Genomic DNA, 72,089 nt, shown 5'->3' with positions numbered 1-72,089 from the left:
CCTCACAAAACTATAACTTCCAGCACCTGTAAAAACTAACCTCTCAGTATATTCTCTGATGGGGCAGGGGAAAGTAATGTGCTTTAAATGTACGGTGTGTGTATCACATTGCAATTTGAGACGAGTAGAAGCAAATGCAAGAAAATAAAAGGCTTCCCATAAAAATGATGGTGTCACAAAGAGACGATGCAAAAGTAATGATTTGATATTAATCTTGCAAATCAATTTTCTATATTGGACTTGATAATGGAATCACACCACATGATACGCCAACCGATCCCTGCCTTTAAAACAAAAACAAAACACTATAACTTTTATTTTTTTATCAAAACAACCAAGCAGCTATTTTATGCCCATTCCCACCATTATTATTATTACTATTATTAGCTTTAATTCCCAGCTTTTTTGTGGCAAGCTTACGTTTTCATGTGAAATCCCTCTGTCCTTCAGTGGAAAACATCAAATTACAGTGCCACGTTGAGGATTATTTAAACAACCCCAGTAAGTAGGTCACTCGGTAATTTACTCTTGGTTTATTAGGGTGCTGCAGAAGGAAAGAAGTGTGTTGCGGCTGTATTTGTTAGAGAACAGCTGGAGCTATGTGGCTGGAAGTGGGAGCACAGCAGCGCCCCTGGCTAGGAAAACATGTTGTTTTGTCAAGATAGGACTTGAAGGAGAGTATGGGAAAGTCTTCCCTCTCCCCCACTCCGCCCTCAACCTCATAACTGTATGCAATGAACAGTTAAGGTTGGAGCTCTTTCCTTTGCAAGAGCTGCTGAGATAAGGCATTGCCTGGAAGGATGCTATGAACAACGCTTTAAAATCCCAGTGATAAAATGGAGGACTCATTTGAGCTTGAACTTGATTGCCTTAAGTACTGAGGGAGCTGTTTATGATTCAATCAAAAGAAATCTGAATTCCCCCCTCCCCTTAAGGAAAGCACTCCTCATTAAGTCGCAGTTTTCACATACATAAAAATGGTACGATTAACTCCTCCTTGTTAAACCAGAATGTTCTCCTGGGGCCAGACCTTGGGAACCTCTGCTTGTGAAATAATCTCCAATTTCCTAGTATTCCCACTGGGGATTCTTTCTGGTTCTCAGCTGTACTGTAGGAATTTTAAAGAGGCAGGCTATCGATTTAGGAGCACTGTGTGACATAAGCAAGGCACCACTGCAAGATGGATTGTGTGCCAACAGGGATGGCTGCTATGTGGCACATGAAAAGACAATTAAAGAAAAATAAAAGTGTTTCCCAGAAACTATTAGAAGGAAGGGAAACAACACAAATTCTCCCCTGCTCCGATCTTTGAAAAATGAGCAAGTCAAGACATGTCTGAATGGTCAGAACTGTTGTCTTGCATGTTGTGTTCTCACGCTTTTATTTCCTTTTATTCCTTCTCCAGTCAGTTTTCTTTGTGTGACCTAGTGTTGGGACCCTTTTCTTTAAACTCATGACACCATGATGTTTTGCCAGGAGTAGGCTTTTTATTCTTTCAACCACCAACCTTATCAGACTATATACTTCTGCACACTGCATATATCTACATCATCTATATCTATATCTATATCTATATCTATATCTATATCTATATCTATATCTATATCTATATCTATATCATGTCCAACAAGAAGCAGCAGGAGGAATGTGTTGTACCTTCTCAAAGACAAGTATTGGGCAACCTGGTATTGTCACAGATTCTATCACTGTGAAAAATCCCAACCCTGTGATCACACCAACCATCTCGCCCATCCGTGGTACAGACCCCATGACTAAATGGACTTTAGTGCTAAGGATGTACAACATACCCGTGGCACAGTTCTGATTACAGAGGGCAAATTTCACATCCTTGTTAAGCCAACCCAGTCCTAATTCAAACAAAGCCATCATGCTTCAATGTTCTGCTGCTGTTGCTTGCGTAAGCAACAAAGAAAGAGCTGCATAGTCATTTGGGAATCAAGTGGGTGGGCACTGGAAAGCTGAGATAGTCAAGAGTCCGTACTCAAGCACAGATCTGTAATCTAAACTAATTACATTAGACCGATGATTTCAGAGGCTTCTTGCTCAACAGCAAATAAATAATTTTCTAACATGTGGTAGCAGTTTCCAATTTATAGTAGTGCAAGCAGTAAACTGGACTAACCTCCATTCTCCACCTATTTACCATTCCCACCCTGAGGGGCCAGAATGAGCTAAGGAATTTGTACTCTCCATAGAACTCACAGTTCTGTGACGCTTTATTTTGTACTTGCTGGCTCAGATTTGCAAGCTTTGTCCTCCTGGAGAAAGCTACCGTACCTCGTGTGGGAACTCCTGAGGAAGATGTAGGGAAACGGCAAGATTGTCCCAGATTTCGCCAGCTTCAGACTGAGACCACCCCATACATTGAAAGCACATTACTCGCCCCACACTAAAGAATCCTGAGAGCTTAGTTTGTCACAGGTGCTGCTGGGAGTTATAGTTTTGTGAGGGATAAACTACAGTCCCCAAGATCCTTGGGGGGAGCTACTATTACTACTACTACTACTACTACTACTACTACTGTTATTTCAATCTATTACCTGCCCTTCACCTTTAGGTCCTAGGGCGGCTTACAACCATTTGAAATCAATATTAAAAGTGGTTTGAAGCAATTGGAGTCACAGGAGTAGGATGGGATCCAAAAATGCGCAATGGAGGAATTGCTGTTCTTTGTTTTATCAGGAGCCCTATTGCTGAATCATTGCAGCTTGAATATGGGAGGTTTGAGACATGGGTTCTGCTGCTTGTTTCATAAACTTTAAATAAGAGAAGAGGCTTGCATCATGTCTTGTTGCAAAATAAATGGGAATTAGAAAGCAAAGTAAAATAATTATGGAGCTTTTCTGTTCATCATATGAGTGGATGCCATATCCAAAAGTCTGCTTATTCTCTCTCTTTCTCTCACTCTTCCACCACAGCAGTGGTACAGATAGAGATGCAAATTATGGGAGAAAATGGCAGGGGGGGGGTTAAGTGTTTTCCTCCAAATTAGAATTCTTATTTTCCCCTCACACAGGGCCTGAGGCAGAAAAGCAAATGACATCCGCTCCCCCAAGTCAAGGTGCATTGCAGCCAAGGGCAGGCAAGTTATTTTGGCATCTGAAGCAGAAATTCCCACAAACACCTTCCCCCTCCCTAGCAGTAAAACTGCAGTAATAATGAAACAGGTAACAATTTGCTGCCCTTTCATGACAACCCCAAGCCAGCTGCCTGAGATAGCTGCCTCACACTACCTAAATTTTATTGTAAGTAGCTCTATTATATTGGAAAGTTAAACCTACTGTGCTAAAAATGCATAATAAAATGAACTGAACTGATATGAGGAACAGAGAAAAACTCATTCAGAACTACCGTACTTTTCCCTTAGACTCAGGCAACTGTCAAATCCCATCTTCCTTTCTTAAAGCTAGCTCCCAAATGACTGGAAACTCCAGCCAATCAGAGTCTGCTGTCATCCAGACCAATAACAGAATTGATCCCTTAAATCACACACTGAATGGTCCCTGCCTTTACATTTCCAACACTTTTAAATGGGAGTTCATAGAATCCCTTATGCTGCTATTAGATTATATGACTTCCGAGTTCCAGAACACAAGGAGGGACAAAAGAATTATGGTAGAAACATTTTGTTAACAGTCTATTACTCAGTTGATGGTAATGGAGTGCTTCTTAATAAAATCAGAGGCAAATGCTAAGCAACATTTCATATAATAGTTGAAGAGCAGCTCTGCAGATTTAAATCCAAAGGAGAGGCAAAAGGGATCTGGGAAGAAGGCTTTAGTTTTATGTTTAGAGTATATACACTGAGGTTAATTAAATGTTATCTGGCCCAGAGTGCATTATTCATTCATTAGAACAAATATTCCAGTTCGGTGGTTGCATTTTTTTACAACAGGAAAAAGAGATGCAATCTGGAAAAGGTAGTGATTGTATTTAGAAATTTGCATTATTAAAAGTCTGGAACTCAAGCAGGGCTGGTCCAACCATTAAGTGGAATGACACAGTTTTCTCAGGCAGTGGGTGAGTGTGCCAAATTTGTGCCCCTCTGCCTCAAATTTAGCTTGGCCAGCCATCTGCCCATCCAGTGATAGAGGCTCGTCACTTCTCCCTCCACTGTCTTGCCCCTCTGTCTTGCCTCACTTGGGGAAAGGGCCAGCGGGATCTTCAGAACAAGGACTTCTAGGCAAAGTGGCCAGGAAAGTGCCTTAGCTACCACCATGTTTTGCCAAAGTGGCGAGAAAGACTGATTCGGCATTGTTTGCTATTGTGGGATGTTTCCATTGCCTATATATTAACAGGAAGGGAGTGTGGCCAATGCTACATGGATGCTTTGAATATGGGGCATTACTGTTAAAGCAAGAGGTCGGCAACCTTTTTAGGTTTACGGGCACATTTGCAAACCGGGCATCTCACACACACTGCAGCCAAGCACACACTGCAACCAATTTTATTAGCTACAATACAATGCTTCTTTCAAGCTAAATTTCAGCAGGGAAGGGGACCTTGTGGGTGCCTGGGAAGGCCACTGTGGGCACATGTGAACCTGTGAATGCCATGTTGGCAACACTTGCTTTAACTCTTCCCACAACACATGTATTTTGGCCTACGATCTAGGAATAACTTGTTTTCATTTAACCCATTTAGTTTTTTCATCTATATCTAAGGAAAAATAATAAGACAAATCCATACTTTAGAATCTACCCTCAGATACCTTGGTGAGCAAGGTCTGGAGACTTGAGAAGGTCTTCTAATCCAATCATCCAAAATCCAGGGGGAACATTAGAACTCCAATTCCTGTTTATCTTTTCATACATTTTAATCTACTTCATTGGATGCACTAGGTATGGATGAATACTAAGCTACTCCTACGTCAAGCAGACACTTCTCGCTGCCTTAATTGTTTGGTGTTCTCTCCAGGGAAAAAAGAGAAAGAAAATTCCAAATGCCCAAGAGGGCTACAGCAAAAATCTCATACATGTGGTCCTTTTATTCCTTGCATTCCATAAGGAGAACACAAATACAATACTTCATAATAAGCTGTTGCTGCTTATTGTGGTGAAGAACACATCATCGTAAGCATTCAAGATGCTAAAATTAAGCTCATCAGCCAAAGAAGAAATGGGTAGAAAGAAAACAAGAATGGCTAACAGTTACATATCCCAGTATATTAATCTTTCATAGCTAATTTACAAATAAGTGAATTATTTATGGACAGTGTTTTACATTTGACTGATCTCTGCTAAAAAGCAGAGGTGGATTAATAAAATTTTAGGTATTAGGGAGGCGTGAACTAGTAGGGAAAGTGTCTTGATTCCTGATCAATTATGTATTATCCTCCTACAGTGTATCACAATTCTTTCTCTATGAATCATATACTTTATTATAGTTTATCACTCATCAGTTTAGGATCCAAAGTAAGGCCTTATCTAGGGGGGAGATGATAACATAGCTATAGACTGTCCAACTTCAGTGTGCAGACAGCAAATACCATTTTTGAATGGGGAGGGGGCAACAATAGAGGTATATAAAATTATACATTGTGTAGTGCAGGGGTGGGGAACCTGTGGCCCTCCAGATGTTGCTGAATTGCAGCTCCCATAATGCATAGCCAGTAGCTAGAGATCATGCAAATTGTAGGTCAGCAACACCTGGAGAGCCAAAAGTTCCCCACACTAGATGTCATAAAATCTGAGACCATCCACTGAACCTGAATAGTTGGGAATCCAGGACAGGCAAACAGAAATAGCTCTTCACACATCACATTATAATTTGAATGCACCTAGAATTGGGGGAACCATAGGGAAGAAGCAGTAGGGATGACCAACAAAACCATCTGAGAAATAAAATAGGTGGGAACCAGGTGAGGACCTTTTGTGTTACACAGGATTTGAATCAGCTTCCCAAAAGAAATCTACCTAGCCCCTTCAATGGAAACTTTTCTTTTCTTTTTTTTTAAAAAAGACCATTTTATTTAAGTACTGTCAGGGGTTCAGGAGCAGAGGCAAGGGCAAGGGAGGAAACAGAGAGCGAGGGGGAGGAGGCAGAAGAAAAGATGAGTGATGACGACGACCCGAGATCTCCGAGTCTTTCCAGTGAATCAGAAGATTCACAGAAAGGAGCACCAGTGGCCAGGGCAAGGGGGGAGCCTAGGGGGACACCCCAGGAAGATAGAGCCAGAGGGGACTCAGAGGGGAGCAGTTGGAAATCGGGACCAGCGTCACCGCCAGAGAGCAGGGAAGAGGAAGGGCGCCAGGGATCAAGCGCTGGCAGCTCACAACAGGGGGGAGGGCACGAGTCAGGAGTGGCCACACCTCCATCGGGGAGCGAAGAAACGGTCAGACGGAAGGTGGAAGGTTGGGCGCGCGTGCCAAGTTCAAATGCACAGGAAGGTGGCGCAGTAGGCAGCCCGGAAAGGGAGCCAGGTCCTAAAGCCCGCCGAAAGGAGGGAGAAGAGTCAGGGGGGTCAGCGTCAGCGTCAGAGGAATCCCGGAAGGAAGAGACCCCGGGGGGCAGAGGGACCCAGAGAAGAACAGTCAGGCGGAAAAGGTGGAGCAAGGCTAGGATATTAAGTTGGTGTACAAGGGGCGGAGACTCAGATGGAGCTTCGCCGATCTAACCATTAGACGTAGGGTTGCACGCAGCAGCTTGAGAATGGAAACTGTAACTCAATAAAGACTTTTATTTAATGATCGCTGGCTAGCGTGATCCTCTGTGAGCTAGGATCTGGAAGCAACTCTGACAGTAAGCTCCTTCTCATGAATTGTGGGCATCTACAGCCTCGCGGAGAGGAGAGAAAGCGGGTGCCTACTAGCGAGCTCACGAACGGCAGACAACATGACGGCCGAACAGCAGATAGTGGAACTCAGAGAAGCAGTGTCGCGCCTGAATGCCGAGGCTCTTGCATCCAGGAAGAGAGAGGAGGACGCAGCTGCCGCCTACAGGGATCTCCAGGTCAGGTTGGAAGTGCTTACGAAGCAAGGGCAACTGACACCCAAACCGGAGGGGATTGGGTTGGGGAGACGAACAGGCGGTTTAGTCTCTCACTTCGATGGGAATTTGCAACAGTACCCCAACTTTAGAGCAGACGTAATGTGTGCACTGCAACTGCTGAACAAAGACTTTAGAGATGAGCAAGAGAAGGTGGGATTCATCATGTCCCATTTGCATGGAGATGCTAAAGCATGGCTGCGCAATTTGTGGAGAGATAAGGATCCGGCGCTCCAAAACGCGGATGCCTTTATTAAAGCGATGGATGGGTGCTTTTTGTCAAGCATTGACGTGGATCTTGCTCGGCAGCAGATACATGGACTGAAGCAAGGGAGGGCCAGCGTAAGGCAGTACCATGCCCGCTTTTTCGCTTTGGTCAGTGCTCTGGAATGGGACAGAGATTCGGCTCCTGTAAGAGACCTGTTTTGGGAGGGATTGCACGGCTCGGTTAAAGATGAAATTGCGAGGGGGGAGAGACCCCGGACCACGCAGGAGATCGTTCAGAGGGCGCTGGCGGTGGGGGTGCGGCTGGAAGGACGTCCGTGGAGCAGTGGCGAAGGGCGTGGAGGGCGCGAACCAGCCAGGGGCTCCTCCTTCCTTCCCAGAGAAGCAGCGCGTGCGCAATCCACGCCTCCGCCAGGAGGTGGAGCGGAACCTATGGAGGTTGGAGGTGCAAGGGCTCAGTCAGCAGCCAGAGCCCTAGCACCGGCAGCAGTGAAAGCGAAGCCTCCTAGAGGGAACAGGAAGTGTTACATCTGCGATGATCCACAGCATATGGCGAAAGAGTGTCCCCAGAGGCTCCACAAGCACACTGCAGCCTCAGCAATGGTAACTGCAGCAACGCAGCAAGGACAACCACAGCAGGGAAACGACGGAGTCTGGTTGGAAGAGGCACTGGGGCCCAGCCAGACGTGTCAGTGAAGCAGTCCCCAGAGATTTTACAGCCCATGGACCCCCTCCCGCCCAAACCGGTAGTGAGGCTCACCGCGTCGCTCCAGCTGCCCAATGGAATCACCATGGACGTGCCAATCACCATTGACTCCGGAAGCAATGCGGACTTTATAGGGCAGGACTTTGTCGACCGGCACGCTATACAGTTGCTGCCTGCCACGCTGCCCCTGCAGGTTGTCACGGTGGATGGCAGGGAGCTGCTAGGGGGGCAAGTGGTGAAGCAGACGCCACCAATGGTGATGCAACTTGGGAATCACAGGGAAATCATCAGCTTCAATGTCACTCAACTATCGGACACGCCCATTGTATTGGGCATGAGTTGGCTGGACAAGCACAGCCCGACGCTGGCTTGGTACCAGAGGCAGCTGACCTTCGGCTCTTCCTTTTGCGCTGAACACTGCATCGTGCCCAGGCAGGAAGGAGAGGAAGAGGAGTCACAGCTGCAGCTAGGCACGCTGCAAGCGGTTCCCCACAAGTACGCAGAATTTTTGGAGGTTTTCTGCGAGAAGGAGGCAGACAGGCTACCCCCCCACAGACCATATGACTGCAAAATTGACCTGCTGCCGGGGGCGGCGCTGCCCAAAGGGAAGCTGTATTCCATGTCTGAGGACGAACTGCAGGAACTCAAAGAGTTCATAGATCATAATTTGGAGCGCGGTTTCATCCGAGAGTCCAAGGCAGCGGGGGGCAGTCCGGTATTCTTTGTTAAGAAGAGGGACACGCCCCAAAAAAGACTTGTAGTGGACTTTCGCATCTTGAACAGTGTGACCAAGCCATCGGACTTCCCCATGCCCCGAATCGACGACCTCCTCGCAAAGGTACGGAAGGGCAGAGTGTTCACCAAGTTGGACCTGCGAGGGGCATACAACCTCATTCGCATGCGGGAAGGAGATGAGTGGAAGACAGCCATGTTCACGCCCCTGGGCACCTACGAATATAGAGTTATGCCTTTTGGATTGCAAAATGGCTCCCACGTTTTTCAAGCTTTCATGCATCACGTGTTGGCGGGGCTCCTCTACAAGACGTGCGTCTGTTTCTTGGATGACATCCTGATCTTTTCGGAATCGCAGCAGGAGCATGACAGACACGTCAAGGAAGTGCTGAGCAGGCTACAGCAACATAGGCTTTACGCCAAGCTGGAGAAGTGCCAATTCGACGTGACGGAGGTGGATTTCCTGGGCTACAAGTTGTCTGATAAAGGGCTCGCCATGGACAGCGCCAAGGTCCGAGCAGTGTTGGATTGGAAAAGCCCACGCAACCGGAAGGAGGTCCAACGGTTTGTCGGCTTCGCGAACTTCTATCGCAAGTTTATCAAAGGCTTTGCGATGCAGACAGCGGCCATCACGGACACGCTCAGCTCCAAGAAAAAGAAGTTCATCTGGACAGAGCAGGCGGAGCAGTCCTTTCAGGCACTCAAGCGTCTCTTCGCGTCAGAAGAGCAGCTGCTTCATGTCAACCCCAGCAGGCCGATGAGGGTGGAGACAGACGCTTCAGACAGAGCCGTGGGAGCAGTCCTGCTGCAGAAAGACCCGCAGGGGGTTTGGAGGCCGGGAGCGTTTTACTCAAGGAAGCTCAGCAAGTCCGAACAGAACTACACCATCTGGGACAGGGAGTTGCTGGCCATTCATGCAGCGTTCAAAGCGTGGAGGCACTTCCTGATCGGCGCCAAGCACACGGTGCAGGTCTGCACGGACCACAAGAATCTAGAGCACTGGCGCACGGCACAGTTCCTGAACCAGAGGCAGATACGTTGGGCTGAGTTCTTTGCGAATTTCGACTTCCGAATAGAATATGTCCCGGGGGACACCAACATCATGGCGGATGCTCTCTCCCGTAAGCCACAGTATCTGGAGGAGGCAACGCCAGCGGCCGCCATGCACATCTTCGCACCGACAGTGTGGGCGTGCGCGGCGGCAACAGTTGACCTGGATGCGGTGCGACGAGCGTTGCAGGATGACTCCTTCGCGCAAGCAAAGATGGCAGAGGTGCACAGGGGCACGGCAGCGACCGACGAGTTCCAGCTGCGAGATGGTTTGCTCATCCGTAAAGGGGCCATCTACGTGCCGGGAGACGAACTTCGCGCCAAGGTACTGCAGCAGCTGCACGACGCGCCCACTGCCGGGCACTTTGGCAAGGAGAAGACGGTGGAATTAGTAGCCAGAGACTTCTGGTGGCCCGGAATGAGAGGGGAAGTCGCGGACTACGTGGCGAGGTGTGACACCTGCCAGAGGGCCAAACCAGTGCACAGACCGCCGGCCGGACTGCTGGAACCGCTGCAAACTCCGTTCGAACCATGGGAGAGAGTGGCCCTGGACTTTGTCACGGATCTGCCCAGCTCGAGGGGCAAGACGGCTGTGCTGGTGGTGGTAGATTTGTTCTCCAAGATGGCACATTTCATTCCGTGTGCGAAGGTGGCCACGGCGGAACAAACCGCCAAACTGTTCATAGACCACGTGTTCAAGGTTCACGGTCTGCCGCGGTCTATTCTGTCCGACCGAGGGCGACAGTTCATCTCGAACTTCTGGCAGAGGCTGATGGGCTTCCTGAACGTCAAGATCAACCTGGCGTCGGCTAGACACCCGCAGACCAACGGGCAAGCGGAGCGGGTCAATGCCATCATGCAGCAGTACCTGAGATGTTATGCGAATCAACAGCCTGCGACGTGGGTGGATTACCTGCCTCTCGCCGAGTTCGCCTACAACAACACGAAGCACGTGTCCACGGGGGTCACGCCGTTCTTCGCCAACAACGGGAGGCACCCCAGAACCTTCCCGGGACTGGAAAGAATGGGGGAGGGGGAGCCGCAGACAGCAGATGCGTTCGCGTCGGAGTTGCAGGAGGTCCACGATCAGCTGCGGCGGCACCTGGAGCTGGCTAAACACGCATACAAGGTACAAGCGGACAAACACAGAAGGGTTGGCGAAGAGATCCATGTGGGAGACTGGGTCTGGTTAGCAGCCCACGCAGTGCCGGCCAGGTCGTTGGCGAAGAAGAAACTAGGGCATAAACAACTGGGGCCCTACCAAGTCGAAGAACAGGTCAACCCGGTGGCTTTCAGGCTGGCTCTTCCGGAGGGTTCCAGAATGCATCCGGTGTTCCACAGATCGGTGCTCACTCCCTACAAGGCACCTCACAGGTTTCAGGAACCAGGAACGGCACCGGGTCCGCTCCGAGAGAGAACCGGGCAAGGGGGAGTGGCACAGGAGGAGCGCATCAACGAAGTCACGGAGATTTTGGACTCCAGATGGGGGGAAGAGGGGGTAGAATACCTTCTCGCCAAGGAGGGCACCCCGGCCAGTGCCAACAGCTGGGTGCCGGGCTACGCTTTAGACGAACCTCTGCTCAAAGAAGAGTTTCATGCCCTCTTCCCACACAGGCCAATGCCAGCAGACTTTTTCGACGACTGGCTTTTCACGCCCACGCTTTCAGCCAGCACGTTCCGGGGGTTCGACTCGGACGAGGAACCGACACGAGACGCCCGTTCCCCGGAGGGGTCACCCTCGGGATCTGCTTCAGAACCCTCGTATTGGTGGGATGATCGACCAGAGGAGCAGTTCCGCAGAAGGTGGCTGGAGGGTCCAGGACGAGCAACGTCTCCAGAAGGCAACGAGGGAGAGATGGACATGGACGTTTTCGGGGACGACCCGGGTTTCGAGCACGGCGGCACAGAGATGGAAGCGGAGGTGACCGTCGTCAACGAGAGCAGGGAGGAAGAACCGGAAGACTTCGGATGGCGGCCCGCCACGGGAAGCGAACTGTATCTGACATTCGTCCCCCTGACACAGCAGCACCCAGATCCCGCACCGGAAGGAGGGGAGGGGGGAAGAGGGGGCTTCGAGGGGGGGATGGATGTCAGGGGTTCAGGAGCAGAGGCAAGGGCAAGGGAGGAAACAGAGAGCGAGGGGGAGGAGGCAGAAGAAAAGATGAGTGATGACGACGACCCGAGATCTCCGAGTCTTTCCAGTGAATCAGAAGATTCACAGAAAGGAGCACCAGTGGCCAGGGCAAGGGGGGAGCCTAGGGGGACACCCCAGGAAGATAGAGCCAGAGGGGACTCAGAGGGGAGCAGTTGGAAATCGGGACCAGCGTCACCGCCAGAGAGCAGGGAAGAGGAAGGGCGCCAGGGATCAAGCGCTGGCAGCTCACAACAGGGGGGAGGGCACGAGTCAGGAGTGGCCACACCTCCATCGGGGAGCGAAGAAACGGTCAGACGGAAGGTGGAAGGTTGGGCGCGCGTGCCAAGTTCAAATGCACAGGAAGGTGGCGCAGTAGGCAGCCCGGAAAGGGAGCCAGGTCCTAAAGCCCGCCGAAAGGAGGGAGAAGAGTCAGGGGGGTCAGCGTCAGCGTCAGAGGAATCCCGGAAGGAAGAGACCCCGGGGGGCAGAGGGACCCAGAGAAGAACAGTCAGGCGGAAAAGGTGGAGCAAGGCTAGGATATTAAGTTGGTGTACAAGGGGCGGAGACTCAGATGGAGCTTCGCCGATCTAACCATTAGACGTAGGGTTGCACGCAGCAGCTTGAGAATGGAAACTGTAACTCAATAAAGACTTTTATTTAATGATCGCTGGCTAGCGTGATCCTCTGTGAGCTAGGATCTGGAAGCAACTCTGACAAGTACGTAAACATTTTTAGCATTCAGATTTTATGTTTTCTGCTGCTGTTTTAAATTCCTGTGCATTTTGCTGTGAATTGTTTGTTTTATACTGAATTTTATCTTTTCATTCTTGTTTTGATTTTTCTGTAAACCATTTTGTGCTTCTGTACTTTGTAAAAAAGAAAAAGTGGGATGTGCGTAAGAGAAATATATAAAGCTAGGCACTTTTGAGTCCCACTAATATCTGCTGGAGAATTAAGCATGCACTCTCATTGAATTTAGGAATGGCCAAAGCTGCAATCTGTGCACATTTTTCCTGGGATTAATACACCTCAGAGTATTTTACCTCAGAGTACTTTACCTCTGAGTAAAGTTGCATAGGATTGCACAGTGGAAGTGCAAAAGGACTCGGTCCCCAGGAGCTGGTGCCCCTGAACGTTTTACAGATTTTTTAAAAAATTCTAAAATTCATACATTTAATTTCAATAATTTTCCTATTTTTATTTTGAAATTCTTCTTTGGTGCTTGTGACTCTTAACTCTGGCTAATGGATTTTAAGAGAATTGTGTTGCAATTTTGCAAGTCCAGTAGTCCCATTATATTCTTTTCTATAAAACCGTTCAGTATGACCAAGATTCTTGTGACATCTTAAAGACTGACAAATATCTTGTGGAATATACTTTTGTTGACCAAATCTGTTTTGTTATGCTTATTTTCTTATTCATGCTAGCCAGAAAACCTAAAGCCGCAGAATCTCATCAGTAGCAGAGGAATAAATGCTGCTAATAGTTTTCAAAGTGCCTTAAAACTTCCAGATGGTTCACACCTCAATTCATTTCATGAATGCTCTGGGAGTATCAAATGATTCACACCAATTGTTTTCAAAGGGCAAAATCCATTGGAAAATTTCCATAAATTTCACTGAAATAAATGAATGAGAGCTACATACACATCTAAACTATAGGAAACTAGAGTTGGCCATAAGCAGCTGGAAATTTTACAATTTATCTACTAGAACAATGTGGGTCTGTAACATGTCCCCACTCGAGGCAGCAGCGGAGCAAGCCAATTGGGTGTCTGGGGTGGCGCCAGCTGCCCATGGGGCAGGGCAAGCCGGGGCAGGACGCTCCGCGGGGCCTCCGAGGAGTCTGCCTGCCTCCTTCCACTCAGCCGACCTACAGCTGAGGGGCAGGCAGCAGGCGGACCGTTTGGTCCAGGAGAAACCGTGGCTCGGGTGCGCTGCAGGTCCCGAGGTGAGTGCCGCCCGGCATTTTGTCACCCCCCTCAGTGGTGACACCCTGGGCGACCTGCCCCCACCACACCCCTCTTCCTCTGCCCCTGACTGGAGGTGCCTACAACCATGAGGTTTAGATCAATGGCTGTGCCCTTTTTTTGCCTCTGATCCTGCCCACCACTTGCCTAGAAGAGAATGCAACAGTTCTTCACCCATAGGTGAGATGAAGCAGTGGTAAGGTTTCCGTCACGATTGATCCAAGTGCTAGGTTAATTTCATTGTACACAGGTTGTACATTGACAATAAAGGTATTAACAATAAAGCCTTGCGGGACCTTGCTCCCCCCTGGCGACTCATTGACTGAGCTTGTTGAGGGCTGGAAGACCCAGCTCCTGGCAGCCATCAATGAGATCGCACCTAGGCGCCCTCTGCGACCCCGCAGAAACCGGGCTCCCTGGTTTACCGAGGAGCTCCGGAAAATGAAGCGGGACCTCAGACGGCTAGAGCGAGTATGGCGGGGTGCCCGTGACGGAGCCTCAAGAACATCTTATAGGGCTTTTATGAAAACCTATGAGATGGCGGTGAAGGCTGCTAAGAAGTCATACTTCTCGGCCTCCATTGCATCCGCTAGCTCTCGCCCAGCGCAATTATTTAGTATAATCAGGTCTTTAACGTCCCTTGAGAGACAGCCAAATTTAAATAACCATTTGACACACAGCTGTGAGGCATTTGCGAGCTTTTTTGCGGAGAAGGTCTTGTTGCTCCGCCATGACCTCCCTGCCAATTTGGATACAATAAAGGAACTGGAGGCCCCTCAACTGTCCTCGGGTCCAGTATTGGACCACTTCGACCGGATATCCCCAGCCGATGTGGACAGACTCCTCCGAGCTGGAAAGCCCACCACTTGTCCTCTTGACCCGTGCCCGTCCTGGCTGATTAGAGCGTGTCCAGACGAGGTGCGGGCCCCCCTGGGGGATATCATCAATTTGTCCCTTGGCATCGGGACATTCCCAGGGGAACTGAAGGAGGCAGTGGTGCGCCCGCTTTTAAAGAAAACATCATTAGATCCCTTAGATCTATCCAATTACCGCCCGGTTTTGAATCTTCCATTCCTGGGTAAGGTGATTTAGAGAGCGGTTGCTGAACAGCTTGGTAGGTTTCTGGATGAAACATCGGCTCTGGATCCATTCCAATCCGGCTTCCGCGCTGGTCATGGGACCGAGACGGCTCTGGTTGCCCTAACAGATGATCTTCGTAGACAGCTGGATCGAGGCGGGTCGGGGCTGCTGATTCTTCTAGATCTGTCAGCAGCTTTCGACATGGTCGATCACGAACTTCTGGACCACCGCCTTGCCGACGTGGGGATCCAGGGCACAGTCCTTCAATGGCTGCGCTCGTTTCTCTCTGGTCGGGGACAGAGGGTGACGCGTGGGGGGGAATTGTCATCGCGCCACTCCTTGGTGTGTGGAGTATCCCAGGGTGCGATACTCTCCCCGATGCTTTTCAACATCTTTATGCGCCCCCTCGCCCAGCTTGTTCAGAGTTTTGGGCTGGGTTGCCATCAGTATGCCGATGACACCCAACTCTATCTGTTGATGGATGGCCATCCTGACTCGGCCCCAGACACACTGACCAGATGTTTGGAAGCTGTGGCTGGATGGTTACGTGGGAGCCGGTTGAAGCTAAATCCTTCGAAGACAGAGGTCCTCTGGCTGGGATGGGGCGATATGGGATTGGGGGGGCAACTCCCATCTCTTGCGGGGGCGCAATTAGTGCCAGCACCATCCGTTAAGAGTTTGGGTGTAATCTTCGACACCTCCCTTTCCATGGAGGCGCAGATTGCAGCTATAACAAAGGTGGCATTTTTCCATCTCCGCCAAGCTAAGCAGTTGGCTCCTTACCCCTCTCACCCTGACCTAGCCACTGTGATCCACGTGACGGTCACCTCCAGACTGGATTATTGTAATTCGCTCTACGTGGGGCTGCCCTTGAGACTGACCCAGAAACTCCAGCAGGTGCAGAATGCTGCAGCGAGACTCCTTACGAGGTCTTCACTGCGAGATCACATTCACCCGGTGCTATACCAGCTGCACTGGCTCCCGGTGGAGTACAGGATCAGGTTTAAGGTGCTGGTTTTAACCTTTAAAGCCCTATACGGCCTAGGACCCTCGTACCTACGGGACCGCCTCTCCTGGTATGCCCCACAGAGAAACTTACGGTCTTCAAATAAAAACATCTTGAAGGTCCCAGGCCACAGAGAAGTTAGGCTGGCCTCAACTAGAGCCAGGGCTTTTTTGGCTGTGGCTCCGATCTGGTGGAACACTCTGTCACAAGAGACCAGGGCCTTGCGGAACTTGACATCTTTCCGCAGGGCCTGCAAGACAGAGCTGTTCCACCAGGCCTTTGGCCAGGGCACAGCCTGACTCCCTCCCTCGGCAATCTTCGCGGAGCTCTGGCCCAATGGTTGCCAGCGGCTTGAATTAATTAATTTTATAATGAATGATTTTAGAGTGTTGTTTATGCTATACTTTTGTACTGTTTTATTGTTGTTAGCCGCCCTGAGCCCGGCTTCGGCTGGGGAGGGCGGGATATAAATAAAATTTATTATTATTATTATTATTATTATTAGGTTGGAAGCTAAATTGGGAACATCTGGAACAAAGAGTCTGTCATATTTGTACCATTCTCCTTCCCATTTCAAATCAGGGACAACTTCTCTGTACCCCATTTCTTGATATCTGTGTGGACAGAAGATAAAGCCTTATACAAGCATTCAGAGAGCACCTTGGAGAATAAAGTGTGACGAGGGCACGATGATGCCACACATGCCAGCATGTCCCCACCCATACTGGCTCCACCCCCAACCTTCCCACAGCGAGCAAGAAGGTCTGAAGAGAGATTATTTCTGCATTTGGCTGAAAGTATTCAGATTCCGCCCCCCAATGAGGAAATGTGCAAAGGCCTTAGGTCTCAGTGTACGTTGGTCAACGCTGGCCTTGTGTCCCCTTCACCCTTTATTTCCCCACATGTTTTTTGAAAGCTCGAATAGTTACAGTTAGTACCGTAACTGTATTTCTGTGAGAAATTCGTTCCCAAACGCGTCATGCCTTTTCATTCAACAGTAGCTGAAGCCCCATCAACAGCAGTGGCTGAAATACGTTAGACTTTAAATAATGCAGAAACACAACCCAGTTATAAGCCCAATGCAATTCATGTTAGGTTTATAAACCATTCCTGAGAAAAATGATTATCTCCCAAAGTTTACAGCATGGAAAAAAATGCCTTTATTATTCCCCCCCACCAAAAAAAGCCGCATACAGCACTCTAGTTCAGAGCCTTATGTGCACACCATAGACCTCTTACGTGTGCACTCTGTCTCATCCATGGATGGAGCAGCTCTGCGTTCCTGAAGAAATGAGTACAGGGATTCTTTTTCTGCACTGTAATGAGTATAACAGTGTTTGCCAGGTCATGATTTTTGTGGTCACAAAGCGAAGCATTCCTGTCCTTAGTTGCACCTACATAAATGGGGTTTAATTTATGCCTGCTTATTTGGGTGCAAGACTGATGCTAAGGACGGGTTTCCCATTAAATCTTACTGTCCATAATATGAGAAGCTACCTGAAGAGGAAATAAGGATTCCCATTTGGATCAGCAGTGGAATATTTTAGACCAGGATAATAATAATAATAATAATAATAATAATAATAATAATGTTGAACTAGTTATTCACCACAGGCTTGGGCTGTCATCAACAAGCCGGCTCCTGATGATGTTCTAGGTAGAGTTTTATACATTTTCTCCATCCTCAACTTCAGAAACACATTTAATCCTATAGGAAACAAACGAGGTGATGGCACCTTCCCATTCCACATATAAGAGCTGAATGGACTGGAAGCTGAATCTTACTTAAACACTGGCAATGGGTCAAGGTCCTCTACTCTACCTGGATGAAGCTGGCTATCTTAGAGAGTGCAGTTACAACTCATTGTCTTGGATCCTAAAGCACAGAATAAAGCTATCCCCCCCCCCCCCGAATTCATACTGACAGCCAAGTACTTGCCATGGAATCTAGAATGGGTATTGAGGGATAACACGTCACACAGACTTCAGGATTCTTCCTCAGTGTGCCTAGAATTGCCACAAATCTCACCAGTGGCTCTAGGAACTGTCCTATGAAAAATTTAGTCTGGATTAATTCATCCCATACAAAAGTGCTTAGTAAAATATGAGAGCGTATGTTGTTGTTGTTTAGTCGTTTAGTCGTGTCCGACTCTTTGTGACCCCATGGACCAGAGCACGCCAGGCACTTCTGTCTTCCACTGCCTCCCACAGTTTGGTCAAACTCATGCTGGTAGCTTCGAGAACACTGTCCAACCATCTCATCCTCTGTCGTCCCCTTCTCCTTGTGCCCTCCATCTTTCCCAACATCAGGGTCTTTTCCAGGGAGTCTTCTCTTCTCATGAGGTGGCCAAAGTATTGGAGCCTCAGCTTCACGACCTGTCCTTCCAGTGAGCACTCAGGGCCATACATCACTACTGGGGAAACCATAGCTTTTACTATACGAACCTTAGTTGGCAAATGAGAGCGTATAGTCAAAACCAAATGTTCACTCACAGAGCAAGGAGGAAAAACTGAAATCCCTCTTTGCTGTTTCTTTTCCAGAGCCCTGTAACATTAGCTCTCAGAATTATTGGGCCATTTTCCTGATCCCTTCTACAGCTGTTTGTAGGTGGTTATCATTAGTAAAAGAGAGGGAAAGAAAATTCTCTTTCTCCCCGCCCCCTGCTATGTCAAGGGGAAAAAACTAGGAAGACCACAAGTTAATCTCCTGCCGTCTGTCACTAACAACATCAGGCATGCACATTAAGAAGTGCGCCCAGGCTGTGCAACCCCTTCACTTGCACCTGCCATTTTTGCAGCAATGAACAAAGGGCACAGTCACAACTACAGAGTCCTTGAAAACAGAAGGGGGGAAACCCTAGAGGATGCCCTGGCAGAAGTAAAAGGAAATTTGGTATCATAAAACATCCAGCTCAGATGCTCTGCAATTTCTCAGTTTCAGGTAGGAAGAAAGGCATGCAGCCTAAATCCATTAAGCAAGTTTAAAGAAATTTTGACTTAAACTCAACAAATCTGCCATCGATGTTGCTATCCTAGTAAACCACAGGGACAGGGAATGTGCATTCAGTAAATCTTGTTGATCCATTTTTTGTTCCAAGCCAAGTACATTTAACCCTGAACCCAGAATGGATTAATGGGGCTTATCAAATAGTGATCCTCTTCTTGAAGGTTAGTCCTGCAGTTTCCTGGTAGATCAGTAAAGTTGGCATGTACAGGATCAATGAACAGTGGTGAGAACTTGTGTTTCAGGATTTTCAATGTTTTCAAAAGGTTCTGGTAGATTGTAGCCATTATGACTCGTAAGACAAGTGAACTGAAGGATATTCAAGGAAGGAACGTTTCCCATCCCCTCTTCCCCACCCCACACTATCAGCACCCACGGAAAAATATTTCCAGAGACTCAGCGGTCGCTTCTGAACAATGTGTGGTGGGTTACAGAGGGCTGTTGGCCAAAATGGAATCATTCAAATTCAGGTCAACTGTATTTCCCTCTGACCCACCCATCCCATACGGTTCAGGAGGGGCTGTTTACAGAGAGGCTTTTCAGGGCTTGCAAGTATATGCAAGAGACAGAAGGGGAAAGAGGAAATGCTTTCCAATCTCTTACTTTAGGATCCAAGACAAGGGGTTTTATCTGCACTCTCTAAGATAGCCAGATTCCTCCAGATAGAGGATCTTGACCCATTGCCAGTTTTTAAGTAAGATTCAGCTTCCATCCCATTCTGCTCTTATATGTGGAATGGGAAGGTGCCATCTTCACCTCAGGCAGCAGAATGTCTTGGTTCAACCTCTGTTCTGTGTAACCTAAGAGATAGGCATGGGGTTGGAGAGTTGCCCTTTCCCTGCCAAGCCACTGGTAGGTGCAAATATTTGGGGATCCAATAAATTCCTGGGATTCCAAGGGGCATGTAGCATTGGGCAGATTTTCTCAGCCTCACCTTTCAGTTGTTAGCTTGCATCAGCAGCAAGCTGCACTGTAAATTAAGAATTGCATAGCATGCAAGGCTGAGCTTCCATTGTCAGAAAAGCCCTGTATCTGTGCAGAAGCAATTGTCCCCACTCAAGAAGGTCTTTGTAACCTGAACCAAAATCTTTTCTCTTCTGGCCAGTTGACATAAGCAAGCCTTGCTTTTAATGCCAAAGTAAATTCAAGAAAGGACAGAAAAAAAGAAGGAAGATTTTGCCTTGGGATTGAAAGCTGCTTGTTTCCCCTCCATCCCTATTCTCCAGACATTTGGCACAGAGGGGAGAGATGATTGGGGAGAAGCCTACAGTGGCTCCTGTTTGACAGATCAGGCTCCAGGAAGCTGTGAGGCAACAACGGCAGCTGCTGTGTGCTGCTCTGCCATTTTCAGACAAGAGACTGCAGCAGAAAAGAAGAAGCCAGCTGCAGTCAGGGGGTTCAAACAGATAAGCATTGTCTTCTTCTTCTTCTTTTTTTTTAAATGATATTTATTAAAATTTCAGAAAAAAGAGTTACATAAAAACAAGAAAAGCAAAAACAAAAGACAGAAATAAAAATACAAGAAAAATACAAAATACAAAATACAGAATAAAAGAATAAAAAACACTTAAGAAAAAAAAATAGATCAATCTTTCCATGCCTTACATTCATATCCTTGTTTCCCTGACCTCCTCATACCTCCCTTTTTTGTATTCCAATTCAATTAGTTAATTCAGCAATTTCTTTCCCTCTTTATTTTCTCTTAATCCTTTAACTTAATATACTATAACTTTAAATTTTCACCTGTTATCAATCCATTTTTACATACACCTTTATAGCATTACTGCTTAAACCACCTAACTTCATTCTAACATCATTCTAACATTCATTAATTTTGCAATATTTCTGTAGATAGTCTTTAAATTTCTTCCAATCTTCTTCCACCATCTCTTCTCCCTGGTCTCGGATTCTGCCAGTCATTTCCGCCAATTCCATGTAGTCCATCACCTTCATCTGCCATTCTTCCAGAGTGGGTAGTTCTTGTGTCTTCCAATACTTTGCAATAAGTATTCTTGCTGCTGTTGTGGCATACATAAAGAAAGTTCTATCCTTCTTTAGCACCATTTGGCTGACCATGCCCAGGACAAAGGCCTCTGGTTTCTTCAGAAAGGTATATTTAAGTACCCTTTTCATTTCATTATAAATCATCTCCCAGAAAGCCTTAATCCTTGGGCACGTCCACCAAAGGTGAAAGAATGTACCTTCAGTTTCTTTACATTTCCAACATTTATTATCGGGCAAATGATAGATTTTTGCAAGCTTGACTGGTGTCATGTACCACCTGTATATCATTTTCATAATATTCTCTCTTAAGGCATTACATGCCGTAAACTTCATACCTGTGGTCCATAACTGTTCCCAGTCAGCCATCATTATGTTATGTCCAACATCTTGTGCCCATTTAATCATAGCTGATTTCACCGTTTCATCCTGTGTATTCCATTTCAACAGCAAGTTATACATCTTTGACAGATTCTTAGTTTTGGGTTCTAGCAGTTCTGTTTCTAATTTTGATTTTTCCACCTGGAAGCCAATTTTCTTGTCCAAATTATATGCCTCCATTATCTGATAATAATGAAGCCAGTCTCGCACTTTGTTTTTTAATTTCTCAAAACTCTGCAGTTTCAGTCTATCTCCATCTTGTTCCAAAATTTCCCAATATTTCGGCCATTTGACCTCCATATTGAGCTTTTTCAGAGCCTTCGCTTCCATCGGTGACAGCCATCTTGGAGTTTTATTTTCAAGTAGATCCTTATATCTTATCCAAACATTAAACAATGCTTTCCTGACAATATGGTTTTTAAATGCTTTATGTGCTTTGACCTTATCATACCACAAGTATGCATGCCACCCAAATACATTGTTAAAACCTTCTAAGTCCAAAATGTCTGCGTTTTCCAGAAGCAGCCATTCTTTCTTTCTTTTTTTTTTTTTAAAGCAATTTATTGGGTTTTACAATAGAAATAAACATAATAAACAATATAACATTTGTCTTAACATAGTTTCACATTTTCTTTGGACTTCCTCACATCTCCCGCTCCCACTTTCATCGTTATAACATTTTGTCAGCAATTTATCATCTTATTTAGATTCTTATATCCCTTCTATGTTTCATAATCTTATAATTCTCGAAAGGAGTTAAATTTTCACAGTCTTACTTATTTTCTTAAAAAACTTCTAAGTTTAGTGGTGCTCAGTTATTTTGGTCTAGCATCTTATTTAGCATTCGCTCAAATTACAATGTTTTTGTAAATAATTCTTAAATTTCTTCCAATCCTCCTCAATCCTCTCTTCTCCCAGGTCACGAATTCTGCCAGTCATTTCGGCCAGTTCCATATAGTCTATCAGTTGCATCTGCCATTCTTCCAGTGTGGGTAGATCTTGAGTTTTCCAGTATTTTGCGAGAAGTATCCTTGCTGCTGTTGTTGCATACATAAAAAATGTCTGGTCCTTCTTTACCACCCCTTGGCCGACAATACCCAAAAGGAAAGCCTCTGGTTTCTTAGTGAAGGTATATTTAAATACCTTTTTCAATTCATTATAAATCATTTCCCAGAACGCCTTCACTTTAGGGCAAGTCCACCAGAGGTGGAAGAACGTTCCCTCACACTCTTTACATTTCCAACACTTATTATCAGAAGCAGCCATTCTTTCAACCAGCAAAAAGCTGCTGATTCATAATAAAGTTTAAGGTCTGGCAGGGCAAATACACCTCTTTCCTTTGCATCTGTTAGTATTTTAAATTTTATTCTAGGCTTCTTGCCCTGCCAGACAAATCTAGAAATATCTCTCTGCCACTTCTTGAAACAGTCCATTTTGTCCACAATTTGCAATGTTTGGAACCAAAACAACATTCTAGGCAATACATTCATTTTTATAGCAGCAATACGACCCAGCAGTGAAAGCTTCAAATTTGACCAAATTTCTAAATCTTTTTTCACTTCAGCCCAGCATTTGAGATGGGACGGTAGTTCTTAAGTTGTGTCTTTTCAGTCTCTGTTTTCGGTACAAGTGTAATATACACTTCTTTCCACGACTCTGGTGCCCTTTTCCCATCCATTATTTCGTTACAGACTTCCTTCAAAGGTTATACCAACCATTCTTTTAAGGATCTGTAATATTTAGAGGTCAGTCCATCCGGTCCCGGAGATTTACCTAGTTGCATATTCTGAATGGCACCTTCTATCTCCTGTTCAGTTATTTTATAGTTCAACATTGATTTACTTTCCTGAGAGATTTTTTGTAATCCATTTGTTTTCAAAAATGATCTAGATCAATTTCTTTCTGTGGTCCTTGTGTATATAGTTGTTTAAAGTACCTCTGGAAACAATTTCTAATCTCGGCTGGGTTCTGTATATTCCTTCCTTCCACTTCTAAATTCGTAACTGTATTTAATTTTTGTCTTTTTTTCATTTGCCAAGCCAAAAATTTCCCACATTTATTAGCCAACTCAAATGTTTTTTGTCTCATTTGTTTAATTTTCCATTCTATCTCCTGATTGATCATTTTCATATATTGTACTTGATATAATTTTATTTCTCTCAAAATCTCTTGCGACTTAGGTTTTGCTCTCAATTTCTTTTCACCTTCTTTTATTTTCTCCAAAATTTTATCCTTCTTCTCATTTTGAATTCTCTTCTTTAATGCGTTCTGTTGTATCAAGAACCCTCTCATAACAGCTTTGCTAGCGTCCCAGATTACTCTTTTTTCCACATTGGTGTTCATATTTATCTCAAAATAGTCTCTCAAGGTTTTTTGGGCCTTTTTATACACTTCTTCATCTCTGAATAAGGTGTCATTCATCCTCCATCTGAAGGAACCAATTGGTGTTAGCTTCATCTCCATCTTTACAGCATTATGGTCGGAGCAGGTTTTTGGGCAGATTTCCACTTTTCTTATCTTTGGTGCCATTCCTCTAGTTACCCATATTTGGTCAATTCTTGTCCATGTCAGTTTGGCTTCAGAGAAGAAGGTTCCCTCTCTGGTCAAGGGATTCTTTGTTCTCCAAATAGCAACTAAGTCCAAGTTGTCTGTCATCTCAAAAAAAGTTTTCAGTAATCTACCGTCCTTAGTGACTACCTGTCTTTGTGCCTTATCCATATGTGTAGATACCACTCCATTCATGTCTCCCATCAAAATCACATTATAGTCCAAATAGTCCATCAAGGTCTCATGCAACTTTTTAAAAAAATCAGATTTCCCCTCATTTGGTGCATAAACTCCTACTATCAAAAGTTTCTCTCCTTGTGTTTGAATTTCAATAGCCACGAATCTTCCTTGGTCATCTTTAAAGATAAATTTCGGTAATTGTCTCTCCTTTGCATAAATCACTACCCCTCTTTTTTTAACCTTGTCCGAAGAAATAAACTCCTGACCCAGTCTTTTATTAATCAGTACTTTCCTGTGTAGCCTTGTTACATGTGTTTCCTGTAAACAAATCAAGTCCAATTGTTCCTTTTTTAATAAATGAAACACAGATTTCCTTTTCTGAGGGGAGTTCAAACCATTACAATTCCAGCTTAATAGTTGCAGAGCCATGATGTAGTTATTTTGCTTCTCCTCCAACTGCACCCAGTGCCTGTTCCTGATCTGTCGGTGGTATCACCTTCTCCAGGCAGTCTTTTAGTTCAGGAGGTAATCTTGGTATGTCTAAAGTTTCACTTACTAGTGCTCTTAACTCTTCTGCAGCTTCCTTCTGCAAGTCTTCTCCGTGGTCTCTCCAAAATCTATCTTTGTCGTCCTCTGATCTTATTTTTATCTTCTTCTCTTTGTAACTAAAGGATAGGCCTTGGGGGAATTCCCACCTAAAAATGATTCCGTTGCTTCTCAACAGGGCGACCAAATCTCTATAGTTGGACCTACGGTCCAAAAGATATTTTGGAATGTCCTTAAATATCTCTACTTTTGACTGATGAATTTCCAAAGTCTTCTGGAAATGCAGACTCAAGATTTTGTCTCTCTCCTCTTTTGTTTGGAGGGTGATCAAACAGTCTCTCACCCTGTTTTTCTTCCCTCCTCTTCGAAGCCTAAAAGCACTCACTATCTTGAAGTTGTCCTTCTCCAAATCTGGGTTCCAAAAGTCTGCAAATTCCTGCGTAAGAAAGTCAATCAAGTTGTCTTTCTCAAGTTCAGGTACAGCCCTGATTCTTAAATTGGTTTGCTTCTCCTTCAACTCAATCATAGACAATATTGACCTGTGATCTTCAAGTTGTTTGTGTATCGGTGGTATCTTCTCTTCTAGAGCAGTTGCTATATCCTTTGCCTCTTCAGCTGTCTTTCGTGTCGACGTAGATTCCTGTAGTAATTTCTGAATAGTTTCTGTATTGGTATTTACCTTCTGTCCCAAATTATTAATACTTGTGGTATTTTGATCAATTTTGCCCGATGCTTCGGCTACTTGTTTACTTATTTTTTCCAAAGATTCATTAATTTTACCAAGTGCCTGAGCCAAAGCATCTTCAGCTGCCATTCCTTTGGATTTAGGTTGTGCCAATGAGGCTCCTGTTGGTAATCCAGAAGGGCCAGATGTCGATGCTCTTCGCTGCAGCCCTCCATCTGTACGAAATAGTCTGCCAGACCTCGTTGCTTTTTCCTGTAGCAAATCTATTTTCTCCTTTCCATCTGCCATAACACTCTAGATAAGGTCCAAGGTCAGCCTCACGATCAGAATTTGTTTTGAAGTGGAAAATTCCCCTGGCCCAGCTGCTATTGTAACAATTTCAAACTTCCTCTAGGGGGACACAGTAACAGTCAAAAATGTCTTAAAGTAATTAACTTTTTTTCCTTTAGCCCCCCAATTCACAGAAAGGACGACAGTTTCAATCTCAATTGTTTTCTGTTACTTTAAAACCAGGAGAAGCCAGTCAGAAATATTGTATCTTACTTGTATCTCAGATGCAGAGTTAACTGTCAAAGAGTACTTTCAGCGGCAGCGCATTTCACAATACGGCATTCTTACTGTTCACTGGCAACCCATTCCCAGGTTTTTGAGCGGTGGATTTTAGCTTCTTTTCCTCTCTTTTTGCAGGGAAATTCAGTTCAGACCTTTCCCCCTTCCTCCCCTGCAATCAAGGGGGGAAAGTCGCTTATTTGATGTTCGAATTATAATCCTTTTCCAAAGTCTTTCAAGGTTTCCGCTTACAAGTTCATTGCTTTACTCCATTTACAAAGAACGGAAGGCAGACTTCCTGTTTATGCCTCTCCGCTTCGGTGCCAAATTATTTCTTAGTTCCTTTGTTTCCAAAATTAGCCTACTCACGGATCGTTGTTTTGCAGCCAAATTGTCCCAGGAAAAAGGCAGCGCTCTCCGGTAACGGCTGTGCGGCTTCGCTCCACGGAAGAAGCAGTTGACTCACAGCATCGCGCCACTTCCCCGCTCCGCTCCGGAACCCATAATCGGGCTCCTTTGCAAGTTGGGGGGGCACAAAAGGTGCCCGCCGAGTCCCACGGTCACAGGCTTCACCTGCCTGTGATTTTTGAAGGGTCCCCGCTTCGCCGTAGCGGTGCAGACCCGATTTCCGCAGAGCCGGTTCCCTCCGAGTCAGAGGGAATCCGCCATTACCGATGGCGCCACCCCGGAAGTCCAGATGAACATTGTCTTCTTTAGGGTCTGTAAAATGTCTTCCAAGTGGGCCAGAACATCATTTTAAGGTGTTCTTCAGTCCATAATAACCAACACATTAAGACACTGTGTGTACTGTTTACAGTGTAGATAGTAAGAGAACGATTGCAGTATAATTCAGAGTGATAACGTGGAGGCTGGCTTCAATAAATCATAAATTAGTCATAATAATAAGAGCCAAAGTACAGCTAAACTGCTGTAATCAAACAATTCTCCAGAACAAATTAAGTGACATTACAGGGCAGCTATACATAACCAGCTATTGCCTACAGCCTCTTTAGCTAAGTTGCCAATGGCCCCGCCTTGTGACATGACTTGGAAGACGCATTCCAGTGGTGCAGCCTCACACCTGTGTATTATGTGTCCAAAGATTGGAGCAGTGTGAGCAGGGCTGATGGCACATTTCTTTACCACCTGATTCCTGCCCTTCCTCCTGGAGGTGGGGAGGAAGACTTTATCTCACCCATATGGTAGCAGGATTCTCATATTTATTGCAGCTTTGGGAAAGTGGCTATGACATTGTAGCAGGAATGCAAAGAGGGTTTCTGAGGCAAGATTTAAATACTGATTCCTTGTAGTCAAATATAATGCTGTTCTTTGAAGTCTGGAAAACACATCCTAAAATTTTGAAAATTATCAAAGGTCAGAAGCCCCATGAGGGAAGGTTGACCTCCATGAAGGTCAGAAACCCCATGAGGGAAGGTTACAATGTTGGGACTTCCAATTTAGAAAAAAAGCTAAGTGTGGGGAGAAGTAAATGGACACAACAGGATTGTATAAAATTATGCATCGTGTGGGGAAAGGGAATAAAAAAAGTTTTTCTCCATTTCTCATAATAGTAGCACATTAGGACATCCAATGAAGTGGACAGTTGAGGGATTCAGAACAGATAAAAGGAGGTAGTTCTTCATACACCATGTAGTTCACTTTAAAAAATGCAATTGCAACGCCAGCTTGTCCTATGGGGAGTGGCAAAGCACTCTTGAGGCTTCTCCAGGCTACTGGTACAGTGGTACCTTGAGTTAAGAACTTAATTCGTTCTGGAGGTGCGTTCTTAACCTGAAACTGTTCTCAACCTGAAGCACCACTTTAGCTAATGGGGCCTCCTGCTGCTGCTGTGGAATTTCTGTTCTCATCCTGAAGCAAAGTTCTTAACCCAAGGTAATATTTCTGGGTTAGCGGAGTCTGTAACCTGAGGCATATGTAACCTGAAGTGTATGTAACCCAAGGTACCACTGTACTTTAATTAGTCATTTTCTCCCCCCGCCTTTTTTTAAAGAATCATTTGCTTCTGCAGGGATGGTTTTTCTACATGAATTTGCTAGTTCTATCATTTTTTTGAAAACTGAGTTGCTGAGTGTTAGAATGACTCCATGAAACTTGGGTACTGAGAAGAGTCATTAAGGGATTCAGAAACCATTGATATTATACAGGTACTCTCTTGAGTCAGAGAAGGATGTAAGTAGGGACAAACCAACCCCAGAGCTCTTTAAATACTAAATTGGACAAATCACTGCAAAGTGATAATGTTACAAACCACACTTTCACTGGGAAAATGCAAAGGGTTATATCAAAACTGGCCCAGATGTGGGAAAAGACAAAGTGGAATTATAATTGGATCTATCTCATTGTTTTAAATAAATGGCCCTATTATTGTTGCAGCTGGTGGAATTGTACAACAGGGACTAACTAAGAGCTAAAAGAACTTTTAAAATCATTTAGCCTTATTGATTCACATGATGTTAATAGGTAGGTTTCAAGGAAGTAAATGACTAGAAGAAGAAGGGAGCAGGGAGGAAACCCTTCCAAGATTCAGTTATCCTTTCAAGAGTATGGCAAATGAATGGAGAATTCCAGTGGTAGATAATGGATTTTATTAATGGACAAAATAAAGGGTGGGTTGTGGGGCTTGTGCAACATGCTTAAGAAAACAATTGTGCAAAAGAATAACTCAACTGGAATGCAACAACCAAGCTGCAGAGAATAGCATGATCCAATAATGATCTAAAGAGATGAGTCCTGAACTGAAGAGAGGGGGCCAGTTGTGGTGGAGAATGAGCAAGAGGGAGGAGGATGTAAGAATTTGGGGGCTGCTAGAGGAGAGCTTAAGGAGCTGAGAAAAAGATGCTGGAACAAAAGGTGGATGTTACCGCGGAGGTTAGCAGGGATAGCAATTACATTGTGCAAAGGCACTTGTAATGGTTCTAGGGGTTGCTCGTGCGTAAATCGGCGCCCCACCTGGCTGGGTTGCCTGAGTGAACCTTTTCTGTCCGGACAGCCACTCGCCCGTGGCTGTCTCAATCGCTGGCAGAATCCGTCAGTGAGCGTTTCTTGAACTTCTTCCAGCACAAAAGTTCTTTGACGCCTAGTCTTCGCCTAGTCTCCCTGCGCGGAAGCCTTCTGCGCAGGGAGGGTGTGGGCAGCAGAGGACCCGTGGTCTCCCTGCTGGTCCCCGGTGAAGAGTCATGGAGCCACCTCGCCGATTCCCCCATCTGCCCCCCTTCTCCACTGGTGCTACGCTGATTTCCTTCCCCAGAAGATGTGCTGCTTCTCTCCCTCCCGGGACGCTCTCCGGAATCCCTCTGGAGCCCTCCCTCTCCCCCTAGCTCCGATGGCAGTTCCCTGACAGCACTGATAGGAATTAATCAGAATTGAACCTCCAGGATGAGAGACGTACTAACAATTACCCATTGGCAAGTAATAAGCTCATGTTGAGTTTCAGCAGTCTTTGGGGAAAGTTTACAATTTGGAATTTCAGTTTCATTGTAAAAACAAACAAATGCTGCCCTTATAAGCTTTAGGTATTTTCTATCAACATATTTTCTTTTTCTCTTCTTATTTCTCAAGCAGATGCCATGCACTGACAGATTTCTTGATTTATTTGTAGATGAAGCGGAAACAAGGCAGTCCTTGTCTGCCAAATGAGGAAAAACAACCTGAGGAGAATTGCATGCTCTTGTAGACAAATGGAATCTTTTTCCCTCCAAGTTTTAAACAAAGAGTGATGGGTCAGAAGCAAAAACAAAATGCTATCTTTCAGGAAATTCTTTAGCTCCTTTAAGCCAATTTATACCCATTAGTTTGAATAGATAAATTGTGTCACTTCAGTAGGTGGCTATCATGAGAGAAAGTTTCAAACTTTCCCAGTTCCACAACCAGGGTAGTTGCTGTTACAGGCTGCCTATTCCAGAGAGAGAGTTCCTTATCACTCTCTCATAGTAAGTAATTACAGTGGTACCTCGGGTTACATACGCTTCAGGTTACAGACTCCGTTAACCCAGAAATAGTACCTTGGGTTAAGAACTTTGCTTCAGGATGAGAACAGAAATCACGCAGCTGCGGCGTGGCGGCAGCGGGAGGCCCCATTAGCTAAAGTGGTGCTTCAGGTTAAGAACAGTTTCAGGTTAAGAACGGACCTCCAGAATGAATTAAGTTCTTAACCCAAGGTACCACTGTATTTTGTTTTGGACCTTTTGCGACTGCAATTCTGTTCACACCTACCTGGAAGTAAGTCCCATTGAACTCAGTGGGACTTACTTGCGAGAAGGTATGTGCATGATTCCACTGTCAGTATTGCAAAATGCAGCTGAGGAAGGGTAATAACTACGATAGCCAGGTGAAAAAGGTGAGATGCTCCTTTACCTTTAAGACATGTGCTGAAATAACCTATTTTCTATTAAAGGTGTAGGAGCCCTCTCTTTTTCAGCACACTGCTCTTAGTCAGAACTAACTTACAAGAAAAGTGTGAATGGAATAGTGATAAATACCTCCACATCTGGCATGTGGTAACTGAGCAAGAAATAAATGTCACTTTATAGGAAGTGACAGCATGGTATGTGGTCCTAACAAGACAGGGAGGAAGTGGCAGAATGATCAATGTGATGAAGAGAGAGCAAATTAGCTCCTTTATCTCCATCATTGCCATAAGTGAGTTCTCTTTATACGAAATCTCCAAAAGACAAAACTGACCACTTAGTGAGAAAAGGAACAAGGAGTAAAAACAGCAAGAATTGGTTTAGAGACAAGGTACAACCACAGCTAGCACCAAAGACAATATAGTCAACTGGTTTATATAACTCCAAACGAGGATGAGCTTGTTTTGAATAAAACTTTGCACCATATTTTAATATTATCACAACATTTGACAAAGACCTCGGGGAGAACTGTGAGGTTCAGAGATCTTGTGTTTCAAATGTGCACACTGCCAAAGAAGGCTGGCTCTGGAAAGAATTACTTCATCAAAAGAGCTTTCTCAGAGCTGCTTGTTGACAGTCATGATGGTATGATGTAAGAGAGGCTGGCATTTGATGACCCAACCGCTTAGAGTGAGTAGTGTTCACCTGTGTAAAGAAATAAAGGGAAATTTCTAGAACTCCAGCTATGAAATACTTGTGAGTAATATTACCACATGATCAGGCCTTCATTTTGGTCACATGATTGCTGTACTAATTATTTCCCCATGATCCCTGGAAGACAATTTCATAATCAGCAAAGAGCTTTTTAAAAAAATGACATTTTTTATTTATTTAAAATATTGATAAGCTACACTTTCTTATAAAACATCACAAGGCACTATAAAGACAAAAAACATAGTATTACAATGAAGCCAATTAAAATATCAAGCGCATCAGTAAGAGCTGCTTGATGATATTTATGTCAAGATTCAATGATGAGGGAGAAAGGGCAATTCAAAAGTCTCTTCAGTGGCCACTAGTTCCACTTCCCTAGTGACTCCAAACTTCCAATACAAAAGCTTGGCCAGTTGAGACCTGTCAAGTCATTGTATAGTAAGGCTTAGCTGGAGGATGCATATCCAGAAAAAATACAGTGGGTGGTGACTGTCTATTGAAGGTTAATTGCAGGGGGTTAAAAATAATAATAATCCATATGCTGAACTGCTATTGTCAGAGTAACCCTTCCCTCCCCTTGTCCAGTCACAGCTGAGCCACTAAGACCTTTGAGTTTTTTCCATGGAAAAGTTGTGAAATAGGTGCATGTGTACAGATATTGTAGATTTCCTGCTTACTGCTAGTTTGGGGGAATGAACCTTTTCCCCACCTCAATACTAGCTGTTCTCTTCTTCCTCATCAGACTGTTGCAGCTTTCAGTTAAATATGTGGTGTGTGACAGCAGCTGTAGTCAACCTATCTATCTACATTCAATTTTGGAAGTCTGCAGCATAAACAGAGGGAAAACTAGGGAAACAAGACCTGCTCCTACATCTCTGCTGAAAGACCAACTCACTTTGCCTTTTTCTCCCTGAACTGTTTCAATTCCAGCTAGACATTATAAGAGCTTTGTAACTTTAAGAACTGCTGCCTGAATGTGCTTGTTTTCTTCTTTCCTCCTGGTCCCCTTTTCTTTTTGTGTCCTGCCTTTTAGATTGCAAGCCGGCTGGAGGGCAGGGACTGTCTTGCGTTATTGATCTTACATATGCTGCTATAGGAGCTTTTTCACGTAAAGAATGGGGAGAAAATACTACAACTTATTTATTTAAGTAGTCACAGCTCTTAAACACCATTTGAAAAGAGGGAAATGGACATATATTGGCGGATGCGAGAAGATATTTGGGTTGCTGTTGCTGTTGTTTGCTTTGAGAAAAGAAGGCATCCGTTCTCTGGAGATATTACCTCAGTGCAAAATCCACATATTTAAAAGGCTGTATTGTGGAACATGTGAAAGATCAACACATTCAAAAGGTTATATTGAAATATTTCCATATTTTATTAAGATCACTTTCCAGTGCCTGATATAATACAATGGAGTACTTCCCCATAGGATGGTTCCAGCTGTTAACAAATTACGTTGCCTGCATATTAGCAACTTATCACATCGGTAGAGCCCTCAAATGAATTACAGGCATTTATTTTTAAGAGAATGCCATCTAGTATTGATCATCTGTAAACTCTGATGCTGTTTTTAAATAAATGCAATACATTTCAACAACTGTCTTCAAGCATTTTTGTATTTGTCACTTGTTCTTATTTTCTGTGTGCAAATGTCAATGACAATGAACCTTTAAAACATAAACATAAACAAATGAGAAACGGTTGTCTCTCCTATTCTTGGGACCAGAGATTAGCTCAATACTATTTTCATTTCCTGATTGTAAACTCACAGAAACTAGCAGCAGAATGTGTGTGAATGCACATGAAGCAATTAATTACTGTACCCAGTTGGAGAGGGTGCAGATCCAGCTAAGCGGGTGTAATGAGCTTAACCAACCCTGAGGTAGAACCACCAGTAGCTCCTTGAAGGATGTGTCTTCCCTCTGAACTAGCAGCCAGCCTTGCAGACTAGGAAGCTCCTACCATCAAAGACTCATATCCCAGTAGGCTCATCAAAGGATGGTGAGTCAAAAGAACAGAGCTTAAAGTTCCACAGAGATGGACTATCCATATAGGATTTCTCTGCAGAACATCCTATAGGAGCAACAGGGGAATTGCTTCCTGTAGCCAGATGTCGACTAATATCCAACGTCATCATGAAGCAGCTTTCCATGACTAAATGGGAAGACACCCAATGGAGTAGTATACTTGTTTGGCTTTGTGGGGAGGTAGCCTAAATAATACATTGGTGTGTTAAGAATGTGCAGCAGAACAGGGCCTCTGTTTGCCAGACAACAGAACCATAGCAAGTATTGTATGTGAACTGCTATACTATAAAGATTCTCAATGCTATGGAAACAGTTGCTTATGCCGCAATTTATGGTAGTCCAGTTCTCTTGAGTTGAGATTATGTGGAGATGGTGTTTTGAAGGTAGAAATTCTGAAACCTCTGTTTTACAAGAACAATTATACATCAGCAGTAGGTCTCTTCATGAAATATGCAAGTTTGAGTTGGGTTGTACTGGTTATCCTCTTCTTGTTTCCATTTCACGTTGCAAAATTATGACCAAGGGTCATTGCACTGCTCTATTTGTTTGGGGCAATTCAGGGTAATCCATAGGAAGTGGGTTAATGCAATGCATAATCCATCAGGGCACTAACAGCATTAAAACACACACATGCATCTGAGTTCATGTTGCCTATTGTCACACTTAGTGTTACTGCACACTACTTTAGGCAGCCTGCTATATGTGCAACTGAGTAACTTACACTGTAACACTCACGCCCCTGGCTTCGTGTTATATATACTGTACTGCAGTGTTTTGAGTGGACCTGCCATACCCACCAAACCCCAGCTCTCCTTCTGTGCCTTTAATATCAATGTGACAGACAATGTATCAGATGAAGCTTTTCCCAGGATTATTCTTTCCTTATGTAGTAAAAAGCTTCACTGGTTACATTTCTGTATATCAAGCTGCCCTTAAAGGTACCACTAGAGTAAAGGAAGTTTGTTTGTTTTTAAGTTTGCTTCCCCAGGGTTAGTGGCTTATTAGAAGAGAAAGTGGTCATAAGGCCAAAGGTTTTTTTTTGTTTTGCTTTTTAATTCAACAGGTAAAATCTAGAAAGAAAGTTATACTGAAAGATTTATAAAATTGTGCTCTTGACATATGACCTTGGGAACTTATGGGGAGAATGTTCAAATTTTCCTCAGATTCCACACCATTCATCTTATTTGATTCATATGTTAATATGAAGCAATTAAAAGCAATGTCTCTACCATAATGCCCTCCCTCTTTCTCAATACACAACAGAAAGGGGAGGGGGAGAGAATGCTTGAGGAAATGCTGTTGGGCTCTAGACAGGGTTTAGAAAGGAGAAAACAAAGTGCTTGCCGGCGCAGATATTAGCTCAGCCAGCTGATCTGCGAGTAACTTGCTCACACAAGAGGCCTACTTGCATGAACAGTTTGACGTGAGGACACACGGGAATATTGCAGCTGCTACTTCCGCGATCAGAACTGCAAGATACATTCCCCCCCCCTAAACACGGAAGTAGCTGCTACGATCTAAGTTTCACTGCTTCAGACGTTAAAATGAACATAGCAAAAAGCGAATTTCCTTTTTCTTTCGGAGGCATCAAAATTGCTTGCAAACGGCGACTAGACGACTTCCACATCTATGGCAATGAAAGGGGAAGAGATAAGATAAAACCTTCCATTTTTCTCTTGCAAATGCTAACGATCAAATCAACGCTGGCCAGGCCCTTTAAATGTAGCCCTCAAGGCACACTGAAGGACTTGGGTAGAGCAAGTAAAGGAATTCGTCTCTCATTTTAAGAGCATTTGTTCGCAGGACACCTTGCTGCTATATTCTCTTGTGAAGCCTATAAACACTGTAGCACCAAACAGCACACGGCGTGTTAGCAGGGCACAGTCGAGGTCCTTCCTATTTACAGGGAGTCATTTTTACTCTTGGCACCCAAAGTGGTGTGAATAATTCTTTTTCCACGAGGCGTTTATTTAAAATGTTGTTTTGCATACTGACAGCATAGACCCGACTCCCCAGATGACAAGCACCCTAATGCCCGTCACCTTCCCTTTTGCTCGATGAACTTGATAGGACAAGGAAAAGAAGGGGGGACCCTATGAAGCAGGAAAGCCCCCGATGAGCTGGGTGTGGGGGAGTCATGGAGATTTTTAAACCCCACCCAAGCTGGTGATGGAAGTCAGGAGGGGGAGCGGGTCTGTATCAGGACACAGTAACGCAGGTCTACACATCGCGGGACACCTTGCCCCCAAATCAAACGGAGCCCATCAATCATGTCGTATCTTCAGCTTATCTAGGGACTTGACAACCCCATTTCTGGCAGCAAAAATCAAAGGCATGTCGAGTTCCTGGTGGGCCATAACATGACCGGTGAGCCACGTTCGGCTTGGCTAGTTACAACGCGCAAGGATTATTAGGTAGCCTGCCGTATGACGACCCACCAAATCTACACTCAACTCAAACTGCCCTGACAGTCTTCGCTTGAGGCTCCAGCTTATTTAAAGGGCTGCGGGGAAAGGGGCGGATTGATTTTTTTCAATGGTTTCTTTCGGGTTCTCAAACTATTACTGAGTAGGCCTTGTTTATATGTGTATCCCTCCGCACCGAATCTTGCGAGTAAGCGTGCAAACGGCCTTCATGGTGTCCTTCCGCGGCGGGGAGAGGTGTAGAAACTGCAGAGGCGAACGGGGATGGGTTGCTGTACCTCGCTCCGGCCTGTGGAGTTAAAACGCTAAGGTAAGAATCTCTTTGGCGGCGTATTCCTCCGCTCTCTCGCAAGGAGGTCTTCGCCCAGCCTGCCGTGTCCCTCCGCCGCTTTTGGAGCACACAAGCAGGAGGCGCTTCTTCTGGCTGTGCGAGGAAAACAGGGGGTCTGGAAGGAAGACAAAAGACTTCAGCGCGCAGCGAGGATTTGCCTCAGTGGGTCTGGCTCGGGGCGCCCGGTGTTCCTCGCGGAAGGAAGGACCGTGCCTGGGTTTGTTGTTGCTGTGCCGCAGGGTCGTCGTGAGGGGACTCGAGGACTTTTTCTCTCGGGGCCTGGCGGATGGATCTCTAGGTAGCTTTCCCAGATATCGTTCGCCCTCGCCGCCGCCATCTTGGATTTTAATCCGCCATTTTTCCCCTTGGAATTATTATTTTTATATATATAGATGATTATTTTTTTCCGCCTCTGGCCGAGATTCTGGACGGCGGCGGCGGAGGCTTTGTGGACCTGCGGGGCCGCGGCTGGCGAAGAGGACTGCAGTGCCCAGGGGCAGCTAGGAGGTGAGTGCTTGGCGGAGGCGGAACGAGGGGAGGGGACGGAGGTGTGTGTGTGTGTGTTGGGGGGGGGTGTCCTGGAACTGGCACGGCGGCGGCGAGGGCCCCACTCCTTCCGGGGAGGGGGCGGGATGGAAGCGAGGCCCCCTCAGGCTGGGCAGGGCCCGAGGTGGGGCGACGACCCGTTGGCGAAGTGGGGGGGGGGACCTGCTTCTCGTGACGGAGACGACGAGGGTCTTCGGGGGCAGAAATGTGGGGAGGGGCTTCGTTTCTCTAAAGGGCATCAAATAAAGAGATGGCATCGTGCGCTTCGTCCCCCCTCCGGCGCCCATAGATGAGGACAATACGGTGGGGCTGTAAGGGCGGGCGGCGAAGGAGGCGATGGGGATGGCCGGGGCAGGCAGGAAGAGCCAGGCAGCCTTTCCTTGGAGGTGGCGGAGAGGGTCGTGTCAGCACTTGGGAAAGGCCACCAAGAGCACCTGGGGAAGCAGTCGGGCAGCTGTCCAGCCTAGGACGAGGTGCTCCGAGCATCTCCCCCCCTTAGCGGGGATCTGGCACCAGGTGCTGCTCATCGCACACCTGCCCGCTGCGTCCGCATTTCCATTGAACTCTAGAGTGTCATATTCTTGGAGGTTCCTAAGTGACTCCCCCATCCAGGCCTAGGCCTCTGCTTGGCTTCCCGAGATGTTATTGCGCACGGGGCGCCTTCGGACCGCTTTTATGGGTCTGGAAGGGGAAGGGGAGCCACCCCCGAAGATCGGACGGGCCACTTAGGCTATTTAGGTTTTAGAAGCACCCGCAGAAAGCGGCGCTGGGCCACCAGTGGCTGTGAGACCCGCAACACACCCATCTCCCGGTTGGCTGTGACAGCTGGCATCCCTCCTCCTGCTGCTGCGCTGCTTCGGCGTTTAAGGGGATGCGGATCTTCGGAGAGGTGGAGCTGGCACGGGATTTCTGTAATGGGTGGCGGAAAGGCTGCTTGATCCTGGGTGTTTCGTTTTCCCAGCGTTTGAGCTGGGGTTGGGGAGCGGTGCCCGACACGGAAAGCAGATGTGACTGGATCGGGCAGGGCTGTCTTGAGTGGAGGAGCATTGCTCCCGGCCTGTGAAGAAGGCGAGAAGCGACCTCTAGGGGGCACCGTAGTTTCATCTAAGGGTCGGAAAGTAGAATAGACTTACCTCCCTGATCCAGCTGAGCTGCAAAAGAAGTTTGTTCTAATCCTGTCAGCTGTCAGGATTTGCCGGCTAGTTTCGCTTTGCATGAGATTCGAACAAAGCTGTGTGCAGAAATGCTTATTAAACTAGGAAACGTGTTTTGGCTTTTCCACCACACCTGATCACTGAAGAATGAATATAAAAGAGTGTCTTTTAATTATTGACTGAATCCCTATTCCATGATTTTTTGTTGATGATTTTATTAGTTTTTTTCCATATGTAAAATGAACCCAGTTTCTTCTAAATACAATATGATCAGTAATCTCCTACAGGGGTATGGAATATGCAGCCCTCTAGATGTTCCTGGACTACAACTTCCATCATCTTCCTTGACCACAGACCATGCTAGCTGAGGCTAAGGAATTAGAGTCCAAGAACATTTGCAGGGCCCCAGGTTCCCCAGCCCTGCTCACCCGAGACAGCACTTTTTTCTTTCCACGAAAATGCTTGTTTTAAAGAACATTGTTGTTTTGAAACAGAAGGAAGTATCGGTAAGCAATTGATAGAGTTACTGGTGGGAAATTATGTTCTTGCCTTTCGCTTGAACAAGCAAGTTCTGAGATCTAGGTGATGGGGAGTAGAGTGGTTTGATTATTTTTATACTCTGTTCATGGATATCTTAGCATTCTCAAAAGCTAATTGGGATCACAAGCAGACTTTCCTAATAAATCTCTTTCCCAACCACTGTTGCCCTGCAGTATAGAGCTGCATGGGACTGCTGGCTGTGTTCTTCAGTCAGTTCATGCAAGGCAATGATGTTGTCCATTAGGCTGAATATTTGCAATGCACAGGGATTTCTTGCTGGTGTCAATACAGAAAGTGCCCCTGTAGGTTTGAAAACCGCTCCTATATATATTGTTCTCAGAACTGTTTCTTACAAACAGCTATTGAAGGCTGCAGGTGGGTCCCACATGGTAGAATTATTGCCTACACACAGAAGACTAGAATACTAGGGAGAGGTTAGGCTAGAATCCTCTCTGACCTTCCTAGTTTCTATGCCTAGGCAATTCAGTAGAGCAGTATTCAATCACATGAATCCCACCTACTGAAATGATGAAGCCTAGATAGATTTCAGACCATCTGCTCTTCGTGAGAGCAGTGTTGAAGGGATGCAAAACAGATACGGTGATATCTTTCATTAGAACCCATTACAAGTATACACCCTTTTGAGCTGTGGAGAACTGGAAAAGTATTTCGTTGAAGTAGCTTGCCATAGATTTGACAGACTACTTCTATATTGTCTGCATTTGTTTAGGTCTCAGTATTGACTCCTTTCCCTTGCTTACCTTAGTCATTTAAATAATATAGTAGCACAGTACAGTGGTGCCTCGCAAGACGAAATTAATCCGTTCCGCGAGAGTCTTCGTCTAGCAGTTTTTTCGTCTTGCGAAGCAACCCTATTAGCGGCTTAACGGATTAGCGCTATTAGCGGTTTAGCGGCTATTAAAGGCTTAAAGGCTTAGCGGATTAGCTGCTAAAAGGCTATTAAAGGCTATTAAAGGCTTAGCGGATTAGATAAAGGGGGGGGGGAAAGCGAAAAAAAAACCTCAAGACTCGCAAGACATTTTCGTCTTGCGAAGCAAGCCCATAGGGAAATTCGTCCTGCGAAGCAACTCAAAAACGGAAAACCCTTTCGTCTAGCGGGTTTTCCGTCTTGCGAGGCATTCGTCTTGCGGGGCACCACTGTATATCCACCATTGTTGTGGACAAATGTTTGTTCATGGTGTATCATAACAGAAGTTATATTTTGCATTTGTTTTTCATGCCAATTCATTGGAAATGTAGGAGGCACTTCTTTGTATGCTTAAAGTAAAAACCTGTCTAGGATGCATTCTTAAATGCTTTATTGCATATTAGTGAATTTAAGAAGCTTTTTCTTGAGTTGGATGTGTCTTGAACTGTGTGATTTGACTATGTAGATAACATTTCATGAGGTATTAGTTAAATAAAACTTAAAAGAAAGTAGCAAAACCTAATTGGCAGAGCATTCCAAAACCCCAGTCTTCTGTGCTGGAGAGGGTTTGGATGGAGCAAAGTTGCCACTGCCCAGCCCTTCCCTGTTCTGTCACTGGGGCAGCCCTGCTGGCAACTGGCAAGGAGTGCCCAAATTTCCCAAAGGGTGGGTATAAGCAACCACTGATAATACCCCTTCCAGCGGTAGCCAGAGGAAACACCTGAAATTGGGCATTTCAGAGACAGAAAGGGGCAGAGGCAGGACTGTCACAGGACCTATCCCTGCTAGCATCAAATGACAGTACTGGAATTGCTCAATCCAGCTCCTTTGCTGTGCCAGTCTGGAAGATGGCAGAGCATAGGGGCAGTTTTCCCTTCCCACACGTTCCACCCTGGTTAATGTGAGCAACAGGGCTGTGGATGCGGTGGTTTTTGATGCCACTTCACATAGCCATGCTGTTGCCTGTCAGGGATTAGGACAGCCTTCTTAAACTCATTTTTGAATCTCTGTAAGTCACTTCGTGTGCAGGTTTTTTTTATTCTGTGCTGTTTTAGAACTTACGTTGTAGTTGTATTTGGTACCTGTCTAAAGTGAGCCTAATAACATAAAAACAGAAAAAATACACCAAACTTTTGTCCTGTAGTTTGTTTGTTTGTTTGTTTGTGCCAAAAATGGACAGCTTCCAAACTACCTTTAGTAAATGACTAGATTAATAAACTTTACGAATTATCATTAATGTCTAAGGTCCTAGAATTAGATGATTCTAAATTTAGGGATTAAATAAAAATTCAATTAATTCATTTTAAAAAATTAATTTAATTAGATGATTCTAAATTTAGGGATTAAATAAAAATTCAATTAATTCATTTTAAAAAATTAATTTAATTCTAGCCACTAGGTGATATTTTGGTGTCTAAATTGTAAATTCTCCATATTACCGTATTTTTCGCTCTATAAGACGCACCAGACCACAAGACGCACCTAGTTTTTGGAGGAGGAAAACAAGAAAAAAAAATATTCTGAATCTCAGAAGCCAGAACAGCAAGAAGGATCGCTACACTGTGAAAGCAGCAATCCCTCTTGCTGTTCTGGCTTCTGGGATAGCTGCACAGCCTGCATTCACTCCATATGACGCACACACATTTCCCCTTACTTTTTAGGAGGGAAAAAGTGAGTCTTATAGAGCAAAAAATACGGTATTTCATGAGTCTAATATTTTTTATTCTGATCAAATAAATGTGTGAAACAGTCATTGTGATGTATCGACAGAGCACTACTCTGTTATACCTATTAACCCATGGGATTGCGCAAAAGTGCATTATCTATTGCTGATGTGATTCTGGCAAAATACCCCAGTTACAACCTTACATTTAGTGCAATCAGTTTGTGCATCATGTCAGCCCTATCACTTTGCTGGCGAGTTGCAGGATTGATCTATTTGAAGTGGGAAACATCTTGGTTAATCACTTTGGGCTGACCTGGGTCTGGGTCAAGAGGTGTTTTCTGCTTCATGTAGGTCAGCTCTGTAATTTTCTGGAGTACACGGGTACGCATACAGGATTGGACATAAACGAAATAAACTGGTGCAGCATTTTACAGAATTGAGCTATCTGCAATTAATTGCATTTAAAATCAGTGGCCCTTGCTTCCAACAATAAATGTATGCAAGTTGCAGTTGTAGTAAGTAGTTTTTCTTGCAAGATTTATAAGTCGTCTTCTTATAAAGATTCTGAGCCATTGATGATGTAATTAAATTGCACTGACTTCATCTTAATATCGAGGCATTGGCAACCTCAAGTGAAAAAAGCTGGTCAAAGGGACAGATCTTGTGATTCTTTATCTTCCTGAAGTTGAAGGTAGACTTCCACAGCAATTCAGTTTTAAGTAAAAAGGATATTAGGACAGAATGGGTATTCAACTGAAAGTAATTGCGTATGGGTAAATAACGTCCGCGCTTGGATTATAGGGATCAGTGGAATACTTGTTCCTGTTTTAATGAGATCCTTGTTTCCATGTATACTCTCTTTGACCTATAGTCTGCTTCCCTTCCTCCTCCCCCCCTTTTCCTTTCGTTTAGCTTAGACCTGAAATGAATGCTACATGTTGAACTTCCAGTCTTTGCCCCCTCCCTTTTATTCCTAGTACGGTTTGAATACGTAAGAGTCACTAGCAGAGTTTGTAAGCACCTGCAATACTGTGATGAACAGAAGCTGTAAACGTTTTGATTACACTTGAGTACAGAATCCTGTTCTAAACCAACTCTGGTGCTAGGACTGTGCTCTGTGGTACTGAAGCAAATTTTTTTTGTACAAAATGGTAGGATCATTTTTGTTTGTATTTATTGGATGGCTTAGGATACCTGGGCTGATGTATATGTTTTAGTTTAAACAATTTATTCTGCTTCTGATGAACCTTTAAAATAGGTTGTTATTAATAGCCTGTCCCCATCAATTTTGCAACCACTGGTGTTTGGTACAATACATCAGACTAAAAAAGTTAGCAAATAATGTAAATACTGTGATACTTAGTATTCAAATCACAGTTTTCCAAAGTGCAATGTTTGCTCCCTGGGAGGGGCGCTCCAGACGCTACAGGTGCTTTTTGCTCTTACCTAGATTGTTAGATCCTTTGAGATACTCATAGCGAATAGCCTTGACAGACTTTATTCAACAACTTTTAGCAGTTTTCTTTCATTTGGGATTAAATACTTCAAATAATAATGAACCCCATGGTGGATAAGGAATAGTGGATTCAGTTCTGTGCATTTCCTTTATTACATATGAATACAGTGGTACCTTGGTTTACGAACCTAATCCGTTCCAGAAGTCCGTTCTTAAACCAAAGCGTTCTTAAACTAAGGTGTGCTTTCCCATAGCAGTGTGGGACTAAATTTACAAATGGAACACACTCAACAGGAAGTGGAACATGTTCCTCTTCCAAGGCAAAGTTCACAAACCAAAACACCTACTTCCGGGTTTGCAGCGTTCTTAATCCAAGTTGTTCATAAACTAATCTGTTCTTAAACCAAGGTACCACTGTATTAATCCATTATCCCATAATATGTGGTAGACAAACTGAAAAGTTATTTTAAACTTATAAATCATTTTGTAAGCTACTATCTTCTCTCTCAAACACAAAGTTGATTAGCTGTTGGTGTGTAGACAATTAAAAATTTTCATAACCTTCCATAGTGGAATTTTAATATCAATAAAGATATGGCTATTTTAACTGATACTTCTATGTTCACTCAAACCATCGGGATATGGTTGGCTCCAGTGAATAATAAAAATGATAAACTGCTATATTAGTAAGCAATACTAATTATAATAGTCTGGATTTGTGCATTAGAACATGTAGCTGTTTGGAAGACCTCAAAGCTGGAATACCTACATGTTCTTTGACAATCTGAAATCGGTATTGGAAGAATTCTGTGGGGAATTGAAAGAAATGGGTGGGGAAATGAAACTGGCCCAGTACATTTTGTCAAAGTGAAGAAACCTAAGAGTTTTTAAGAAGCATGCCTTCCAGGACTTTCATCCCTCCATCTTGATAGTTTGGTACGTAAGCAGGTGATATCTAGATCTGTTAAAATGGAATGTGATTATGAGGTCTTGCCCATTCATTTTTTAAAAAAATCTTTCCAGCTAGCTAGCTATTGATTGATTGATTGATTGCTGTGACCCAAGCAGGTAATAAGTTTTAGATGAGGAAAGGACCACCCCCAAATTTGCAGATACTCTCCCATAGAGCAGTGGACTCTCACCATCAATTTGACCTTTTAAAATAGTTGGGACTCAAAGCTCTAATAGTGCTAATAATTTCATAGGAAAAAATGTTTCCTGAAACCCCCCCCCAAAAAACCCCATCTAGTGGTGCATACAACACAAGAGTCCAGTGCATGTACTCTGAAAAGTGGGGGGCAGGAGACTATTGTGCAGCTTTCTTGTGTCTTCAGGAATGAGCAACATCCACATTTCTAGACAATAATTCTGCATAAAACTGAAACATTTCTTCTCATTCTAGGACAAGCATCCAATGCTAGGCAGTTGTTCTAGAAACTGCCGTAAGACTGCGGCCAATCCATCATTCAGACAGCTTCAACACCCCTAACCATCAAGATGACGGACGTTTTTCATGTCTGTTAAAAATTACTTTGAACATGTTTTAATATTTAATATACTTCCCATTCTACTATGGGGCTGTTGGTGGTCTCCCATTAAAGGGACTCATTGAGACCACATCCACAGTTTCAGCAATGTTGCTGCATTAAATGCTTGGGACCACTGACAGCCTTTGATGGACAGGCTTGCATGCCCACTCAGAAGCATCTTGTCCAGACTGAAGGCAGTTATGTGGGTATGCTAAAGAACAGTTAACCTGAGCATTTACTTGATGCCCTTCCCCAGAACATTCAACCATTATTCAACTACTGATCTAGATACAGATACCTCTGCTCCACAATGCCTTTACAGCTGCTTTGCCAGTAGAACATTGATGCTGACTACTGCCGAGTACTTCCAGAACAGCAATAGGTTACTTTGGTGGCCTGTCAAATTCTGCAACACTTTCTTCCTGAACTTTGTACTTGCATCCAGTCCCCTCTGCTGACATCGCAGTATACTGCTCCTGTATCCTGCTTCATACTCCTTTATGTTCCTGTCTGCTTTCTAAATGAATTCAGTGGCTGCTGACTTCAGCTCATCCCCAACTTTGCCTTCACTTTTTGCTTTGGAGTGGATCTCTTGGTAGCTGGTCCACAATGGATTAGACCAGACTATTGCTTGTTTCTTTTCCTTCTGTTCAGGCAATGGAATAAGGCTCCCTACAACTCAGCTGGTGAAAGGCAGTAAATCAAGATTCAGCCTGGAGTCACTCTTGAAAGGGACTGCCTTTGCCTGTTACTTTGAGAGTGCCTCACCAAATCAACAAAAAGGATAAGTGTTTGAGTACTAAGAGTGCTGATGTGTGCGTTTCAGACTGTTATCTCTTTTAATAAAAATGTAATTAGTGGGAAGTGCAGTTACATTTCTGCAGATATGTACTTGCAATGAATCATCTTTTTCAAGTCAGTTTCTTGTTATGATTTCTCATACTGAACCAGTGCTGCAAAAAGTTATTCCAGAAGATATAATACAGGTGACTCTGAACTTACGCTGGGGTTACATTCCAGGGATAGCCAAAATTGCATATAGTCAAAATGTATTGGGTTCGATGACGGATGGGATTGCCAAAGACTTTTTTCTTGGACGCTTGCCCCCTTCCCTCCTCCTTTTTTATTTATTTCAATTTTTTTTGCTAAACACACGAAGCTAAATGCACACAGTTTAAATGTTCGTAAATTGTGAGTTGCTTTTAATCCTCAGAGTAGAAAAATGAAAGAATTAAGGCCTAACAGTTACTCTCATCAACATATGGAATATAGGTGAGCATTGGGAACTGGAAAATACTGAGTTGCTTGCTCTCTGTATTATTGTCAATTGTGAAACCAGTGGTCAGTTTAATGACTAACAGTAGTTAACGGCTTGTAATTTGAAAGAGATGAATGCAATTATGTGTATTGAGTTACCACGATTAAAGCTTTTGCTTTCATGTTATTTAAAACAGGCTTTTGCCTGGTAGCTTTTACACAGTAAGGAATTTCATGCAGGGAAATGCATGGATTTCCATGTAGTTGAATGAGCAGGTTGATAGTAGAGAGACAGATGTCTGTGGAGGAAGGCATGCATCACATCTTGCATGGAAATGCAGTAAACTGGTAAGAGAAAAAGACAGAGGAATCTGTTCTTCCTCTACCTGCTATACATGTTAGTCATGGAGAAAGGAAAACCCCTTCTTCCGTAAAGGACTGCTAACTTTTCTGGACTTAATTTACAAGACTGGATTTTAAAAGCTGAGACTTACTCTGGTAGTAAAAGGTACTTTGTTATTGTATGTTCCAAACACTTAGTCTAAGCTTTGTGGTTGACCCTTCCATGAGTTAGTACAGCAAACCCCAGATCAGGTAGTATTATTGGAAAACGAATTACAGACAATGACTGATTAACACACATCCGAATTTTGCACGATTGCACATGAGCACCAAACCTGGAAGTGACCTTAAAACTTCACTAGAAGGGTGGAACAGGGGAGAATGAGGCAGGGTGTGCTTATATGAGGCCAGGAATGGAACCCCTGCATGAAATGGTCATCAACTGTAATATACCGTCGTACCTTGGTTCTCAGTTCAATCGGAAGCCGCATCAGACATTCGGCTTCCCAAAAATGTTTGCAAACTGGAACACTCACTTTTGGGTTTGTGGCGTTCAGAAGCCAAAACCTTCAAGTCGCAAGGCGTTCGAGAACCAAGCTACGACTGTAGAACTCTGGCAACTTAAATGTATTGTAGTGGTAGTTGAAAAGTGACTAGTTTGAACTGAATTTACAGGTATGTATGTGCACTGTACAATAGGAATCAAATAGCTCATGTTTTCTTTTAAGCCAATAGGGATTTAGGGTTCCTGTAAAGATGAGTTCATTCACAGACAGTATTTGTGGAGTATATTTTTTTCAGAACTGTATTTTATATGTTCTGTTGCTTTTTGTTTTAATGTTGTACACTGCTGTGGTATTAGTAAGTGTTTAGCAGTCTCTACATACTCCAAATACCTAATATTCTGTGCATTGCTCACAGTATGTCAGTTATAGGCAATCAGGCATATGCAGTAAATAAATAAATACATCACAGCAGAGTTTTTGACTATTGTGTATTCTGTTTCTACTAGGAAGCTGAACTACAATTAACTTCTTAAAGCCTTTGGAAGAAGGACTAAATGCAACGGGGACAAATTGCCTGTGGGAATGAAGTGGCTGGGAGAATCCAAGAACATGGTGGTGAATGGCCGGAGAAATGGAAGCAGATTATCTAATGATCACCATCAGAACCAGTCCAAATTGCAGCACCCTGGAAAGGAAAATCCAAAGACTGGCAAAAATGGCGTTGAGAGACGGTCAAGCAGATGTATGTATATGCTAATGTGATAGGAGTGATCTCTAGTTAATTATTTGTAATTTCTTGTTTCCTTACGGAATATTGTGGTGTGCATTTTTAATGTAATAAATGTATTTGTTGAGTATATTGTTTTCTCTGTACCTATTTACATTGTTTCTGGTTAACAAATTGCTTTATTGCATGACAGATTAATGTGGTTGAATAATTCTTTGTTATTTCTGAAATAAATCTTAAGTCCCACTAAATGCTTAATGTGAATATTCTTCTATATTAAATGTGAATTATCAGAAAAATTGTGCATACCTCAATTTTTCCACATTTATGTTGTGTCCCAGAAAAACAAGGGATTATGCTGCAGTCTACAGCTATGAAATCAGTGGGAGATTTGTTGTTTACTTCACAAGGATATGGATTGTGGTCTTGGCGTTCATGGAAATAGTTGCAAGGACTTTGTGTTTATTCAGTTTAATTTCGATTTACTTATGTCTTAATAAAAATGATAAAATTGAGATTAAAAATCTGATGATCCTGCTCTATCATATGTAAGGAAAAGGTTGACCATTGTGCCCCAAGACACACTGTACTACTTAAAGGTTTTTGGTATTGCATAGTCATATGCAACTAATGACAGAAAAAAGTTTGCCACCTTCAGGCATGTGTATATGGTGTTGAAAGATAATCTTTATACAGTACTGACAGAAAGATCCTTTGTAATTCATTCTTATTATGCAAGTCTTTGTATTTCATGTGCCACTACAAATTTAAATTGGTACAAAATTTGGCTGCCTGAAATTAATAGCTCTAACTTTTTAAAAAAGCAGTGGTACAAATATTTATTCAGAGGGTGGTCACCTGTGCTTCCCTGCTCCCATCTGCCTACAGCATGGGCTGCTTTTCCTTTTGCACTTTTAGAACCTAGAAATTGAGAGCCTTAAAAAGGGGATAGGGATCCTTCCTCAATATCTGTTCTCCATGCTGGACAGCAGGTGGTCTGTCTCATGTTTCAGGCCTAATCTGAAGCTGGAAGGGCCTCTGCTAATAAATTTTGACAACATGGTCACATTTTATGCAAGACATGCACATCGTCTACTTGCATGATTTTTGACTTTCACAGAGCAGTATTCATAATCTCATAAGAGATCACAGCTCCCTCATTATGCTGGTCATTGACCAAATGCATAAGCAGTTTTTTCATTTTTTTCTGCAAGTCAACTACTGGCATACAATTGGAAATATCTCTGCTATGTGAAGTAGGGCTATACTACAGATGCTTCCAACTGCGCTTCCATTATATTTTAATTTTAAGCAGCTGTTGTTTAATGTTAGAAGGGAAGTGAGATAACTATGTGGCTCTTTATCATTAAAATAGAGAAAGATTTGCCCAAAAGCAATTTCTGCATGTCACAGTCAACCAAGCATGTGCTAAGTATAAGGCCAGTTTGAGAAATTGTGTCTTCAAAATATTTGAAGTCTTTATCTACTCAACATTCACTAACCAACAAAAAACATTGTTAGCTCTCTGGTTGGCAGGTTATATAGCTTCCACGACTCATTTCACCAGCTCCAAATGTATGGCCCTGATGTCTTCTTCCTTCCCTGTTTTTGCCAGAATAGATCAAAACTTTTGAAAACCCAAATATTGACTTTCGATACCAGTTAAATGCATGCATGGCAATTTCTATAATTTATTTTGCATATGCAAATATTCCCAACCTGAGCTTTTCAGGATTAAATAAACACTGTGCACTTCAGTTGGAAATGTGCAACGCAGGACCAATATAAAATGAAATACAATATACCTCTTGCAAAAAGTATTGTGGGGGCATTTAGGATGACATGTAGGCTTCATCTGAAAGGCACCACTGGTCATTTGGTTAAATACAAATAAGATAGAGGACTAGCTTCTTTCTAGAATAGCATCACTGCTGACACCCTGCCAGTCTTGTTTATAATATATTTGTTTAGGGCTAGTTATATATTTAATAGTACTAATGACACCAAACAACTTTAGTGTCATTTGGTGGCTCTTTATGAACATTCAGTGATGCTGAATTAATCATTATGTCACCAAATAGTTTCATGTGGTATAAATTGGTATAAACTGAAGTTTAGGGGCCTTGTTTGTTACATTTAAAACTCTAAATTCCCCAAGGTCAGAGTGATGTATTAAAAAAAACAGACTATAAATAAAAAAAACAGGATGCAATTGGAGTCCTACAGCAGAGACCCATTCTCCACCTTACACTGCCTCCACTTTGAACTTCTATATTAGGACAAATCACATTGGTCTCAAAGCTGTTTCTCATGTTGTTGTCCTTCATGGGATTGCCTCTTAAATGGGGAAGATCCAGAAGAGTCAGTAGTCTGTTTTGGCTAATACTAATATTTCTTTTGATTTATGCAGGTAGTGGTGGTTCGGGATTTGAGGGCCAAAGTCGCTACGTGCCTTCCTCTGGAATGTCTGCCAAGGAGCTGTGTGAGAACGATGACCTAGCAACTAGTTTGGTTCTTGATCCATATTTAGGTTTTCAAACACATAAAATGAACACTAGGTAACTTGCTTTGCTTTCTCTATCTAGAAAACATAAAGCCTTGTGTGTATTAATAGTAAAGAAAAACGTAGATCTGAGCTCTCAAATTCTGCTTGCTTTTTTAAAAAAACTTTCAAATAAAACAATGTGTTGGGAATTGTGCTTCAAATATTCCCTTGGACCAGAATGTTTGGCCAAGTAGACTCATTCATTCATATTTTGTTTAATCTCCATTGTCTGCACCAGGTGATGCCTTAGGCTAAATCCTATAACCAAAGCTACAGAAATTCAGCTACCAAAATTTTGAATTATCCAGACCATTATATAAGTGTTCCCACATCTTACTATTCATGTGCTGATTAGATTTCTCACTCATTAACAACATGGAGAGCCATTACTATCAATCCTCATTTAATGATTGATTGCTGCCTTTTATCACTCGGATTAGCTTTTATTAGGTGATTTGCTTGAGGTAATATGATTTGCAGATTGAACATGTGAGTTCTCCATTTATTGTTGTATTTTGTAGTAGGAATCTTTTCTTGTTATAATTCACATTTTTCTTGTTTTTCTGTATACTATTGAGGCCACAATATACTTTTTAGTTAGGTGGGTTCCATTTCTGTTTACTGTCCTGGTACCAAGCTCAGTCTTCAGCATAATAAATAACACTTTTAATAGCCAACCTCTAAAGCATCTTGCTGAACTTAACATTTCATACTGGCTCAGAAGTGTACACAGCTTAGAAGCTTCTGGAATGCTGTGCAGCAAGTACACCACAGATGAAACAAGACCGACTCTTCATAACAGATTTGTCTTGGGTGGGGGGAGACACAGTCCCATTGTGCAGGCAGAAGTCCTTCTGGTTACAGAGCAACTTTGTTGGATGTAATCCTGTGAATTGTAAATCAAAAAAACTTAGGTTACTGCTTGTCGCTTGTTTCGAAAAATCTTATATGAGTCCAGGTTTGGATGGCACGATAAACCAGACTTTGACTGACTTTATCTGTCATGTGGCAGGAGTTGGGTAGCACTCCAGGAACTTTTGGGTAGGATGTGCCAGTAAGATGTATTTTCACATTAAACCACAGTTCGTTTTAAACAATAGCTTAATGTGGCATATAGAGCAGGCCACTGTAGAGTTTTGAGATTGCTGTGGGGAGGGGATTCTAAGAAACTTGGAGAATTGTTTCTGTGTAGCTGTCTTTACTCTGGCTTTATTAGATGAGATCTTTCTGCTTAGACACACATTAAATTGAGTTTGAATAATCTGTCAGATTGTGGTGGCTTCAGGTATTAGGAGAACTTATTTCTGGTTGAAACTCATAGAATCATAGGAGGTTATTTTTCATAAGCCCTTGAAAAGAATGTTGCTTTAAATATTTCAATTCTGGATCTTCCTGCCTCTTGACTTGGTGGGGGAAATGTTCTAATTCATAAAATGGTTGCGCTTTAAAATACCTATAAGCCTACTTAAAGATAATGCTCTACAAAAAAAGATAATGTTCTACCAAAAATGGTCCAAAGTGATGTCTTTTGAACATAGAATCCCCATCTGCTTGATCAAATCCTGGTTTAATAAGCTGGGATATACATGAGCTGCTCACACTCGCAAGCAGCCGGTTTGCTCCCACCTCACCCTTCACACAAATGAGGAAACAAAGCAGGACACTGTCGTTAACTATAGTTTCTTGTTATGTGGGAACTTTGGTTAATGGCTTCCAGACAGGCCAGAATTTGAAAGGCAACTTTCAATTACAGTTCACTGCATCTTCCTGATGTGTTTCACTGCTCATGTGAAGGGAGAAACAAAGCTGGAGCCAAAAGGGTTGTGTGCAAGTTTATGAAACTCATGCGTATTCTGTCTTATTAAGCCAGGATTTGATTGTGTGAGCTGAGCCAGTGTACCTTGTCATCTAAATGAAATTATTAATGAATTTCTGAAGAACACATTTCAGCTGTTTATAAAAAAGAATCCAATCACAGAGTTGTTGTTTTTTTTAAAAAAAGAGAAGTCTTTATTCACTCTATATTCATTAATCTCTTCAGTTCCTTCCTCTATCCCTGTGCTGGAGATGTTTTTGATATATTTAGTTCAGTAATGGTTTCTGACACAGTGGTCATGAGAGAGTCGGGATAGATTAACCACTGCAGTAAGAAGAAGATGAGTTAGAGATGAGATTTTCAGAATATTACATTTTCAACTTTCACTTTTATTGTAAAATAAGGGCAAATTTTGCAGCAGAAAGCAACTTGCTGGTCCTCAGCCTAACCACACATACATTTTGACTTCTTTACAATTTGAGGCATAGGTCAACATTGAATTGAAGCTATGAAAGTAAAGTAGTCCTAGGGAGCTAGGTCTGATGCCTTGCTCTTTAATAACCGGCTGAACATTTGTGTAGAAGCAGCACGCATTAAGTCAGTTTGTAAGTGTTTCTTTACACTGGCAGCATAATCTTTTTCCTTTGACTGACATCTTAGACTCGTCTTGCTATGGCAAGCTAGAGAACCTGTGGCTTTCGAGATACTGTCAGCCTCTATCTCGCAATGGCCTCAGCCAGTGGGGCCTGTGGTGAGAGATGACTGGAGTTACAGCCCAGCAACATCCCATGGACCACAGGTTTCTTTCCCCCGTGGTATGGTTTTTTGTAGCTTGTAATTATTGATGGATAACTCATTCAGGGTGAAAATGGGTGCTCCTGTTTACAGTTGGAGCTGGGGAATACACTTGAACTGGATAACTTCTTGTTTGCATCCTGAGAGCCATTGAATTGAGACCTATCCCAGTAAAGTCTGAAATACAACTGTGAAGGTCCATCACGATTCCTAAGCTGCTGGTTTTCAACAGTTGTTATGGTTTAACATTTCAAGAGGAATAGGCCCCTGAAATCCCTAGTTTTTTAAAAACAAGTTATTTGTCATAAATTCTCTTCTCACTCCATCAATTCTTTCTGATAAGTTTGGAAGATGCTTAAGTATTTCTGTGTTCTGCCCAAAAGCTCATTCTTGTGTTCTGATTATGCTTCCAGTCAATGCTGTTTGAGCTAGTGTTACCTAGTGTGACCCCAGAGTCAGCCATGACTCTTTTTAAATAATGTGTCACTTTTCTATAATCAGTTTGAGAATAAGTGTTTACTACAAGTGATCTTGATGGTTTTACCAGAGTACCTTGCTGGGGGAAATGCTATTCTCTTTTAATACCTCAAGAACTCTGCAAATGCAGGCTAGAGCCCCAATAATTTTCTATCCCCTGTTTGTTCAGTGTGGAAACCAGTATTTTTGCTTGTGGGAATCTTTGATAACCAGAGAGTTGGACAATCTAATGAACTATACCTTCCATTGAAGACAGTTCAAAAAGTTTAATTAGTTCAGAATGCTGCTGCCTGACTGCTAACTGGGGCTGAGCTGTGACACTATTGTTTCTTACCAGCACTGAAGCAGTTTCACTGGCTCTCAGTCAATTTCCAAGCTCTTCTTACAGAGCTGGACCTTCTCCTGCACCATTGCATCTGACTGACTAAGTCATCATCTGAGGTGAAATGGATGGAAACCAGGGAGAGAGCTTTTGTTGTTGTTGCAGCCGATCTTTGAAAGGAATTCCCTGGGAGGGATTCCCTGCCACCTGTGTTAATTTCTTAATACCAAGTAAAGATCTTTGGGGTACTCCTGGATCCAAATTGGTGACTTGTGGCCTAGGTGACCTCAGTGACTAAGGGTGCCTATTTCCAGCTTTGGCTGGTTCACAGCTTCCAGTCCCTTTTGGACAGATATAACTCGTATAGAGACAGCTATCTAGAAGCAGCACTGGCAAGAAGTAAATACTCTTGGGTGTATGGTTCAAGATGCCAATTAATAGTGGAGTCTTGTACTTTTTTATTATTATCAAGTTACAAGCATGGGTGAATGTCTTATAGACACACTCCATAGAATTCCAAGTGGCTGAAAAGCATATTGCTATTTGTCCATGGTGAATGCATATTTTTTTTAGCTCAAGATTGGGTTCTTTTGTATACTCTCTGTATTGTTTTTAATATTCGGTTGGAAGCTGCCCAGAGTGGCTGGGTATAAATAAATTATTATTATTATTATTATTATTATTATTATTAGCACTTAATCCATGATATTTTCAAGTAAGAAACACTCATTTGCAAATGAGGGTTTGCAAGAGATATTTAAGAACATGTTAAGAATTATAAAAATGAGAGAATTATTAAATGCAAACTGTCCTATATACAAACATTAACTGAAAGCAGACATTGATAAAATATCTTTAAAATGTTTAGAACACAGTTTCACTTCCTCTCTTTTGACTTGTTTTTCAGCCCAAATAAAATTGATACTAAATTTGTTGTCACCAGACTAGAAAATATTTAAGGTTTCATACCCACATCTAAAGTCACTCTGTGTATTGGGATATGTACTTCTAAAATCAAGCATTTGTTCTCAATACATAGTAGTTATATTTGATTTTTGGCTAGGATTGATGTAAGTATTCTGTAGACTTTGGAAATTTTGAACTTACACTTTTTTCTATGGCCTATGACAAAAGGAAAGGACAAAGGGAGTATATTCAAGAGTATATTGAAAATGATTTTGTTTAGCAGTTGTGCAGTGCAGTCCTATGCATGTTTACTTGGAAATCACATTTCGCTCCATGGACTTGCTCTGTAGAAAGTGTTCAGGATTGCAGCCTTAATGCTTCTGGCAGAAATGTTGGGTTGGGTGGCTTGACTCCAGTAGCTCACACAGGGAAACTAGACTATAAAACTGCAAGATATTCATAGATTTACACTGCTAGTTTTTGAACCCAGGTAAGTCCTTTATTCTAATGGTTGCAATTTTAGACATTTGTATTTCTAATGACAATGCCTGCCTGTTACCACCTGAAATCTTAAGGTTCCAGTTTGTAATAATTTATTGTAGCCAAACTCTTCTTAACCTTCTTTTTTAGCTTTCCTCAATCTGATGCCCTCCAGACATTTTGGAGGACAATAACTTTTATACCTGACAACATGGCCAATGGTTACTGCTGTTAAATATTTGAAAGTCTCTTTCAAACTTCCCCAGCACTGATCTCCTAAGCAGGCCAGGTTCTTTAATTGTAAAGATAAAATCCCCATTCCTATAGCTGTTTTTGTGATTCATCTTTACATTTGAAAATCAACAGCAACACAGGATGATATTTTTAAACAATATTCCAGCATTCCAGATGTGGCTTCCCCGGTGTCTTGTGCAAGGATACTGATCTTCCCCTATGCTTACTGGAAACACTACACCCCAGTGTGTTCATTGACTGCATTTACCTTTAGCGTCATCTCATAGGGCCATATCCTGACCAAGATCAGCACTTCCTAACTTCTTGGTGTGCACAAATTTCAGCAATACATTCCTTTTCCTCTCTCAAAGTAATTCCTGAGACTGTTGAATAATGTAGTCCTTGAGGAACTTATCCAGTTTATTCTTTGCTTGTGTTAGCAAAACTGTCTGATTTTCACTAGAAGAAATAACTTTTCTAAGGAATGAGGGCAAGAGTTTTGGGAATCTTCCTGTGGCAGACTACATACCTTAGAAATGTGGCCATTGTTTTGAATTTGTGCCTAGAATACCAAATCAGTTGCACAAGATTTTTGAATTCCACTGCTGGTGTCAAGAGGGAGACAGAGTGCCTGTTTGCTTGTAACCATTTTTGGCTATTGGTCTGCAATGCTATGTCTGCATTCTAAGATTATACTTGAGATGGTCATAGATTGTGGGGATGATGCCATACAAATTTACAACAATCTGTACACAGATTGGGGCCATGCCCAGTTTACAGCTTTGCTTGCTTGGAAATGTAATTTCTTAAAACAATGTTACATGGAATGAAGCATCACTCAATACTTAGAGCTGTGTTGTGTGTTAAGCATCTTTAAGGGTTGGTGCCAATGGCTCTAATTTTGAGGGTGAAGTGTGTTGTTTCAGTGCTTCTAATCCCTGTAACCCAGATGTGTGGGATATGTCAGTCTACACTGCTCTGATGCAAGACAACATGACTGACAAGAATTGGCACTGGTTTTGTTTTGTTTATTTATTTTGGTATTTCTGTGCCGCCCCATAACCGAAGTTCTCTATGTTACATCTGCACAGCTGGCTTCCTACATGAGTGCAGGTGCCTCAGAGGAAAAGACTCTTATCATTCCCATTAATGGGACACTTCCAACTGTTAACAGCTGCCAGGTATGCTGCTTAGAATACAACATTCCAAATAAACATCTCCACAGCTCTGTAAATAAGGAATCTAATAGCTGTGTTTCTGTTACATTTATTTCCTTTAATACTCAAGAGTTGTGTAGAGCCTGCTGATGGCAATGTTCATTTTCATTTATGGCCCTCTCTCAGTGATTGCTCTAGACATATATAAAGTAAGTAAGCGAAACATGACTAATATCTTGCTTTTTAGATTTCGACCAATAAAAGGAAGGCAGGAGGAATTGAAAGAGGTGATTGAGCGTTTTAAAAAAGATGAGCACTTGGAAAAAGCCTTCAAGTCCTTGACATCAGGTGACTGGGCCCGGCACTATTTTCTTAACAAGAACAAAATGCAGGAAAGATTGTTCAAGGAACATGTAGGTATATTTATACTTAATCCAAGTCCAAGTTAGTGTTTGGTTTACAACGTGTTGTGAATGTTACTCAACTGAAACTGCTTGTGTTGTCTACCCTTGCTTTTAGCTTCAGCAAATACTGCTTTGGATTTTTTTTAAAAAAATATCAAATTGATAGAAATTAATTTAATGGAAATTTATGGAGACTGTTCTCCATATTTAACTGGCCAACATAGTCGAAGCTATAATGGTCTGTAGGTACGCCACTAGTTTGAAGGGACCATGAGGGCCATCTAGTCCAACTCCCTGCAATGGAGGAATCTTTTGCCCAACGATGGGAGAAAGATGCAGTCGAAAAGACTGTTCAGAAGGAATAATAGGAAATAATTTATTATTTAGTAAATGCCCTCCATAGTTATAGGCAGGTGCAGATTGAACACTGCCGATTGTTTAACCATGATTAAGTGTTCACCGGGATTATGTCTGCACTGCCCCCAACTGAAGGTATATATGACATTGAATTGATGCATTAAAATAATCAGGCTACAACTTTTGCTTTGTCAGTAAGGTATGGGTGGTATTTATGTAGGTTTTACTCAGAGTACACCCATTGAAATTAATGAACGTGAGCCCGTTAATTTCAGTGGATCTGCTGTGAGTAAAACTAGTTGAATGCCACCCTAAATTTATAAGTATTGTAGTGGAGTGGTGATAAGTTTTCCACTAAAAGGCCTGGAGACTGAATTGAGGGGAAAAATGAGGAACTCTGAAAGTACTTTAGAAAGATAAGACCTAGTACTCAATGTATTGTATTGAAGCTTTTTTTTTTTTTTAGCATAGAATTTGAGTTCCAAGCCATAGATCTCTGGAGAGTTCATTGTTGTACAGTACTTGATGTCTAGACTAAACCAGCTTCGGATATCTTGGGCTAGGATATTCAAGAATGAAGGCCAAACTCTTCAATTACGAAGATACTTTCCATCCTCCCTTTCTCAGCATAAGAGTGAAAGATAGCACTTTTCATAAAACCGTAGAGTTGGAATGGGCCCTGAGGGTCGTTCAGTCCAAACTCTGCAATGCAGGAATAGGCAACTGTCCCATATGGGGATCAAACTTGCAATGTTGGCATTATCAGCACCATGCTTTAGCCAACTGAGTGAATTTAAGGACAATGTTAAAGGGGTTGATTTATGAAATCCATATTTAGCCTGTATTTTTCTTTAGTGTAAACTGATGTGAAGTGAGTTTGTGAGAGAGGGGTGGCCACATAAAAATAATAAGCTTGTACACTAGGCATCCCAAAACTTGGCCCTCCAGATGTTTTGGAACTATAACTCCCATCATCCCTAGCTAACAGGACCAATGGTCAGGGATGATGGGAATTGTAGTCCCAAAGCATCTGGAGGGCCGAGTTTGGGGTGCCTGTTGTACACTCATCAAACAACAATACAGTGGTACCTCGGTTTAAGAACAGCCCTGTTTACGAACTATTCAGTTTATGAACTCCGCAAAACCGGAAGTAGTGTCCTGGTTTACGAACTTTACCTCGGTCTAAGAATGGTATCCGAATGGTGGAAGACCACCGGCGGCAGAAGGCCTCATTAGGGAAAGGGCGCCTCGGTTTAAGAACAGTTTCAGTTTAAGGACGGACTTCCGGAACGGGTTAAGTTCATAAACTGAGGTACCACTGTATAACATAACAGAAGCAGCAATTCTATCTCTGCAACCCAGTAAAAATTGTTCCATAAATGCAACACAGAATAAGTATATTTTTAAGGTCCATTTTAAAACTTCTGGTGCTTGTCCAATCTCATTTGAAATCAAGTTGCCAGATGTGGAACAACTGATTCACATCAAATAATGCAGCTGTTCTGTATAATATTTTTTCTTTCCCCCCTTACAGGTATTTATTTATTTACGAATGTTTGCAACTGACAGTGGATTTGAAATATTGCCATGCAATCGGTATTCATCAGAGCAAAATGGAGCCAAAATAGTTGCAACAAAAGAGTGGCAAGTATTGCAATAATATTAGTGCTACACCAAGTTCTTGTGATGTTCAACTTCTGATATGAAACTTGCTGATGGGGGAGAATGCGGGGGACTTGCTTTCTACCCCCCCCCCCCAGTTTTTAATGTTTGTTTGCAGCCATTGTTCCTCAGATCTGCTATCTCTTCTTCAGTGCTACTTTTTTTATTTCTTTGAGTGATCCCACCCCATCAAGCATGCATCCATCCACGTTTTGGAAGCATATTCCAGTGCTGAGTTGGACCAACTTTACCTCTTCTCCTATGATATGTTAGTTTCTTTACCACAGTGTGGTCAGATGGGGAGCATTCTGTGGGGATTGTAGGAAGCTGAATTACTGTTGGATATGACACGTACTAGAAGTGCAGTGAACTGCTGATTACAGTGGTACGTCTAGTTGTGGACACGATCCGTTCCGGGGTGCCATTCGCATCCCAAAAAGTCCACAACTAGAGCGGCACTTCTGTGCAAGCATGGAGCGCGATAGAGCACTTCTGCGCATGTGCAAAGCACGCAGAATGTTTCTGCGTGCGTGCAGCGAAACCTGGAAGTATACACTTCCGGGTTTGCCGTGTTCGCAACCCGAAAAGCCACAACGTGAAGCAAATGCAACAAGAGATATGACTGTAGTTGGAATTGTTTCACTTCAGAGATACCATGTAAAGTCTCCTGGCTTTTTAATAAGAAGTTATCAAAAATATTTCCTTGCCTAGCCAGGGTGACAAGTGAACAAACAAATGTACGGAATGCAACTATATTTCATCCCTTTAAAATATTTTTATGCTGGAGAAAGACTGCATTAATAAGATGTATTGTTTGTTCTGTTAACTAAAGAGTTTCTTCCTTCATTTGTTAGGAAACGAAATGACAAAATAGAGTTATTGGTGGGTTGTATTGCTGAACTCTCTGAATTAGAAGAGAACATGCTGCTCAGACATGGAGAGAATGACTTCAGTGTCATGTACTCAACACGGAAGAATTGTGCTCAACTGTGGCTTGGTCCAGCTGCATTCATCAATCATGGTAAGTAAAAAAAAAATACAGTGGGATTAATTGTTATATTCAGGACTACTTTTAATTTATTTCTTGATTTGGAGTACATTTCTCTCCTGTGTTTTATTAGAATGATCTAGATTACCTTTAATGCCCTTTTAAAATGTGCAATATTTTTCTTACTTAGTGATACACCTAATTGTTCAGTTGAGTATTACCATAAGTAAATTAGTATGAAACCTTACTTTAGATATTTGTAACTATTCATGTTCCAGGTCTTATCAGCAGTTAATTGATTTTCTTTTGTACTTTTTTCAGATTGCAGACCCAACTGTAAGGTATGTGGTCAGGGTTTTAAAATCCTCCAAACTAGCTTTTTAAATATATGGATGTTTTAAAATTATTTTTGATTAACTGAGTAATACTACATGTCCCTTACTGCCCTTCATAGTTTGTGTCAACTGGCCGGGATACAGCATGTGTGAAAGCTCTGCGCGATATTGAACCTGGAGAAGAAATTTCTTGTTACTACGGGGATGGGTTTTTTGGAGAAAATAATGAATTCTGTGAATGCTACACATGTGAAAGGTATGTTCTAGTCATGTAAACAGTGAACTGAAATACAGTGCAGTTGCACTGTACACCTGCGTTGTTGATCTGTGCGTGTGTCGCTAGTCTTGCAAGAACTTGACTTCAGCATTCAAAAGTCATTCCCCTTCCATAAGAGGTACACTGATATCTCATGCATTCTTGTTGAATCCATCTGTGAGCCCTTCTCTGATGTCCTTCAAAGAAGGACTAAAAAGAAACCATGTGAAAACTGGACTGCTGTGAGTAGCTGGCATTTGAATTGTTGCTTGAAATTCAAGCACACTCTGTGCTTGAAGAATTGCCATGAGTGAGGTATTTCATCAGTGCCAAAACACTAGAAAAGAATGGTAACTTCGTAGATTGCCCATCTTCTCCCCTCTCCCACTACCACAGTAGACATGTAGAATTAAGTGTGGGAAGTAACTCCAGAGCTGTTTCTGTATAATTCCTTTCTCCCTCTCTGCCATGGCTCCCAGTTCCTACTCTAAAGGCAAATTTGCATGCTGTGTCAGCTAGGCTCTTGAAAATCAACCCAAGAGTGATAATGCTTGGGATCAAAAGAGCTGTTCAAGCTCGCGTCAGGAGCTTCTGTTAGCCAAGTGGAATTTTTACTTTTAACATAGAAGAGCTGATCCCAATGCCATGTTGCACAGACAGCTTTGGAAACCTCATTTGCAAACAAGCTCCACAGCTCTCCAGATTTTCCATGCAATGTAGTATTGAATTTGCATAGAATTGAAACTTTGCCCCCTTCAGTGTACAGTTATTTGAATCTTTGCATGCCCCACACATTAAATTAAATCATACTTGAGCAATGCTCTTGTTTTACCCAATTCCTTATTATTCTATAATGTTGTGTGTCCATTAAATAAATAAGTTACAGTGTACCATTTTTCAACTTAATACTAATAATTTTATTATTTGTACCCCACTCATCTGACTGGGTTGCCCCAGCCATTCTGGACGGCTTCCAACAAAATATAAAAACACAATGAGACATCACTCATTTAAAACTTCCCTATACAGGGCTGCCTTCACACATAGTTGTTTATCTCCTTGACACCTGATGGGAGGGCATTCCACAGGGCAGGCACCACTACCAAGAAGGCACTCTGCCTGGATCCGTGTAACTTCACATCTTGCAGTGATGAAACGGCCAGAAGGCCTTTGGAGCTGGACTTTAGTTTCAGAGGTAGTTTAAGATCCCTTGGTTCAGTTAAAGTAAAAAAAAAAATCCCAAAAAACCCACCACTGCTGCTTGAAAATTTTGATTCTGATTTCACACTATTTTCACTATGATGATTTAGCTGTAGTTGCCTTTTCTTTCTTTATCTTCATCACTAGCACACATTAAGAGAGGAAACTGCAATTTAGGGGGGAAAATATGCCCCAGTGTGCTTCCTCTACAATTTTTGCTCTGAGCTACATAAACTGTTGTTTCTCTGGGGCCACTTCACATGCTGCAGGAAGTGCCACTGTGTGTATCATACTATCTTTCGTGAAATGTGAGAGCTGTGTTTGACGATGTGCACATAGTACTGGAAAGCTTGGAAGCCTAACAACATTTGTATACCGCTTGATTGTAGTAATTTAACAGTAAAGGACAGTAAACATGTGAACATCTACATGTCTGTCCAGGCTCGCCTGAACAAAATGTTTTAAGTCGGCACTGAAAGTACTACTGGGCAATAGAGTGGTCAGTAAACCAGCAGCAACCCCAGTTGAGCTCTCTGGCCCAACGCCAGGGCCCAGACCCTCTTAAGTCCATTCCAAGATAAAGACGTTTTCTGCTAAAGGAGTCTAGCCTGGTTCTGTACAGGGTACCCAAATGGGCAGAGCTGAGACAGGTCAGACCCACCTAGCTCACTCAGCCAAGTCTTGGTAATATTTGCCAAAACAGCCCCTTCATACATGATCAAGTAATGAATGAACATGGTCTTACTATGGACTGACCTGGAGTTCAGTAACGGCACCACTAGATCAGTGGGCTCAATGGATAAACTACCAGTAGCTTCTAGAGGAGTGGGAGGGCTAAAATGGGGGGCAGGGACCAAACATCTAGGCCTCTGCCACAGATGAACAACCTTTCCACTCCAACTATACCTTTCCTTGCCCACCATCATTGATACTGGGACAGCATCTTCATAGCTCTCTGCTACCTGCCTACCCAGGCACATCCTAGCACCATCACTTGGTATCACTACATACAGCTGAGAGATTAGGACCACAGATAATGAACAAAGGACTGGTAGTAGGCACATCCCACACTATCAGACAGAAGATAGTAATGCATGTATATGCATGTGGTCAAAAAATCAAATTGTGGATCCTGGGTAAAAGGAAACTTCACAGAGAAACAGGCATTTCTGTATTTTATAAAGTTGCTCATAGTAAAATAAAGATATGAACTTCCCTACTCAACATTATCATCCAGAGCTTGGAAATAAAGAAGATGGTATTAAAATTTGCTTGAATTATTCAGTATATGTTCAAGGTGTTGTTAAGCCATGTTGCTTTTTAAAAAATGAAGGTATGAATATTCCTACTCAACGCCATCATCCAGAGTTTAGAAAATTCTGTTTCCCTTTATGCATTAGCTTCCCCAAGGATGTGCATACCTGTGCATACCTTCATGCACAAAGAGCAGAAACCTCTTTTTCATATGAAAAGTAATTTTGATTATATTCTATGATACTATGTCATTACTGTATTGTCCTCTATAAATACTTACTTTGAAATGGAAGCTTAAAAAAAGCCTGTTGTTTTGGGGGAAAAATTTTTTGGAAATGTTTTTCTTTACCTCTGGCATGCAAATGTACACATCTCCTGGTGTCCACATTCATTTATAGAAACACAAGTAGGATGAAAGAGTATTCTACTACAGTGTGGGGTGATATTGACATCTAGGGAAAGGAGCTAACATGTAACGGCTCCTTTTATTTAATTTCATACAAGAATCTTCAGGTACATAGGGTTTCCAGGTGGTCTCATTTCGGTGTAACTAGATTGTTCATGCTAACATTGTTGCACTAGTTGCAGATTCACATCAAGGACAAGCATTGGTTCCAATTTCATATTTAGCAGGCCTTGATAGATATAGTGTATTCTCTTGAGATTTATATGTTTAAAGAAAGGGGAAATAATTTCAGAAAAGTATGAAGAATCATTTCCTGTATTTTTTACTTCAAGTACCAGTAATTCCTTCAAAATTGTAGTAGTGGAATGCTGACAATGTTGAAATGTTTGCATGAGCTCAGATTTGTCTAAGTATGTGGTATTGACATGGGATTCAGAATACTGTTTCATCTGAAAGCCTTTTTTATTATTGCTATGCTGGAGTTATTAACATGTTCTATTCTCTTTTCTAGACGTGGAACTGGTGCTTTTAAATCAAGAGTGGGACTGCCTGCTCCTGCTCCTGTAATCAATAGCAAATATGGACTCAGAGAAACAGATAAACGTTTAAACAGGCTTAAAAAGTTGGGTGACAGCAGCAAAAATTCAGACAGTCAGTCTGTCAGCTCTAACACTGATGCAGATACCACTCAGGAAAAAGCTCATGCAAGTAAGCAAGGGGAGCTAACTTTTTAAAGGTCTTTTTTCTATGCTTGTCCTATAAGAAGACATAATTTGGGCTTTTCATTAGAACTTTTTTCATTCAGAAGTCAAGGGTTGGGGGTAGATTCTGTTCATAAGTATAACGTGCTGTTAGGCCTCTGAAAATTTATGTGAGTACTTAGAGCAGAGGGTTCCAGGATATATATAATCAATGCCTCAAAATGTAATAAAATGACTAACAGTTTGTACTAAAAGGGTTTTCCCTATCGTTATAATTATCAGTTACAAATAATCGTTAAAAATTACAGAGCAGTTTTTGACTTGGTGTTAAGTTAGCAAGTTGAGTAGGAAAAAAACCTTTATCTTTACAAATGTCAGCTATTTTGGTAACATTTCTAATTATACTTTTGCCTGTCACTTAAATAACCATTCAGTTTGCTTTCATTGTCTGGCAATAAATTATCATAATATAAATAAAAAAATTCCTACCTGTAGCACCTTAAAGACCAACTAAGTTAGTTCTTGGTATAAGCTTTCGTGTGCATGCACACTTCTTCAGATACACACGAAATGCACACGAAATGCATGCACACGAAAGCTTATACCAAGAACTAACTTAGTTGGTCTTTAAGGTGCTACAGGTAGGAATTTTTTTATTTCGACTATGGCAGACCAACACGGCTACCCATCTGTAACTGTTATCATAATATGTGAATCATAGAGGGTCAGAAATTTAAATTTGTTCAGAGCCATGAAACTGTTGCTGTCATGATAAATCAGGGATAACCAACGTGGTACTTTCTAGTTTTTCTTGGACTACAATTCCCATCAGTGTGGCCAGTGCTTTAGGATGGTGGGAGTTGTAGTCCAATAACATCTAATGGACATCATGTTTGCTAACCCTCTGCTAAATCACTGTTGACAACTGAGAAGCGGACAGAATTCTTGGAGCCTTAGACACAAGAAAGACATAAGGATAGCTTTTTCCAGTATGAAATTACAGGCATCCTAACAATGAAACACGATGAGTGTAGATAAGCCCAGAAACTTGTTCTTTTTAAAAAAAAAATCTCCATGAGCAGACAGATCTTGTGTTTTATCCACAGGCAGAACACAGACAATGTGGTATCTTAAAGTAATTATAGTCCATTAAAAAGAAATAAGTGCATAGTAAAACGGGAATTCTTATGGCTCTCTCTTTTCAGTGCTTAAGGAGAACTGAACAGATTCTATGTGGTTAGTTTGTGATTACTGGTACAGTACTTTTTATAGTTAGTAGGATTATACTAATGTAAATTATTGGTGAATAACTTGGGTTAGGAGCCAAAATTACAAATGTGGCTTAGAAATAGCAGATGTATGTCTTATACTCTCCTGGATAGATTTGCTAGTGATTTTTAATCACTATTCATTAATATTTTAACCATATTTTTAAAGGTCTGCATAGGCAGTATTCAGTGACTTTCTGTGGACAGTTTTTGATTTAGCTAAACTTCAACACTGTGTGCTGTATGTACATATAATAGAGCCCCTGTTTAGGTTCAGAGGAAATGTTATTACTACATGCTAGCAATCAGGCGTGAGAAATAACTTTGAAATAAAACCTAACTTTATTCTGTTTACTCTTTCAGCTAACCGCAAATCTATTGGTGTAAAAAAGAGCAGTAAGAGTAGAACATTAACAAGGCAGTCTATTTCAAGAATTCCAGCTTCATCAAATTCTACCTCATCCAGACTAACTCATCTAAATAATTCCAGGGTACCAAAGAGATTGAAAAAGCCTGCAAAGCCTTTACTTTCAAAGATAAAATTACGAAACCAGTGCAAAAGGCCAGAGCAGAAACATGCATCTCGAAAACTCGAAATGGGAAACTTGGTTCTGAAAGAGCCTAAAATCGTCTTGTATAAAAACTTGCCCATTAAGAAAGAAAAAGACACAGAGGGACCAGTAAAAGTTGCTGTCTCTGGGGGCTGCTTAACGAGGCATGCAGCACGAGAATATAAACTAAATTCAGTGAAAGGTGCTCATGAACCTGGGGAAATATCACCCTGTACGTATATAACAAGGAGGTCGATGAGAACACGAATGAATCTGAAGGAGACCTCTGACTTAAAGCTTGAACCAAATATGCTGAATAGCTATAAAAACAATTTGACTGGCGTGAGAACCGATAGCTTGGAGGAGCAGTCTCTTGTGATGCACGAGAGTGAGCAGGCTCATGGGACATCACACAAGCGGGAGGGTAGGTGTCAGAAGAGTGACAGGGTTGTGGCCAAAAAGAAATCCCGACAAGGAAGACTGGTGAAGCCATCTTTGAAAACGGAGGAAACTGATCCTGCACACAACTTGTCTGGCAAGGACAAAGTGCCAGATTTGATCAGTTCCCGTTCTGACCTAGGAGAGATGAACAATGTAGTGGATTCAGCCATTGGCTATAAAGACTGCATCCCTTCTTCCGGTGGCTGCTCCATTGTGACTTCGGACACTTTCAAAGTAAAGGACCGTTTTAGAACTGCAAAAAGCAAAAAGAAAAGGCGAATCACACGGTATGATGCACAACTAATCCTTGAAAACAGCTCTGGGATTCCCAAACTGACCCTTCGGAGGCGGCATGATAGCAACAGCAAGACAAACGACCAAGAAGATGATGGCATGAGTTCTTCAAAAATAAGCATCAAACTTAGTAAAGACCATGAAAAAGATAATAATCTATATGTAGCAAAGCTTAATAATGGGTTTAACTCAGGATCAAGTAGTAGTTCAACAAAATTAAAAATACAGCTAAAGCGAGAAGAAGAAAACAGGGGAACATATTCTGATGACCTCCATGAGAACGGGGTATGTTGTAGTGATACTCTTTCTCTGTTAGAGTCACGAATGGAAGTGGATGATTATAGTCAATATGAAGAAGAAACTGTAGATGATTCTTCATCTGCAGAGGAAGAGGAGGAGGAAGAGGATGAGTATGATGATGATTTTGAAGATGATTTTATTCCTCTGCCTCCAGCTAAGCGATTAAGGCTTATAGTCGGCAAGGATTCAATAGATATTGACATTTCTTCCAGGAGACGAGAAGATCAGTCTTTAAGGCTCAATGCATAAGCTTACAGGTCTTAAACTGAACAGGATGTCCATTTTTTAAAAAACAAAATTCCAATTAATTATTCCTCAACTGATGAACTTTCTGAAAATGTTAGTGGAAGCACTTCTTTATTGTTTATTCACTTATATCAACATAATATTGTAGAAAGTGTACAGCATACTGACTCCTTAAGTCATTTGTGCAGATTTTTATTGTACTTTTTAATAGCCTTCTTATGTGCAATTCTAAGTTAGAAAAATGCTCTATTGTAAAATAAAGGCTCAAGCAAAACTACAAAAATGCCATCAAATGTTTCCATGCAGGTTAATTAAATCACAATAATGTGGCTTCACAATTATTTTTAATCCGTGAGAGCATTATTTTGCTCTTACATCTGACTAAACAATCTTAAAAAAAAATCATAGTAGCAGCCTATTTAAGGTTTTCTAGTATGTTAATATCACCAGCAATGAACTAAAGCTTTTCAGTTTATTTGCTAGATGTTTTCCCCCTTGGAGTTTGTCAGTTTTAACACTGTATGCTGTCCCCAGACGTACTGTTTGTGGCCTTTGTTATAGTAGCAAACCGTTGGTTTGAAGTCAAATTGATTTCTTTAAAAAAAAAAAAGGTGTTGACAGTTTGCTGACTTTTAGTACATTATATGTACAAAGGTAGCAGTATGCAGAATACCAAGTTTGGATATGGTGTATTTATTTCTTGTTATGTAAATTAAAACACCTTGTATTTAACACTTTTTCGATACTTTTAGATAAAATTGTTCTTTGCAAGAATGATTGGTGCTTATTTTTTCAAGAACTTGCTGTGAAACAATGTGATTACAACAGGCAACATTTATCCAATGAACTGCAGCTATCCGAATTGGATCCTCATAGTTTTCTGTTGCACTTGTAAAATGCTACAAGGAATTTAAAGAAACCTATTCACTTTAACTTATGATAGTTTTATGAAATTTAAAAGAAAAAAACCTAAGTCACAGCTTTTGTTCTGTGGTGATCTATAAAAATGTTTGTCTTTTGAGATCCAGTGTAAAGGACTGAAAAAATGTATATGTTGTAAATATTTGTGTGTTGTGAGAAATTTTGTCATAAAAATTGATAACTTACAGAAGGGTTTTTAAGTTTAGAAAAACATTCATGCCAATAAATAGGAAATTATAAACCTAGTTTTAAATCATTGATTTTTTTAAAAAAAGTTTTGTTTTAGCTCACATTTTGAGTTGTGTTTTTTTAAGAAGTTCACTTTTTTAGAACTAGAGTGAGAAATTAACTGGTGGAGAATTTAAGGATATAAGTTAACCATTTATTTGAAAGCACATCTCAAATGGTTTGAAAAGACAGTTGAAGAAGAATCAATCAGGGCTGCTCAGCTTTTACAATTCTGTGCACTGAAATTCACACAGAATCTTAGATACAGAATTTCTGAGAACATTGGCTTGCTTTCTACAAGTTTCTACTTCACACAATAATGGATATATGTTTACAGGCAGTTTTTACCAATCGACAGATCTTTGTGCACTCAAAAATGCAAATTGAGCCCTCCATTGAAATGAATAGGGGAGCTCTTCTGAATGGGGAAATTGTGTTCTAGGGGTAAGCATCCCATAACAATAAGCAGTTGTTTAATTGGAGAAGGCTGTAATGTGTGGTAATCGGTGAGTCTGTGCACAGCTGTCTTCTCCTCATTGCTTCCAGTTATATTCCTTTTCCTGTACATTACTTATGCAAAACAAAAACAAAAACCAACAACCTACAAAAATTTGGCCACTTTCAGACCAAATTATTGATCTTGTATGCAATAAATACATTCACATATTTGGGTGGTGTATTACTTTTTTCTAGCCAAAAGCAACAACCTGATTTCCTTGGAGCAGAAACTGTATTTTTGATTGAATTATTATGATACTTCGGCATAATAGCTACAACAGTGCTGCTGCTGCTACTTCTGCTGCTGTCAGAGTAGCATGGGACGTTCTGGACAAAGCAGAATATGTTCACACTTATATAGGGAAGATCCACAACATGGGCTTTCCCTCCATGTATTGGGGCTTCTCTTGTTACTGTAACAGCATTCCAAAGACCCAGCACTGCTATAGAGTCCATATTGCCAAGTAACGCAAGGATCCAGTTTGTTTTGCTTGACAGCAGATGAGGATTACAAAAGCCGTTGATCGTGGCATGCTTTTGGAGGGATGGGTAGTTCCCAAAACTTGGATGGTCTGCCCAAGCCTGCAGAAATATTGAAGATGTACAATATATTATTATGAAGCACAATTGTACTGTCCAGAAGAGCTACACCCCAAGCCCCACCCCCACCCCATGTCACAAACATCAAAACAAATTTGAAAAAAGGACCCATCCTTGGCCAGTTTTGTGTCATCTCAAAGCACGTGCCCTTAAACATCAGTTAAATGAACTTTGGCACAAAACTGCCCAGTCATTGTCCCAGGAGAATTAAGAAACAAGTGCTGTCGGACTGCCCACAATTATTCCTGAGCAGTTCTTTCATTTTATAACTGAGACTGCTTTTAATGATGCCAGAAGGGTTACATTTAATGGAAATCTTTCAAAAGTTTGGAATTTGACTTGGAAACTGGAAGTTTTGTCATGTGAATTAGTGGTAAAAGTTTGTATTGCTGAAATTTGATTTCAAGGTGTTTACATTGAAATTTTATTTCAGTTCTAGTAAAAATAGGATTGCGGAACTGAAATGAGTGTTTGGCATTCCCCTCTTCCCCATAACTTATGTTGTCACGAACATATTCCAAATGCAATAAATATAATTGAATTATATATCTGTAATATTGATGACGGGTAAATATATTTAATATTGATGCTGTTAAAAGGATTTTCTTCAGCTTTTGCAGTAATGAGTATCAAATAACTTTAACGCTTGCTCCGAGCTGTATCCAGTATATAAAATGGAACCATCAAAATGTATTACGAGAGAATTAGTGTACATAGTGATCAATTTTTATTTGTGCCAATATGGATTTGAAATAAATGGGACCAAAAATTTGGAATTTTAAATTCATTAAATACTGAGCTGGCTCTGAACAAGTTTTTACCTGCTTTTAAAATGTTTAATTATCTTTGTGAACATTCAGATTTGCATGTAAAATATGGAGATTGTGTTTGCCATGCACTGTGTAACTGAACACTTGGTAGCTCTTGTTTTCAGCATGAACCTGTGCAAAGTTGATTTTTGGGCAGATAGCCCAGTCAAGTACAGCATTGGGAGCATCTTATCTGAATAGTCCGGCCGTGCAAAAAAACAGAAACTCTATTCACTATTGTGATATGAGGCTGTGGCTGTGTTGTGTACCACAACAAAATTGGATCTAGTCAGACAGTTTGAATAATGGGAATTCGGCAAGTGTCGTTTCCTCTAATTGCTTCTCACCTGACACTTTAAATACTGAAGAACACAGCAGTCTAAAATAGGGGTGCAGAAGGAGACGCTGCTCCAGTTACTTTTTTAAAAAATCCCCAGTTCAGAACAGTTTCTTCATTCTTCATTTTACTTCGTGATGAGAGTTGCCCAGTTCAGATGGAGCAAACTACTGTGGTTTGTTACTCCGTGCAGGAGTTGTGGGATTGTGAATTCTCTTATCCCCCTCCATGCAGGAAGTATTGAGATTTAAAGCTATTGTTGATTAGGAACAGCACGTGGTTTGTTGCAGCATCAAGCTCAGGAAATAATTGGTGGAGTGGGAGCCTTCAAATCCTGAAGCTGTGCCCATCTCTAGAGCTGCTTATCAAGAGAATCAGAGAACTGTAGAGGTGGAAGGGACCACAAGGGTCATTTAGTCCAACCCCCTGCAATACAGGAACCTTTTGTCCGATGTGAGGCTCAAACCCACAACCCTGAGATTAAGAGTCTCATGCTCTACTGACTGAGCTTCTATGTGGGTTCCTAGTTTGATGTCCGGACTTACTAGCAAACTGTGGTTTGAACAAACAATCATTTGCTGTGTTTAGGTCTAGGAGCTCTTCTGGAAGCCTTTTTGGCTGAAGAATGGAGTTAAAATGCTTTCCCGTCTTATTTTGGATAGTTCTGTCTCTTAATCTTCATCCAAGGAGCACAGTGGCGCGTTTTAGATTCAAAAAGTAACCTGTGAGGTATGTAAATCAAAAATCACTTGACCAGGACCACCCTTATCTGTTTAAAATTGTAATAGTGGGGAGTAGAGAGACAGAACAGCCCACTAGACCTTGGCTTTCCTATATCCAAGCCTGTTTCTGCTATATCTCCCACTGAGTTGTAAAGCAGATGAAACAAGGGAAATCCTTCAATGGTAGTATTACATAATTAGTGTGTGTGTGTTACAATACATGTATCTGGTTTTCAGCATTCTCTGTTAGCTCTTAGTGGGACGTGGTTCTGCAGACTCTAGGATAGTTACCAAATTTTAGATGCCCACTGAATAGTTTTATTTCTGGATTAAAATTGGAGGCACACATTGTGCTTAAGCTGAAATACAGTTAATGTGTGTTCTCTGAGCTCCCAGAACTGTGAGTGCATCCTCCATGCAGCTGCTGGATAAAATGTAACTTTGATGTAGGCACACAGCTGTCTGCCCTCTCCTTTGTTCAGTTAACTGGATTTTGAGGGCAGGACCAGAAAAACTGAGAAACGCAGTTACTGCTGGGCTTTCCCTGTGACTGCTATATCTTCAGCTGCACTGTCCATATATTAGTGGAGGGGTGGAGGGCTGATGCCGTACAGGGATTCCCTTCTGCAGCTACAGAGTGGGGGGGGGGGGCATGTGACCTTTCAGATGTTGCTGGATTACATGTCTCCTATCAATCCTGACGTTAGCTATGCCGGCTACAGCTGATGGGTGTTGGAGCCCACAAGCACATCATTTTAGAATTGCTCCTCTACCTTCCCACCAGCTGAAAAGGAGCAAATCCTGCTCCTTGTCTTTGTCAGTGTTCCCAAGGGCATTTCTTTATTTTCTCCCACATATTTGAATAATTCTTCTGCAAGGGAGCAGCATTATAATCACAAAATCTACGTGTCTGTAATGTCAACGACTCTTTTATTTATATAGTTTTAATATTATGTTCAAGGCAGTTTACATCCAAACTGACAAAATGTACCAAAATACAAAATCATAAAATAATGCAATAAATCATAAGGCAGTAGTATGTAAATGCCAAGGTTTTAAATGGCAATCCCTTAAAGTTCAATTCAGCAAAATAGAACTACAAAAAACAAGCCCACTCATACAAACCAGTTCATAATAACTTCATTAATCTCAACAGTAAAATAGAAGGAAATGACCCCTAGGGAAAGGGTGGGGCGCACTGTGTCTCCCCAGGATCCATGGAATATAGAAACATTCCTACACTTTTTGTTTAACTAGCATGGAATTGTTGGAATGAATTCACGACAGACGAGTGGCAGGTGTCATATGAGAGGCGTCTGCCGGGGCAAGCCCCGAGAACTCTCTTTTATTGAATATTACAAACATTGCCACAGGTGTGCTTGTGGCTGATTGGTTGATACAAACACAAAGCAACTTGTTGCTGATTGGTTAACATAAGTACAAGGCGGGAATTACATATAAACATTAATCACCGATAGATTAAAGGCTGGGAAACGGAGCTGGAACTAGACAGGCATGAAGCCTCCTAATTAAATTATAACTAAAGATTGATATAGCATGACTAAAGCAATTACTAATGATTGATCATAACATGAAAGAATATAATAATCGAGTTCCGTAGATGTGGTCAGCTATGCATTAAGAACAGATCATATTGTTTGTTCATGAACTTAAGATGAACTGAGGAATTAGGGAATGTCTTGGTGTTTAGAACAGGTTTGTACAGTGTGTGCAGAAGCACAGTGTGTGCAGAAGCAGAGAAAAGATTATAAGCGAGACTTCCCAGAATGCCAGAGAAAAGAAGCAATACTTCCCCCATAATGCCACAGTTATGTGCAGAAAGAGAACTTCCCTTTATGGAATAAAGGCCACTTCTCCAAAATAAAGTACAGCTGGCAACCCTGCTGCTGGCTATTGTTTCTTTCTTGGCTGAACTTCTATAAACCTTTAGCTTGGTAAGCTTCAAAGTGCTAAATGGAACTTTGCTTTACTTTAGAACTTTACACCTTTTCCTCGGAGGGTCTCGAGCTGTGACATGCTAAATCTCTTGTAGCAGAAGAGAATTTTCCTCCAGCTGGTGCCATCTGAGGTCATCCAGAGAAGTCGACTAGCAGTTAGTTTTGCCATTAAAAAAAGAAATAACCATGTATGAAATGAAACACACTGCCTTTCGTCACATTGGAGGGAGGTGAGAGGTTTAAGTGAACGGATGGTTGTTCGCTATGTTTACCTGTGTTGAATTGACTGGAAAGAACTGGTGGCT

The 72,089-nt window shown here is 42.3% G+C and overlaps 1 protein-coding gene across 5 annotated transcripts; it reads left to right on the top strand.

The window, feature by feature from the left end:
* Positions 1–32,281: 32,281 nt before the first annotated feature.
* Positions 32,282–67,526, top strand: KMT5B (lysine methyltransferase 5B). 5 transcript variants are annotated; one of them, XM_081002905.1, is made up of 10 exons: positions 32,282–35,644; positions 46,096–46,331; positions 48,727–48,874; positions 55,296–55,461; positions 57,344–57,453; positions 58,326–58,492; positions 58,781–58,800; positions 58,914–59,050; positions 62,422–62,618; positions 64,243–67,526. In XM_081002905.1, the coding sequence occupies exons 2-10, from the start codon at positions 46,172–46,174 to the stop codon at positions 65,712–65,714; spliced, it is 2,577 nt and encodes an 858-aa protein (XP_080859031.1). In that variant the 5' UTR covers positions 32,282–35,644; positions 46,096–46,171; the 3' UTR covers positions 65,715–67,526. The 5 variants fall into 5 exon arrangements, with proteins under 5 accessions (XP_080859031.1, XP_080859030.1, XP_080859033.1 ...); XM_081002904.1 differs by having other exon boundaries at positions 32,282–36,172; XM_081002907.1 differs by lacking the exon at positions 32,282–35,644 and adding an exon at positions 36,224–36,335.
* The last annotated feature ends 4,563 nt before the right edge of the window (positions 67,527–72,089 follow it).

This window comes from Podarcis pityusensis, assembly GCF_964106645.2.
Source record: "Podarcis pityusensis genome assembly, chromosome: 1".
NCBI lineage: Eukaryota > Metazoa > Chordata > Lepidosauria > Squamata > Lacertidae > Podarcis > Podarcis pityusensis.
This window is presented reverse-complemented; position numbering and strand designations above follow the sequence as displayed.

Coding starts and splice junctions, on each gene's coding strand:
- KMT5B (XM_081002905.1), top strand. CDS start 46,172: ATGAAGTGGCTGGGAGAATCCAAGAACATGGTGGTGAATGGCCGGAGA. Junction 55,462..57,343: donor AAAGATTGTTCAAGGAACAT/GTAGGTATATTT, acceptor CCCCCCTTACAG/GTATTTATTTATTTACGAAT. Junction 57,454..58,325: donor ATAGTTGCAACAAAAGAGTG/GCAAGTATTGCA, acceptor TTCATTTGTTAG/GAAACGAAATGACAAAATAG.